This window comes from Symphalangus syndactylus, chromosome 14, assembly GCF_028878055.3.
Source record: "Symphalangus syndactylus isolate Jambi chromosome 14, NHGRI_mSymSyn1-v2.1_pri, whole genome shotgun sequence".
NCBI classification, from domain to species: Eukaryota; Metazoa; Chordata; class Mammalia; order Primates; family Hylobatidae; genus Symphalangus; species Symphalangus syndactylus.
In genome coordinates this window covers 61,965,473-62,036,205 of record NC_072436.2, presented here as the reverse complement: position 1 = coordinate 62,036,205, position 70,733 = coordinate 61,965,473, and the positions used below count along the sequence as shown (strand labels likewise).

At 49.3% G+C, this 70,733-nt stretch overlaps 3 protein-coding genes across 4 annotated transcripts; 2 read left to right on the top strand and 1 right to left on the bottom strand.

The window, feature by feature from the left end:
- The first annotated feature begins 12,776 nt into the window (after positions 1–12,776).
- LOC129462398 (translocon-associated protein subunit beta) lies at positions 12,777–13,694 on the top strand. Its single transcript, XM_055242344.2, is given in 1 exon segment — positions 12,777–13,694. A coding segment is annotated over 1 exon segment (561 nt). The 5' UTR covers positions 12,777–12,793; the 3' UTR covers positions 13,355–13,694.
- A 5,963-nt stretch (positions 13,695–19,657) lies between these two features.
- Positions 19,658–26,821, top strand: LOC129462394 (uncharacterized). Its single transcript, XM_055242336.2, has 3 exons — positions 19,658–19,724; positions 20,653–20,802; positions 21,726–26,821. The coding sequence occupies exon 3, from the start codon at positions 21,981–21,983 to the stop codon at positions 22,968–22,970; it is 990 nt and encodes a 329-aa protein (XP_055098311.1). The 5' UTR covers positions 19,658–19,724; positions 20,653–20,802; positions 21,726–21,980; the 3' UTR covers positions 22,971–26,821.
- On the bottom strand, positions 24,294–69,347 carry USP22 (ubiquitin specific peptidase 22). 2 transcript variants are annotated; one of them, XM_055242332.2, is made up of 14 exons: positions 68,907–69,328; positions 55,212–55,344; positions 46,173–46,270; positions 45,243–45,281; positions 44,172–44,301; positions 43,029–43,198; positions 40,839–40,986; positions 37,923–38,028; positions 36,198–36,356; positions 32,908–33,034; positions 31,939–32,030; positions 29,962–30,024; positions 29,258–29,407; positions 24,294–27,866 (listed from the first exon to the last, which is right to left on the bottom strand). In XM_055242332.2, exons 1-14 carry the CDS (start codon positions 69,075–69,077, stop codon positions 27,824–27,826), a joined length of 1,629 nt encoding a protein of 542 aa, XP_055098307.1. In that variant the 5' UTR covers positions 69,078–69,328; the 3' UTR covers positions 24,294–27,823. The 2 variants fall into 2 exon arrangements, with proteins under 2 accessions (XP_055098307.1, XP_055098308.1); XM_055242333.2 differs by lacking the exon at positions 45,243–45,281 and having other exon boundaries at positions 44,172–44,273; positions 46,157–46,270; positions 68,907–69,347.
- Between the last annotated feature and the right edge of the window lie 1,386 nt (positions 69,348–70,733).

The following is a 70,733-nucleotide window of genomic DNA, read 5'->3' as shown; positions in this document are numbered from 1 at the left end:
GCTCCTCACTTCCCAGACGGGGCGGCCAGGCAGAGGCGCTCCTCACTTCTTCCCAGACGGGGCGGCCAGGCAGAGGCGCTCCTCACTTCCCAGACGATGGGTGGCCGGGCAGAGGCGCTCCTCACTTCCCAGACGATGGGTGGCCGGGCAGAGGCGCTCCTCACCTCCCAGACGATGGGTGGCCGGGCAGAGGCGCTCCTCACTTCCCAGATGGGGAGGCCGGGCAGAGGGGCGGCCGAGCAGAGACGCTCCCCACCTCCCAGACGGGGTGGCGGCCGGGCAGGGGCTGCAATCCCAGCACCCTGGTAGGCCAAGGCAGGCGGCTGGGAGGCGGAGGCTGCCGCGAGCCAAGACCACGCCACCGCACTCCGGCCCGGGCAACACCGGGCACTGAGTGAGCGTCCGTCTGCAGTCCCAGCACCTCAGGAGGCCGAGGCGGGCAGAGCACTCGAGGTCAGGAGCTAGAGAGCAGCGTGGCCAAGATGGCGAAACCGCGCCTGCAGCCAAAGGAGAAAAAGCAGGCAGCGGTGGTGGCGCGCGGCGGCAGTCCCAGGCAGGCGGCAGTCCCAGGCAGTCCGCAGTGCGGGGCAGCAGCGAGCCGTGTAGATTGCAGCGTGGCCACAGAGGGAAAAGAAAGAAAGAGAGAGGGAGGGAGGGAGGGAGCAATTTGTTCATTTTCTTCACCTAAAAGTCATTGTATGAGTATACCTTTATTTATCCATTCTGTCATTAATGGACAGTTGAGTCATGTACAGTTTGGGGCTATTATGAATACAGCTGTTATGTCCTCGTGGATGTCTCTTGAAACACGTATGTGCTCGTTCCTGTTGGTTACATACTTAGGAATGGAATTCCTGGGCCTTAGGGTATGCATACGTTCTAGGATAGTGCCAAACAGATGACTGAAGTATTTGTATAACTCATGTCTTTTCAGCAATTTATGAGAGGTCTGTTTCTCTGCGTTCTCATCAATACTTGGTAGTGTGTTAGTCTTTTTACTGGAGGTCATGTGGGTAATGCGTAGTAGAGTCTCACTGTGGTTTTGATTTGCGTTTTTCTTTTGGCTGGGGAGGCTGAACACCTTTTCTTTTTTTCTTTTTTCTTTTTTTTTTTTTGAGACGGAGTGTCACTCTGTCGCCTGGGCTGGAGTGCAGAGGTGCAATCTCAGCTCACTGTAACTTCTGCCTCCCGGGCTCAAGCGATTCTTCTGCCTCAGCCTCCTGAGTAGCTGGGATTACAGGCGCACGCCACTATGCCCTGCTGATTTATTGTATTTTTAGTAGAGATGGGGGTTTTACCATGTTGGCCAGGCTGGTCTTGAACTCCCTGACCTCGTGATTCGCCTGCCTCGAACTCCCAAAGTGCTGGGATTATAGGTGTGAGCCACCACCCCCCACCGGATGAACACCTTTTCATATGCAAATTGACATGTGGATAGTGCCTTTTGGGATGCACCTGTTCAGGTTTTTTGCCCGTTTTGTTTGTTTGGCGGGTGGGATTTATTGGCCCTGTAAGCAGGATATGAACTTTTGCCCATTTATAAAATCAGATTCTTGTTGTTTTCCTTGTTGCTTTAAAGAGTTCTTTATGTAGTCTCCATATAAGTCCCTTGTCAAATAGATATGTGGCAAATACCTTCTCCCAGTGTGCCTTAAATTATCTTCTTTTGATGAAAAAAGTTCTTACTTTAATTAAGTCTAATTCATCAATCTTTTCTCTAATGATTAGTGCTTTTTGTATTCTGTGTAAGACATTGTTTATTCCAAGATCATGAAGATATTGTCCTATGTTTTCCTGTAAAAGCTTTATTGTTGTGTCTTTCACACTAAATAGATACGCTCTTTAAAATTGCCAACTCCTACTGCATTCTTACATTTTGCTAAAACTTCCGACGATTCCAGCACCACAACACTCCCTTCCCAGGCTGAAGCTTTTTGGGAGGTGGGGATGGAAAATGAAAGAAGCTGGCAAGAAAAACCCAGGCTTGGCTGGGCTCAGTGGCTCACGCCTGTAATCCCAGCACTTTGGGAAGCTGAGGTGGGCAGATCATGAGGTCAAGAGATTGAGACCATCCTGGCTAGCATGGTGAAACCCCGTCTCTACTAAAAATGCCAAAGTTAGCTGGATGTGGTGGTGCATGCCTGTGATCCCAGCCATTCAGGAGGCTGAGGCAGGAGAATCGCTTGAACACGAGAGGTGGAGGTTGCAGTGAGCCAAGACCGTGCCACTGCACTCCACACTGGGTGGCTGGGCGAGACTCCATCTCAGAGAAAAAAAAAAAAAAAAAGGAAAGAGAAGAAAAGGAAAGTAAAGGAAAGAAAAACGAAAAACCCCGCCTCAGCCGGGATCCAGCCCAGAGAGTAAATTAGCAGGACTGGGAGTCTCTGCCATATCAGCAGTCAGATGTCTTAAAAGTAGAATCTACCCAGAGTATATGTATCTTGTATCTTTGCCATAACTTTCTTTTCACTTTATGTTAAAGAAGAAAAAGAATCCCAGCACTTTGGGAGGCTGAGGCGGGAGGATTGCTTGAGCCCAGGAGTTTGAGGCTGCAGTGAGCTGTGATAGCGCCACTGCACTCTGGTCTGGGTGACAGAGGGAGACCCTGTCTCCAAAAAAATTAAAAAAAAAAAAAAAAAAACTGTCATGCTACTGACCAACAGTAGAGGCTTTCAAGGTATAAACTCACCTCAGATCCCTGTTTGTTCTTCCTGCTACCCTGTCCACTCTGCCTCCACCCTGTTTCAAGGCTGGACCATGCCATGAAGGAAGGCTCCTCGGTTACAGCCTCCCCCACCCCATCAACCACGCTGCTGAGGACACAGGAAAGAGTAGGGAGCCAGAGGGAGGCGGCTGCCTGCAGGAGGTTTAGCATAAAGGAAATAGGAATGGTAATGGGAAATTGAAGAAAACATTTAAAAAGAGCTGTCATTCGAGTATGACACCCCTGATGCCGCCTGTGCTGTCCCCCACCTGACAGAAATGGACCGAGGCGGCTGCCAGAGTGGATATGAAAAAGCAATTAACATTTTCAGAAGGACTGCCTTCTGTGATGCAACCTTGATGTACTGAGATTGCAGGGAAGAGACACAAAGTTTCCAGTCGTGATCACAAGAACAGTATTTCCTGCTGGAGTGATTTTTTGGTTTGTTTTTATGACCATCCTGGATTAGTTTGCAAAACATTTTACGTTTGAGGAAACCCAAAACTCATTTTGCCTGAAGAGTTATATTCTTTCATGATTAAATCTGTAAAATTACAAATATAAGTATGTGTCTGCTTTATTTTATGTGTCTAGATCTGATTGTCATAGGCTTGTTCTCTCAGAATTAGAAAGCCAAAAGGAAAAAAAGAAGAAAAAAACTGGTGAAAGTCAGATGGTTCATTGTCTTTTTGAAAACCAGCAGCCATGTGCATTTTACTTAAAATAACTTTATTTCTACCTCACCAAAATACACCATGGTAGGTTATGTCTTTCCCTCTCTGTCTCTCTCCTCCCCGTACACACCACACACACACACACACACACCTTTTAGATTCAAGGGGTACATGTGCAGGTTTATTACAGTGGTATATTTTGTGATGCTGAGGTTTGGGATACAGTTGATCCCATTACCCAGGTAGTGAGCATAGTACCCAATGGTTAGCTTTTCAGGCCCTGCCCTCCACCCTTCCTCACCCCTTTTGGAGTCCTCAGTGTCTATTGTTCCTATCTTTGTGTCTCTGTGTACTCAATATTAAGCTCCCATTTATAAGTGAGAAAGTGTGGTAAGGTTTTCTGTTCCTGCATTGGTCACTTAGAATAATGGCCTCCAGCAGTGTCCATCCTGCTGCAGAGAACATGGTTTCCCTTTTTATGGGTGCATAGCATTCCATGGTGTATATGTACCATATTTTCTTTATCCATTCCACCATCGATGGGCATCTAGGCTGATTCTATGTTTTTGCTATTGTGAATAATGTGATGAATATACAAGTACACGTGTTTTTTTGGTAGAATTTTCCTTTGAGTACATACCCAGTAATAAGATTGCTAGGTTGAATGGTAACTCTGAGGTTCTTTGAGAAATCTCAAAACCGCTTTCCACAGTGGCTGAAAGAATTTACACTCCCAGTAGTGTATAAGTGTTCCCTTTTCTCCACAGCCTCACCAGCAGCTGTTATTTTTTGACTTTTTAATAGTAGCCATTCTGACTGGTGTGAGATGGTATGGTATCTCAGCGAAGTTTTTATTTGCATTTCTCTGATGATTAGTGATGATCAGAATTGTTTGTATGTTTGTTGGCCACTTGTATGTCCTCTTTTGAGAAGTGTCTATACATGTCCTTTGCCAATTTGTTAATGGGGTTGTTTTTTGCTTGTTGATTTTCTTTATCAATTCTGGATATTAGATACATAGTTTGCAAATACTTTCTCCCATTCTGAAAGTTGTCTGTTTACTCCATTGATAGTTTCTTTTGCTGTGCAGAAGCTCTTTAGTTTAATTAGATCCCACTTGTCAATTTTTGGTTTCGTTGCAGTTGCTTTTAGGGACTTAGCCAAAAATTATTCGCCAAGGTCAATGTCAATGGTATTTCCTGGGTTTTCTTCTAGGATTTTTATATTTTGAGGTATTCCATTTAAATCTTCAGTTAATTTTTGTATGTGGTAAAAGGCCTCTAGTTTCATTCTACTGTATATGGCTAGCTAGATATCTCAGCATCATTTACAGAACAGGGAGTTCTTTCCCCATTGTTTGTTTTTGTTGAAGATCAGATAATAGTAAGTATGCAGCTTTATCTTCTCTTCCATTGATCTGTGTGTTTGCTCTTATTTCAGTACCATGCTGTTTTCATTACCGTAGAGTTGTAGCATAATTTGAATGCCAGTAATGTGATGCCTTCAGCTTTGTTCTTCTTGCTTAGGACTGCTTTGGCTATTCAGGGTCTTTGCTAGTTCTATATGAATTTCAGAATAGTTTCTTCTAAATCTTTGAAAATTGCGGTTGGTAGTTTGATGGGAATAACATTGAATCTGTAAATTGCGTTGGGCAGTATGGCCATTTTAATGATACTGATGCTTCCAATCCATGACCATAAAATGTTTTTTCATTTATTTGTGTCATCTCTGGTTTCTTTCAGCCTCCTTCCATATGTTAACTCAGTAATGAGCTTGTTTTCAGGGACCTGTTCAGCTCCAGGTAATATTGTAGGTGCTGGGGATTCCATGGTGAATGAAACAGGCAATAGTCCCTGCTCTCATGGAACTTAATCCTCATGGGGTCTGGCAGTTAACTGAAATAAAAGGTAACATATGTACCATATTTGAAGGTTGTATTGCTGTGGAGAGAAATAAAGCAGGGAAGGAGGATTGGGAATGTTGGGTGAGTGGTACAGTTTATACACAGTGGTCAGAGAGGTGACATTCGAGCACTTGCTCCCCTCCCCTGAAGGGCTTGGGTGTCTGCCTGTAGGTTTATTTCCCACCAAGGACTATGTGTGGAGGGTCAAAATAAGGAGGTCATCACTGCCGTGACGGTGCCGATAGGACCTAAAGTGACACACCGTGGGCACCCCAGGTCAGCAGCACTGGGAAGTGAGCACCACAGCCAGACCCACCTGCCGAGCCCCGGGCCAGCTGCATGACGTCTTGAGTGGCCCAGGATTGAGATCCAGTGAAAGGATGTGAGTCTGCCCTTGCGATGAAGTGAGGCCCTCACTGAGCTCAAAATGGTGTTCCTAGGAGACCCTTCTACACATTCTGCTCGACTCAGCCATTTTCCAAGCCAAGTGGGCAGCCCTGACCCAGGGAACTCATACATCTCCTTTTCTTTCACCTAAAAGTCTACTTTGGGCTCCTAGTTCTGTGTTCTGATGGGGAAGTTTCCATCTCTAATGTAATTTCCAGTAAGAATTCTGAAGGGGCAGAAAGCTGAGATGGGAATATGTCAGGAAGAATTCTAAAGATAACCCCCATGACTCTCCCTGGTAGAATGTCCTCCCCTTTATATGACACAGGGAGATGGTCTGGATGTGCCTCACTTAATCACAGAGCCCTGTAGAAGCCAAGTGATGTCTCTGGCTTGTGGCAGAAGTCGGAGAAATTCAAAGCATGAGAAGGACTCTGATTGTTCTTGGTGGCTTGAAGAGGGAGGGGCACGTGAGAAAGAGCCGAGAAGGGCCCCTGGCTGACAGCCAGCAGGAAACAGGGACTTTCTGTCTCTAAAACATTAGTGCTGAGGTCCTAGCAATGCCCAGAAATTGCCATGTCAGTGCTCTGGAGTTTTGAGGTTGACAACTCCAAGTGTGGTGCCACCGGGTCCTTTGTCTCCTCCTCTGTCCTGATGCCCTCAGACCTCAGCCAGGCCAAGGATGCTCAGTTTGCTTTGCCTTCTGCTTTCCCTCAGCTGGGGGATCTTGGGCTGGAAGTCACTCTGATGAATTTGTGGAATTCACCTCTAAGTCTCTCCTAAGTCCTCTGTCACCTCCCAAGAAGCATGATGAGGCACAGCCACCCTACACCTCCATGGGTGGCACTTTGGCTGCATTCCTTAGTCCCTGCCATACCACTGGACCCTTGGACACTGGTGAATCAGGCAAGGGCATGGATTGAGTCCCTACATCTCACCTGCATCTCCAAAGCTGGAATCCGTAACCCTTAGCAAGTTGTAATGGGATGTTTAAGAGTTTTAAAGGCTGCTGGTTTCCTGAGTGGAATTAGAATATTAGAGCACTACTGTAGCATTAGAGCCAGCTACTCTGTGAGGTGGTGAGAGTTCTGACCCTGGGGGTGTGAAAACGGGAGGTAAGGAGGGACACAATGAGGGCATCCTGTAGTGACTTTAGGCTTGCTCGTTTCCGCAGACAGAAAATTCCTAGCAGTGGGATCTCTTATTATATCGCTCTTAGAAACCCACCTGCCAGATCCCAGCTGTGGTTTTGTTGCTATTCATTGACATGAGTAATGAAATTTAAATGTTACAAATACAGCTAAAGGCTTTTTGATGCAGTCCTTGTTCCCTCTTGCCTCACTTGGTGAGAGCTGGTGACGTCATGCAAGTTCTTGCAGGCTTCTTATGCTTCACACTCGTGTGTGTTCACAGACAACACAGCACTGTACTGTGTGTGTGTGTGTGATCTGTTTGGTTTTGTATTGTTTTACTAAAAGGGATCATACTATAAGGCTCATGCTATAAACTACTTTTATTCACTTAGCATCTGTCCTAAGAGCTTCCAGATCTGTCTCGTTAACTGTGGCATAGACTTCTGACTCTGGCCTGTGCACCCTGCTGATTCAGGCGTCCTCTATTGCATGGATATTTACATTGCTTCCAGTTTCTGGCTGTCATTAGGGGGCTCACTGAGGAGGAGAATTTCTTGGCGGGTGGGTTAGGTCTGTGGTCTACATTTAACTGACCCTGGCCAGTTGCCCTCCAGAACGCTGCTGCCAGCTCCCTCCCTCCAGCGGGGCATGAGTTTATGTTTCTGTAGATCACCCCCCTGCCCCTGATGTTACCAAACGTTAAAACTTTGCAACCTGATGGGTGAAAGTTACTTTTTCATTGTTTAGTTGTGTTTTTCTGATCTGGGGGAGATGGCGTTTCCTGTGTTTGCTGACCATCTGCATCTCCTCTCCTGCTCTGTGCACCATCACCCTGCTCCAGCTGCTTCCTGGAGCCTCCCTCCTTCCTCTCCACCTGCCCACGTCCTCTTCATCCTTCAGTTTCTTCCTAAGGGCCCATGGGCTTTCTTTGGCTTTTACGTTCCTCTCACTCCACCTTTGGCTGTTGCTGGGCTTCCCATCCCCTGGGAGGTTTCAGAGGATGGGGAAGACACAGGAGTGCAGTTGCCATGCAGTGCAATACAGGCCGTAGTGTTCATCCTCCACGGCCTTTATTGAGGACTTACTGTGTGCCAAGAACCTGCTCTAAGAACTTAACTGTGCTCCTTCCCTTCATGCTCATAACCATCTGTGAGACAGGCAATGTTCTCATCCCCTTTTACACAGAGAACATGGAGGCACAAAGGAGTTTCATAAATTGCCACCAAGGCCGTCCACTGGTGTGCAGCAGAGTCAAGATTCAAACCCAGGCTGTCTGGCTCCGAGGTTCCTCTGTTAGGTGTCAGATAGGGCCAAGGAGACACAGAGAAGGAGCACCACCTGACTTGGGCTGGAGCAGTCAGGGATGGCTTCCTGGAGGAGGTGACACCTCAGTGGGGCCTTCAAGGAAGAGCTGACCAGGCATTGAATGTCCAGGAAGAGTGAAATGCCTGAGTGATGCTGGGAGGCTGGAGAGCTGGCCTGGCTTGTGGTGTGTGCCAGGGGGCAGGAGATCAGGACTAAGGGGTGGCCAGGGTCAGATCTAGAAGACTTGGGCCATCCCATAGTCAATACCTCATCGCAAGGCCAGGCAGGCCTTCCACTGCTCTGTGTGTACCCCGTGGGACACCAGGAGCCTGGGCCGCAACCACCCACCTGGGCCCCTGAGACCCAGTGCACAGGCATGGGGGTGGGAATGGGTGTGGCTGATTTACATCCAACAGGTTGAGGGGAAAACCCAGAAACTGCAGCCCAGGCACTAATCAAATCTAAGACTAATAATAAGCATCCTGAGTAGTGAGTGGCCTGGGCTGGAGTGGACAAGCTGGCCAGAGTGGATGGACCAGGAGGAGCTGTGTGAGTAGCCAGGCAGGAGGGCAGGTGGGAGGTGTGAGGAAGGTTGGGCCTGAGTGCCAGTGGAGGTTGGCAGGGTCCAGTAGGTGCAAGGCCCACCGCAGATCCACACACTGGGGCAGTCCCAGCCTCCCCAAGCCCCTGCACATGGAGAGCCCCAGGTCTGGATGCCTCTGGGGTGTGGGGCTTGCCTTTCGGGAGAGAAGCCACTGAGGCTATAGGGTTGGCCACACCATCAGGAATTCCCTTTGTCACCATGGCCCCCACACAGCCCCCATTTTCCCCCTTACATGCCCGCTGGACCATTTTAATGCTAATCTCCAATACCAGATTGTTTGAGTTGCTGAGACTGCAGGATTTATTCCTTAAGAACACAAATTAAAACAAAAAACTAAGCATCATACGATTCCTGCCAAAACAATTCCTGAACATCATCACATAGCCTGCCAGGGTTCAAACTGCTCCCACTATCTCTTCAATGTCTTTCTCAGTTGATTTGTTCAAATCAGGATCCCAGCATAGCCCACATTATACATTTGGCTATGTCTTAATCTATAACAGTTTCCACTCGTTTTTTTCTTGGTTGGTTGTTAAAGAAACTGGACTATTTATACTACAACATTTTTATCAGGGTGGGTTTCTAAGGCTTTATGAAAGGGCTCCAGATCCTTCACTGTGCAGACAGAACCCAAGGCCGGATGGACCCAGGGCACAGCCTGGATTCACAGCCTCTCCCTGCTGCTCTGTCACCACACTCCAGGCAGAGAACAAATCTGTTCTCTCATCCTCTTTTGTGTCCTGTGACCACGTCCCCAGAATCTACCCAGCCAGGGGCTCAAATGCATAATGTTTCTCTTTCTGAAAGAGTTGGACAAGGCAGTGACCAGAGGCTGCTTTGACACAGGATGAAATTGCCCAGAGCCCTGGGGCCGGGAGTCAAGACCCAGCTAGAACTGTGACCTGGCACCAGCAGAGGCCACCTGGTGCTGCAGAATCAGCCCTGGCCAGTTGTTCAGTGACCCACTCTGGGACCTTGGCTGAGCCACTTCCCCTCAGTGTAAAATGAAGAAGACTGTCTTTCCTACCAGATAGCCCTCAAAAAACACAAAAGTGCTTTGAACCTGTCAGATCCCCTATTAAAGAGTCACAAGGAAAGGCTCTGAGAAGACCTGCAGTTAAAAAAATCCTTTGGCTTTCTTTAACCCAGAGATTTTTCTTTTTTTTTTTTATTAATTTTTTTGCACACAAAACAATAAACATTTTCTAAAAATACATACAAACAAAAAGATGCGTATCAAACATGTTAGGAAGGTTGCACATGGGAAGATGGGGAGTGGGAATTAAAGAAAATGAATGAGAGAGGGACTTTGTATGGATCAATGATAATAACTCAATCCTCTATTTGACAAAGAAGAAGGAGAAGGAAGAGGAAGAAAAAGAAAGTGGGATAAAGGATCAGAAAGGGAGGAAAATAGAAAAAATTAGAGTATGACTCCAGGGTAGACCTGTTTTGTTGTCGCTGGGTTGGTTGGTTGGTTTGTCTGTTGTATTTTTCATATGTTTCACCATGTTGGCCAGGCTGGTCTCGAACTCCTAGCCTGAAGTGATCAACCCGCCTCGGCCTCCCAGAGCGCCGGGACTACAGGCGTGAGCCACCACGTCCAGCCCTCACATTGCTTCTGGCCTCCGCGGTAGACCTCCCAGATGGGGCGGTCGGGCAAAGGCGCTCCCCACATCCCAGACGATGGGTGGCCGGACAGAGGCGCTCCTCACTTCCCAGATGATGTAACCCAGAGATTTTTCGAGCTAATTTGACCACAGAGAACTTCCTTGGTGCAGCAACTCTTAACTAGCCAAACGTGTGGAGGCACAAGCAGAGGGCTCAGAGAATCACCCTCCTTGGCTGCTCTCTGGTCTTGGGGTACAGGGGAGAGTCCCTGTCCTGCATCCGAGTCTGCAGCAGCCTGGAGTGTGAGCCCAGCCCGCAGAGCTAGTGTCCAAGAGGAGTTCCCTTTCTTCCCTTTCCGTCAATGGAGCTTCTCTCTCAAGCTTTTATTCCTCCTGGCTGGTGTCAGTCTTGGGGTTTTCCTGCCCTCCTTTGACACTTGATGGTCGTTCTGGGATTTTGATGGTGGTAGAGGAGGGGGAAGGGTCAGGCCCTCTGGTCAGCTTGGCATCTGCTATCTGGTCAGTCAGGCACTGTCTCCCCATAGGTCCAGTGGCGTTGGTGGCTTCTAGGCCATGAATGGGTCTTGGCACCTCTCTAAGGCTGCCCTTGTCACATAGAACCTGCTGCCCACCTTCCACTCAACCACCCCTTCATGGTGATAATGTGGTGGGTGGTGGCTTTCTCCCTCTTTGCTCCCCCCACCGAAAAGGGGGAAGAATCAGGGGTCTTAATTTCGTTCGATCCTTTGATTTTACATTTGCCTTTGAATATATAGTATAGTCAGATGGTTTGAAACACAGAAAGTATTAAAAGATATGTAATGGAAAGTCTCTTTCCCACCTTGTCCTCCAACTGCCCAGTTCCCACCTCCCCTAGAATAAGCAGCTTTATTGAGGTATAATTTACATGCCATGAAATTCACCTGTATAAAGTGTACAAGTCAGTGTTTTAGAGTTGTGCAGCCATCACCATAAGCTAATTTTAGAACATTTTGATAACCCCAAAAAGAAACTTTGTCAGTCTTCATTCCTCCCCAACCCCAGGCTACCACTACTCTGTCTCTGTAGATTTGCCTGTTTTGGACATTTTCCATAAATGGAATCATATATGGTGTATTGTGACTAGCTGCTTCCACTGGGCATAATGTTTTTAAGGGCCATCCATGTTGTAGCAGGTGTCAGTACTTCCTTCAGTTTTGTGGCTAAATAACATTCCATTTTATGGATATATTATGTGTGGTTTATCCAGTCACCAGTGGAAGGACATTTGGGTTGTTTTTACTTTTTGGCCACTTTGATTATTAACAATGCTTCCATGAACTTTTGTGTTCAGGTTTTGGGTGGACATGTTTTCACTTCTTTTGAGTAGATGGATACCTAGAAGTGGAATTGCTGGGTCATATGATAATTCTACATTTAGCATTTTAAGGACCTGCCAAACTGCTTTCCAAAGTGGCTGCGCTATTTTATTTTTTTATTTTTATTTTATTTATTTATTTAGTTAGTTAGTTAGTTACTTACTTACTTACTTATTTATTGAGACAGAATCTCGCTGTGTCGCCCAGGCTGGAATGCAGTGGAGCGATCTTGGCTCACTGCAAGCTCCACCTCCCAGGTTCATGCCATTCTCCTGCCTCAGCCTCCTGAGTAGCTGGGACTATAGGCACCCGCCACCACACCCGGCTAATTTTTTGTATTTTTAGTAGAGATGGGGTTTCACCATGTTAGCCAGGATGGTTTCAATCTCCTGACCTTGTGGTCCGCCCACCTTGGCCTCCCAAAGTGCTGGGATTATAGGCATGAGCCACTGCACCTGGCCTATTTTATTTTTAAAATTTAATTATTTTATTTTATTTATTTTAATTTTTGTTTTTTGTTTTTTGTTTTTTGTTTTAGATGGAGTCTCACTCTTGTTGTCCAGGCTGGAGTGCAGTGGCACAATCTGGCTTGCTGCAACCTCCGCTTCCCTGGTTCATAAGATTCTCCTGCCTCAGCCTCCCAAGTAGCTGGGATTACAGATGCCCGCCACCATGCCTGGCTAATTTTGTATTTTTAGTAGAGATGGGGTTTTGCCATGTTGGCCAGGCTGGTCTCAAACTCCTGACTTGAGGTGATCCACCCACCTCGGCCTCCCAAAGTGCTGGGATTACACGCGTGAGCCACTGTGCCTGGCCGGCTGCACTGTTTTATAACTCATTTCATGCATGAGGGTTCCGATTTCTCCACATCTTCACTGACACTTGTCATTGACTATCTTTCTCATTGTAGCCACCCTAGGGGGTGTGAGGTGGTATGTCAGTGTGGTTTGGATTTGCATTTCCCTAATGACAAATGATGTTGAGCATCTTTTCATGTGCTTTTTGGCCACTTGTATGTCTTTTTTTTGGGAAAATGTCTATTGAAATCTGTAGCCCATATAAAAATTGGATTATTTGGCTCTTCCTGTCTTTGTGGCTCCGGAAAGGCGTTTGGGATGCCCACGATGAGGCTGCTGTCATTTGTGGTGTTGGCTCTATTTGCTGTCACTTAAGCAGAGGAAGGAGCCAGGCTTTTGATTTCCAAATCACTGCTGAACAGATACGCCGTGGAGGGACGAGACCTGACCTCCCAGTACAACATCTACAATGTCGGCTCAAGTGCTGCATTAGACGTGGAACTATCTGATGATTCCTACCCTCCAGAAGACTTTGGCATTGTGTCTGGAATGCTCAATGTCAAATGGGACCGGATTGCCCCTGCTAGCAACGTCTCCCACACCATGGTCCTGCGCCCTCTCAAGGCTGGTTATTTCAACTTCACCTCAGCAGCAATTACTTACCTGGCCCAGGAGGATGGGCCCGTTGTGATTGGCTCTACCAGTGCACCTGGACAGGGAGGAATCCTGGCTCAGTGGGAGTTTGACAGGCGATTCTTCCCTCATTTTCTGGACTGGGCAGCCTTTGGGGTCATGACCCTTCCCTCCGTCAGCACCCGCCTGCTATTGTGGTACTCCAGCAAGAGGAAATATGACACTCCCAAAACGAAGAAGAACTGATTGGGGCTTCCACAGCCCTCCTCTCCCAAGAAATCCAGGTGCTTTCCAGACTCCAAAGGATATCTTAAATGCAATCTCCTCTCTCTAAGCCCTTGGCCTCTTTCTCCTGGATCCTGCCCTGCTCTCAGCCATAGTGAAGGACCAGGCCTAGGAGTCTGTGAGAGCCTCCTTGGTTCCATCATGAAGCCATAAACAGGAATGCCTTTGGCAATAGCCTTGAGCCTAGAGGGCCCTCTGATGCCCCACTGAAGTGCTGTTGGTTTATTGCTGGCAATGTGAATTCTCTCAGGGGTCTAGGAGGGGCATTTTGGAGACTGCCTGACACCACCCCCATCCCCTGCCTCCCCCTCTCAGAAGAGGGTGGAAGATGAAATGAAAGCTATGGGACTCTTGGAGGATACCCAGTGTCTATTCTGGGTTAGAGAAGTGCTTACTAAGGGGTTTTATAATAAAAACAAATGCCACATTGAAAAAAGAAAAAAAATTGGATTGTCTTTTTTCATTATTCTGTTATAAGCATTTTTTATATATTCTGGATACAAACTCCTTATCAGGTACAAGATTTGTAACTATTTCCTCCAAGTTTGTAGATTGTCTTTTTACTTTCTTCATGATGTTCTTTGGAACACGAAAGGTTTTCATTTTGATGAAGTCCAATTTTTATCCATCTTCTCATCTATCATGCACATTTGGTGTCATTGCCTAACCCCAAATCATGAAGATTTACTTCTATGTTTTCTTCTAAGAGTTCTATAGTTTTAGCTCTTACATGTAAGTCTGTGACCTACTATGAGCTCTTGTTTGTGTGTGGTGTGAGAGAGGGGCCCAAGTTCATTCTTTTGTATGTTAATATACAGTTAACCCAGCAGCATTTGTTGAAAAGACTATTGTTTCTCTCATTGACTTGTCTTGGTACCCTTGTTGAAAATCTATTGATCACAACTGTTACTCTCAATTATATTCTGTTGGTCTATGTCTGTCTTCATGCCAGACCACCCTGCCTTAATTAGTAGTGTTGCCTTGCAATAAGTGTTGAAGTAGGGAAACATGAGTCTTCCATGTATTTTTTCTTTCAATTCATGAACATGGGATGTCTTTCCATTTATTTAAATTTTTAATTTACTTCAGCACTGTTGTATAGTTTTCACACCTTGCACTTGTTTTATTAAATTTCTTCTTAAATGTTTTATTTAAAACAATGTTTTTGGTTTTTTATTTTTCAACAGGATTTCTTTATGCATATATGATCATTTACAAAATACAGATTAGAACTTCCCCCTTTTTGCAAAAACAACCCCCGAAATAAAAACAGAGCCTATGAGCCATGCTGTTATATACCTTGTTTTGTTTTTATTTTTATTTTCTTAGTCAATATGTCTTGCTGTTCTTTTCATAGCAACATATAAAGAGCTTCCTCATTACTTTGATAGCTACATAATAATCTAGTGTATAAATGTACTGTAATTTACTCAGTCAATTCCCTGCTGATGGATGTTGGGTTACTTTTAATCTTCTGCTATTACAAATGTTGCTGCAATGAATTTATCATTTCACACTTCAGGATAAATTGCAAAGTTTAATCGCCGGGTCAGTGGGTAAATCCCTCAGTAATTTTGACAAATGTTGCCAAATTACCCCCATGGGGGTTATTTCTATTTACTCTCCTTTCATGAGGAATAAGAATGCCACTCTCCCCATGGCTCTGCCAAAAGAAGGTGTTATTAAACTTTTGGAGTTTTAACAATCTCAGGGTGAAGATGGTATCAGTGTAGTTTCAATTTGCCATCTCTTTTGAATGAGACGAAGCATCCTTGTGTTGTATTTCCCTCTATGAACTGTCTATTCATGCCTTTTGCCCATTTTTTTCATGGGTAGCTGGTCTTTATTTTTCTGTTTATTCTTTAGATCTGAGTTGCAAAGGTTTTGTGCCTGTTTTTCATATGTCTTTGGACTTAGGTGTTGTCATGAAGAAGTTTTTTTGTTTGCTTGTTTTGTGGATTCTGTTATGTATCTTTTCTTTTATGGATTTTGGGTCATAATTAGAAAGGCATTTCATATTCCAGCTATGTAAAGAAATTATCAAATGGTTTCTCTCTATTAACTTTACATATTTTTATTCTTTTCACATTTAAATATTTTATTGGGTTGGGTCTTGATCTGAGGGAAGTTATTTCCTGTGCTCGTTTCTGGCCCAGTCACTTTGTGCCAAGAATCCTTTTTCCGAAGTGTTGAAAGCAACAGCCAGGACTTTCGTGTTTCCCCACAAGGGCACCTCTCTGGATGGAGTCCTCCCTGGATGGAGGATGGAGGAGATGCAGGCAGGGAGTGAGCTGCTGATGAAACTCTATATGATCCCTGCCCAGCTGTCTTTCAACACAGTGCAAGAATGTGGCTTGCTTTTCCTTCCACAAGCCTTTACTGAGGACAGCTATATACAAGGAATCCAGGTACTGATTAGCATTTATCCAGCAACTGCTGTGTGCCTGCCATCATGGAAGGCACTGGATTCAGAGACAAATGAGACAGTAGGAGGAGGCAGAATGGCTATACGCTGAAATGTCACCAACAAGAAATGTCACCCAGCAGTGGGTGCTGGGAGTTCAGGTTCTGGGAGTAGTTCAGGTTCTGGAAGTAGTTCCCTCCCACCAGGAGCACTAATTTGATGCTACTATTATTAATAATTATCATTGGCTAGGCACGGGGGCTCACACCTGTTGTCTTAGCTACTTGGGAGGCTGAGTGGGGACAATCGCTTGAACCCAGGAGTTCAAGGCTGTAGTGAGCTATGATTACACCCCCGCAGTTTGTAGAGACAGAGCAAGACCCTGTCTCTACAAAAAATTATCGTTAATATTATAATTATTTATATTATTATAAGATTATAAATATTAACCCATTATAGTTCATACTATTTATATCACAATAACAACTACCAGTAGTAGCAGCCATGTCTTGGGCCGGTTACATGCTTGTCATGTACACACCCTTGAGAAGATCTAGAAAAGGAAGCCTAGAATTTCCATTTTACAGGTCAAGAAAACTGAGGTTTTGCATGGCCCAGGTTCTTCCCAAGATGACTCAGCTGCCCTTTCCCCACCACGGGCACTTCACTCCGGCACACTCTGGGTTACTCATCCATGGTGAATCCATTTTCAACATCAGCTGGCAGGAGGCAAAAATTATGGTGAGTAGAAGTGGCTGTCCCCATTTCACAAACAGAAAACTGAGAAGGTGACTTGACCAGTTCACCCAGGACCTAATTAAGTAATTCTTCCTTTAGAACTAGCACGGGGATGGTGGGCTCTCAACCCTGAAAATCTCTGAAGGTTCATTCTGGGTGGAGATAGGAGCAGGCAGGGGTGGGTCTTAGAGCCATTTTCAGTATTTCAAAATAGCCCTGTGAGAAATCATATACAACTCACAGAAACCAAAAGCATCTTTTCCTCCTCCTCCATCATCCTCTTCCCCCTCCTCATCTCTCCTCCTCTTTTTTCCTTCTTCCCCCCTTGTGTCTTCTCCTCTTCATCCTTCTCCTTCTCCTCCTTTTCCTCCTTCCTCTCCTTCCTGATTAACAGAAGCCAGGTTGTAAGGTCGTCATCTATTCCCATGCACGTCGCCCAGGTCTCAGGCTGCAGCCTCATCCAGGCACACATGCCATGTCGTCACACTGGAATCCTCTTCTGTTCCCACCTCACTGATGAGCTCAGCTCATGGCCCCCAACCCAAGTTTGCACTCAGTGTTTGCCTGAAGGATTGAGTGAGAAATTCCTATCTGCCAAGCTTTACTGTCCTTTTCCAGTCACATCTGCAGGTTTTCTTGGTGAAATTGTAAAGGGCAAGAACAAGGAGCCGACCTCTCCCCACAACCCTGCTCCAAACTCTTGCACAGACCCCTCCCCACCAAGGAGGAAAAGATGGAGTTCGCTCACACCAACAGGAATTGGCCCCTAAATTTTTGTTTATTCAATCCAGGTGTGGGCCTTGTCCAGCACAGCATTCTGTATCACAGAGAGTGGCAGTATTGATAAGGGCAGCAGCTCAGGAGGTTAAATCTTTACTAACATGCTTAGTACCATGCTAGGCACCTGCCATGCATATGCTGCTCACAATGACCCTGTGCAGTAAGCAACAGCATCCTCATTTTACAGGGGAGGATGCTGGGTCTCCAAGAGGGGAAGTTGTGCCCAGGGTCACACAGAGAGGAGTACCAGCCACGTAATGCACAGTCCAGGGTTCCCAAGCAGGGCTGCCCCATGGCTTTCCCCAGGCTCATCCCCAAAGAGGCTCAGAAACTGGTCCACTCCGCCTGCTGATCCTTGACTTGTCCATTTTAGATGCTCTGGATTGATTTCCTACTTTCTAAGGTAAGAACTTAACTTGGACATCACCATCTGCATGCACGCAGCCTCCCCTCCCCAGGCCCTCAGTGAAGGAGGGGTGTGTGTTCAGCTGGAGTCAAGACAGACCTGCTGGCTGCCAGCTCTGTCCCAGAAAGTCAACTCCTCTGCAGTTTAGTTCTCTTCCCTCCTTCCTCTCTCCTAGAAAGCCTGTTTTTGCCTTTGTTTATTGACAGTGGCCACCACTTTCCAGACCATTCCAGGCAGGGAGAGCTGCTGAGCCAACTCCATGGACCCAGCCGCCCTCCTGTGCCAGACAGGCAGCCCTTGAGCTGTCGCAGGACCCTTTGTGTGGTGGTCAGCGCCCTGCCGCCTGCCCTCGTGGTGGGTGCACTTCACAGGTGCTGCTCTGGGCCAGGCATAGTGGCCTCCCCAGCCTGGCCCAGGGGAGAGGGCATGAACAATCCCTGACTGTGCCCTTTAGGGCCATGTGAGCTTAGATGTTCGCTGCAGGAGCCCCCCAGGCTCCTTGTCAGCTGAGTCACACGTGACCTGCTCAGTCCTCATGCCCAGCCCAAATCCCTGGGGGCCTGTGGCAGGTGTCCCCAAGGATCTCTGCCATCTCTGGTGATGTGAGTCCTCCCAGGTGGCCTCAGCCCTCCCAGGTGACATCCTTCTATGGTGACTCCGGCTCTTGCAGCAGGTGGGCTACCACAGGGACCTGAGCCACATCACCGCCATCCTCCTCCTATATCTGCTGGAGGAAGATGCTTTCTGGGTGCTGGCTCAGCTGCTGGCCGGTGAGAGGCACTCCCTGCAGGGTAGGTGGACAGCTGTCCCCGGGGCCTTACACAAGTCATGCCAGGGGACGGCCACTCTGGCCGGTGATCCCAACTTCCAGTCAAGGTGCTTTCCTTGTATCCCAGCTTGTTTGGAGCCTCCAGGATGTCCCTGCTGAGGTCCCACAGCAGCCTGGGTCTGGACATGGACCCTCAAACCTCAAGTCAGACACCTTTCATCCCTAACATCAGAGAGCATTGATACCTTTTCCTGGCCACCCTCTGTTGCCCGAAGCGAGCCCCGACTTCGTGCAGGCGCCACTCACCTCCCTGAGTGTCCTCCTGCCTCCCAGCTGGCTGCGCTCCCAGCCATCCTCCCTTCCTATGGATGGGCTGACGAAGCCAAGATGGCAATGTCTGCCCATCCCATGTCCCCCAGCCTGATCCCACATCCAGGAGATGGCCACACAGCCCCCAGCTCCCACCCCGGTCTCCCTGCTAGCACCTGCCTGCCTCAGCCCTACCTCATGGTGTCAAAGGCAGGCTGCCCTCCTGGCACCTCAACCCAGGATGCCACCGGGCAGTGCCTCCAGCCAGGGCCGCCCTCCCCAGGGCTGAGGCCGCGTGATGGGGTCACCAGATGGGAGGGAGGGAGGCCTCGGGGTCCGGGGTCCCCCATCTTGCCCAGCTCTTCCAGCTGATGCCTCCACATCTTGGGCGTGGGCTCTGATGGGGTGATGGGTCAGCAGCTTCTCAGTGTTCTACAGCCCAAAGACTGCCCAGCTCCGGAGGCTCCTATTGTACCAGGAGCAGGTGCTGCATAAGTCCTTCCTGAAGATCATGAGACACCTGGTGAGTGAACGACACCCTGGGTCCCATGGGCCAGGGGAGACTCGAGCCCCTCGTGGGGCTGGCAAGAGGCCGAGTCCCAGCCATGGCCTGACCTGGGATGGGGATTCTCCATTGAGTTTGAAGTTGGGTTTCCTTTTCCTGCCCCAGAGGATCCAGAGGCTCTGGCTAAGCAGGGCTAAGGGAAGTGTGTCCACCGGCCGTCGTGCATGGACGTGTGGAAGACCCCTGGCCACCACCCAGGGTTCTGCCCCTTGAGGAAGGGTCTGCAGAGGGGCCTGAAAAGGAGGATTGCAGGGCAGCTCAGGAGGCCCTGAGTACCTCTGCCCCTCCCTGCAGGGCAAGGAAGGACTGTGCATTGAGGGTTTCATGCTGTGGTGGCTCCTCCGGTGTTTCACTGATGGGGTAAGGAGGCACAGGGAGACCCCAGCCCATGGACACAGTGCCCAGCTGCCCCAGCTCAGGGGTCCAGCTCCACCAAGAGGACTCGGCTCACCCCCAGCCCACAGGAGGCACAGGCAGGTCCCTGCATGACACACAAAGCAGGCCCTGCTTGAGAGGGGGTATCCCATGGCAGAGGCCAGGGCTTAGGCCCAGCCTTATGAGCAGACTGGACCAGGACCCAACTTGGGAGGGCCCAAGGAAGCCCAAAGTCCTCAGGAAGCCCCTCCTTCCAGAAGCAACAGCGCTGCTGAGGTGGGTCCCCCATGAGGAGCTGCAGGACCTTGTCTGACCCTGCTTTATAGGGGGCTCTCATCCCATGGAAAGGGGTTCCCAGCACTCCAGGAGACTGAAACCCCAGGTGGCCCTGCTCAGGCCTCTGACCCCAGCCCAGAAAGGCAGGTCCTCCCACACCTCCTGTCCCAACAAAATCCTTCAGGCTCACCCTGCAACTGTGGGATGTGCTCATCTTGGAGGGCGAGGGGGTACTGTCGGCCATGGTGCATGCATCATTCAAAATACACAGGGGTAAGTCCTGTGTGCCCGAGGGTGCCTGGGGGAATTAGCAGGACAGACCCTGGCTGGCCTGAGGGAAGTGTCCTTATACTGTCCCTATGACTGTCTGCTCTGTCTTGAAGGGGGGGTGGTGGGCTGGGCAAGGCACGATGACACTGAGCCCACCCCGTACATGACCCAGATGAAAGTCAGGAGTGTGGTGAGCACTTCCCTGCCTGGCCTTCCCCAGCTGTGGCCTCCTGTGCACAGCTGGACCCCAGGGTGGCCAAGGAGGACCAGGCACCAACCAGTGGGAGGTGGGCCTGGTGGAAATGGGGTGCAGGCACAGATCCCCCCCAAGGGAATCCTCCTGGCCTGATACCCGCCCTGTCCCTAGAGCACCTCATGAAGCTTTCCTGGAGCACCATCTGGGAGTTTCAGGAGCGACTCTTTCAGAGCTGGGCCCCCAAGGACAACGTGGTCCTCAGGATCCTTCAAACCTCCATGAAGGAACTCACAAGGAAACACTGGGACCTGCCACCCCCAGGTGGGCTCCAGCACCAAGTCCCCTCCCGAGTCACCCTCTGGGGCAGTCAATGGTGGGGAGTGCCCTGGCCCCATCAGCCCTCCTACCTGACCTTCCTCCTGCACCTCTTCTTCCTCCTCTAAGGAAGTAAAATGGGTCTGCCAGTCCTCAGGGCAGGCACTGAGCGCATGTGTGATGGACGTGAGGTGCAGACAGGCAGGGGCTGTGGGCAGGACCCCCCAACTTCCCTCCCCCTCTTTCCACATTGTCCCCATCGCCCCGCCAAAGGGCCCTGAAGGGCACTGGGGCAGTCAGATCCAGGTGTGGAAGCCCCCACCCTTGCCTCCAAGCAGCAGGATCCCTCATTCTTGAGTGCCCCTCCAAGACTGTCAAGACAACAAGCCAGGGGGACAAGAGAGAATTGGTGTCCCTGACCCAGAGAGGATTCGGGCAGAGGGCACGGGGGGAAGCCCTGACCCAGAGCCAGAACCAAGAGTTCAGCCGGGCATGGGATTTGTCCAGCCCTGGCATGGGGTGGACGGCCTGGAGGGCAGAGGGAAACCCGTGCCCATTCACTTCTCACCCACTGTGGAGACAAACCCCATGCAAGGTGGCAAGGGGGCTGGGTGACAGTGAAGATCCCTTTCACCTGAGTTCTGAATCAGGGCTGCTGAACAGCCCTGAGGTGAGGGTGTGAGGCAGGAAGCCCTGAGCCAGACTAAAGCCTGGGAGCCATTTCAGGACCGACCTGAGGTTCCCTGAAAGCTGCCCCACCCCAGGCTGCACACAGCCCTCACCCTGGGATCAGCAGCCTGCAGAGGTGTCCTCAGTGTCAGGCCAGGGGAACACACGGGGACCTCAAGGACTCCAGAGGCCCAGGCCTGTGAGACCCAGCCCTGGAGAGGCCCGATGGGCTCGGTGACCATGTCTGCTTTTTCCAGCAGAACTCAAGTGAGGGTCCTTGAGGGCGCCCCCTGGCATTGGGCCCCTATGTGAGGGGGACAGACTGTCCCTCCCCACCCCACCAGCTCAGCTCCAGGGACTCATGCCATCAGTCCCTCTGGGACAAAAGCCTTGTCCTCCCCCAGCCTGGCCTGATGGAGCTGTCCCCAAGGCTGAGGCCGAGGCCCAGCAGCACAAGGAGGCTTCACCAGAACCCAGGGCAGCAAGCCGCTCTGTGAGGGGCCCAGAGGCTCAAGATGAGGCCAGCCTGTCGCCCAGTGAGGTCAGGCCTTGCACATGAAAATGCCTGTGCTGGAACTCTATGCCACAGCTCCCGACAGACCTGGATGTTGGGAGCCCATTCCCTAACTACAATTTTGAACAGGGCTACTGGGCCCGTCACTTCAACATCTTACCTGGGCAGCTCTGGAACCACAGGACCGGCCTGGCCCAGCAAGCCCACTGGGACCCCGACACCAGGCCCTATCTGGGCTTATGACAGAGAGGACACAGGTCGAGAGACACCCCAGCAGCAAGGTGGCACCTCCCTGCAACCCCCCTTGGTAGAAGAACTTGGAACGTTAGGAGCCCACACGGCAAAGGTGGACCACAGGCCTCCAGGTGACCACGCAAGGGACCAGGGCACTGCAAGCCCCGATGCTGTAAGGATTCACATCAGAGAACCTGGACAAGCCAGGTCAGAGACACTGAGCACGTGCAGTGATGACCATGTGGAGGGCTGGCTCAAGGGAGTCAACAGCTGTGAACACTGCTGCCTCTTCCTGGCCTCATCGCTGCAGTGCAGGCAGTCTGCACCCCAGAGCCTGGCCCAGCAACACCGCGAGTGCCCTAGTCCACTATGCCAACATGGCACCCAGAGGCTTCGAGGCCCTGCCTGCCGCACCACCCGCCTTCTGGAGGCCTCGTCCTGCAGCCTAGCCCCTGCCGCAGCCACAGCAGGCACCACTGCCAAGTGCCTTCCAGCCGGGCTTCCCAGAGGACAGAGGCACCCTGCAGTCATTGCCTCAGCAGCTCAGACTGTGAAGATAGTTTCATCCACATTCCCATGTTCCCACCAAAGAGAATCCTTGCAGAGGATGCTCTTGATCCTGAGGTGGGGAAAACAGCACACTAGGTGGAGTCAGCTCCTTTCGCTGGCCACCATGATTGCTGGATGGGCCCACAAACAAAGCAGCCATCAGACAGGCATGGGAGGGAAGAGGCTCAGCATCCTGCTCGTTCCCTGACCAGGCCAACACCACTGCCGAATGCCCCACCTGCTGATGAGAGACTTGGTGTCGATCCCTGGACTGGCACCATTTCCCAGGAGGACCGGCTGGCTACCTGTGGGCAGGCTGCCCACACTGTGGAGAAGGCTGAGATTGGCCTTCACTGCAGGGAGCCCCTACCTGGACATAGACTCGCCAGCCCTGCCTTTTGCCGTCACAGGAGCCCACATGGCATTGCTTGTTACCAGGGTACTCCATTCACAGTGAGGGACATGCAGCAGTGGTCCTTGACTAGGGAACTAACTGTTCTCGCTACATCACCCACCGCCTGGAAGCAACTGGACTTAACGATCGCTGTTATGCTGAAGTGGTGAGGTTGTCTTATGAGATGAATTTTATGCTCTCTACTGGAAGCCAGTGTATGGTGATGACTCTCCCACAACCAGGTGTGGTTCTGAGTGAAGGTGTGAAAGTGGACGATGTTCAGTATTGCACCAAACGTCTCAGTCACAAAGTTTTCCTATGCGTGTCCTGGAGAAATGGGGCTTTGCTGGTTGGAAGGTCTTAGGACCCAGGAAGAGTGGAGCTTCCCCCAGGGGAACACAACAATGGTTCTATTTAATATGAGGAGACAGGACTAAGTCTGAAACCCCGGGGCATTCTCTGGTGTTCTTAAGTGTTTCCATGTAAAGGAAGTCAAGTAACTTGCCACAAAGTTTGCCACAGAAGCATCTGAAAAAGGAGAGGGCAGAACTATTCAGAACTCACAAGCTTCAGAATCAAAGATGAGGCCGAGCAGAAGACTCCTGACCTGCTGAGGGCAGGGGAAGTATGTGGGGGCGGCTGGGAAAGGACGTTATAGAGGTCCACCATGGCCTCGTGAGCTGTCACAGAACCGTGCACTTGAATTCCTGTGCACATCTCCTCTCCACTGAGTATAGTATTTCTTTGCATTTGCTACTCTCCACACAGGGAGCTTGCTACAAAATGCACATAACCACAGCCCAGGTCTTGCAATCCAAGCCTGGCAAGGATTCAGCATGTCAAGGGCTTCCAGTCTGAAGGTCCATGGTTGTCCTGAATCCTGGATGTCACCTTCCTGCCCAAAAAAGGAGGGACAAAGCTCAATCAGCAGCAGGTGACTCACAGAAAGGGACGAAACATTGAGTGCGTGGCCTTCCTGACACCCAGACAAGACTTTGGGCACAAAGCCAGGCTGCAGCTCTGGCCACTGACTCAGACCAGGGACGCCCCCATGCAGGCCGATGTGCCCTGGCTGCTCTTCTCCCTCCTGCCACCCTCTCTTCAGCTGCTTGTGTCAATAAAAGGAAAACCGGCCAGTTTTCGGAGAAAATGTAGCTTTATTATGACATAGGAGACTACAAAGCATGGGGGGGGGGGGGAGGAGTGACACAGCTCCTCAAAGTGGGAGGGGAAAGGAAAGAGTAAACATCTTGGTAAATGAAGTCTCCAACCACAGCACAGTCATTGGAATTTTTTTTTCTTAATTTTTATTTTCAAACACAGTAAACAAAACAATCACTTAAATTGTCAAAAGAAGAGCAATTTTACACAATGAAAAGCATACACACCAAGCTAAAATACAACAGCACTCGGGTCTATATGTTGCAGTGGTGGTGGTGCTGGAGGGAACGCCCAGGGAGGTTGCAGTGCTCACCAGGAAGCCCAGGTCCACGGAGGGAGCCCAGGTCCACAGAGGGCCCCGGGGCCAGAGGGAGGCCGCCCTCACTCCCAGCACATCCCCTGCCTCAAAGCACTCCCTTCAGGCATCTGAAGAGGGAAAGGCCATGTGTCTTCCTGGGAGGCACTGAAAGGCCAGCCAGCATCTCCGAAACGCAGGCCATTTTAACACTGCTGTGAATGTGTTGGGGTCACCAAGGGGGCCCCTTAGTGGTCAGATGCACTTTGTCACAATTTACACCTACATGGGGTGATTACTAGGCAACGGGAGGTTTCCTGAATTTCATAGCCAGATGGGGAGCTGAAAGGAGAGATTCCTGAACCCAACACGTAAATATTTTGTTCTGACAAAGTAAATTCACAAGAGCACATCAAACACAAGACCTAATGCAAGGGGCAGTACCAGGGCCGCCACCGCCTCCTGTGAGCAGCTCTTCAGCAGCAGGCATTGGGTAACTGCTTAGAACGGCAATGCCACAGTGGAATAAGGGGGACTAACTTGGATACAAAAGTTTAGAATGCTGCCCACCAAGAATGCATGTGACTCCATCTCTCTTCCCAGTTCTAATGTTCTCAGAACAGCAGCCACCCCTGAATGCAAGTGGAGACAGGAAGGGGACTAGGGGTTGGCCGGCGGGAGGGGAGGAAGGGTCTGGCCAAACCCGTGCAGCTGCCAGAAAGGCCCAAGGCTCACACACTGCCTTCTGCACTCCGCAAGACACCCCAGGAAACCAGGGCGTCCCAAAGTGGCAAGCCTTCAGGGAGGCACTGCCCAGCTCACAATCCTCTGGGCCAACTTGCAACTCTCCTTTCCACTAGATTTGTTCCTGATTAAAAGACCGCTCATAGGCCAGGCGCAGTGGCTCACGCCTATAATCCCAGCACTTTGGGACGCTGAGGTGGGTGGATCGCCTGAGGTCAGGAGTTTGAGACCATCCTGGCCAACACGCTGAAACCCCATCTCTACTAAAAATATAAAAATTAGCCCGGCATGGTGGCGCATGCCTGTAGTGCCAGCTACTTGGGAGGCTACTTGGGAGAACTGCTTGAACCCAAGAGGTGGAGGCTGCAGTGAGCCAAGACTGTGCCACAGCACTCCAGCCTGGGCAGTGAGAGCAAAACACCATCTCAAAAAAAAAAAAAAAAAAAAAGACTGCTCATCCTCAAAAGAGATCTTCAAAGCACTGTCACCCCACACAGCAGAACTTGGTCACATGGGGCCATTTCTGAAAATCTCGGCCCATCTCTGTTTCTCTGATAATTCATTTTGTAAAACATGCTTCCAAGTGAATTCTTTAAATGCAGAAAGACAACAGAAAATGAACTGAGCACGTGGGCAAGAGACCACATCCCTCAGGCTTCTGCCACACATGATGGTTCTACGGGCTGTGATCGCCAAGTCCTGTGTTCTCATGTTTTCTACACTGAGCAGTGAGTAGCTACTCAGCTGCCACTGTCACTGCCCCCTCCCCAGCCAGCTAAGGAGCTGGGTCTGGTCCCCACCAGCTTCTCCATGGCCTGTGAGCTAAGAATAGGTTTCAGGTTTTTAAATAGTTAAAAAAAAAAAAAATCTTAAGTTTCTTGACACGGAACAATATATGTAATTCAGATTTCTGTGTCTAAAAGTTGTACTGGACACAGCCACACCTCTGTACTATTTATGGCAGAGACCATACAGCCCACAGAGCCAACAGTGTTTACTCCCTGGCTGTCTATAAAAACATCTGCCCACCGCTGAAACGGATGATCCTGTTCCTGCAGGACTGAAGAAGCCTCAGTTCAGATGCAGCTGGGTCTCCTGGGACAAGCACAGCCCGAGACACAGTTGCTTCATAAACTATATTTCAGTACTTTTCCTCCCCCTTGTCCCTAGTTTATAATTTCTCAGTGGACAAATGGACAAACCACCTCTGTTTGAATTTGAATACACAGATACATGCAAGATATCTTACAAGGAACAATGCACATCCTTCTACTTTCTCTTTCAGCTCTGCTGACAAGCTCAATCACGATGTCCTTTTACTGCCACCACGCCCGAAAGTACACCAAACGTAAAGCAGAGGCAGACGAGACAAGATGCAGGCTCCACCAGAGGCCACTCCAGCTTCGCGACCAACACCCTTGGCTGCCAGGCAGCGGTAGCCAGGCAATGGGACAGAAGGCAGACAGAAATACGAGGGAGGGAACCCATCGGACACTGGCAGAGGCTGCATTTACTCCAGACTGAGATGACAGAGACACCGTATGAGCTGCAGCACGACTCTCCTCCGCTGCGCTCACTGCCAGCCACCGGCAGACACCAAGGCACCCAGAGGAGCCAGGCACACAGGGCCACAGGGCGGACAGCAACATAAATGGCACCGATTAAAAAGCAAGACTAAAGGAGAAGTTCCCTAAATTTCAGTATAAACTCAGTAATTCATTCACTTTACTACTTTACATTTATGAAATTCACCTTTGTGGAAAAAGGAGCGGGAGAGGGATAAGAAAATGCCTGTTTCTAGAAAACTGCAAAATGCTTCCACGTGCAGCTTGATGCTAAGTTACCTGCGGAACAGACACGCTTGAAAACGCGACGTAGTGTCCTTACTTCCGAAGCTAGGAGGCTGCTTCACAGCCGCTGAGAAAATGGAGGTGAAGAGTTCCATACTCCCCGTATTTTAACACTTTTTGGAGGTGAAGAGTTCCATACTCCCCGTATTTTAACACTAAAACACCAACAGAAAGGCATCTGCAAGGCCCGCTGTCCCGCACACTACACCTCTGTGTCTTCAGCTTACTGCTTTAATGGACCCATAATCTTACAGCAGGTAGGGGCCTTTCCACACCGAGTGCTGGGGAATGCCAGGCGGCAGTCACTCTGTGCTGTGAGGCCCCCGTTGCACCCCCATATCATGAGGACACAAGAGATGTTCTGGTGACGGGTGTACGCTGCTCCTCCCACCCAGAGCACACCCCTCATCTCATCCACCTTCAAAGCAGCTCCGGAAGCCTCCCCATCCGTGTGGTCCATCCCGACCCAATGGGTCCCAGGTGCAGAGGGGCCACATCTGCATGGGAGGTGGTGTCACCAGGCCGGGGAGGCGGCGGGAGGCAGGGGGGCAGAGAGGATCACTTTGTGAGGCTTGCCAATGCGTTGCCTTTGTTTTTCTGACCAGCTGCAGATAAGGCTACTCATATTCCAGGAACTGTTTGTGATAGAACAGCAAGTACCTATGGAGGCAGAGAGGGAGGAGGCTAACCTCTAACTCCTAAGACAGGAGCCAGAACAACCCACCATACACGAGAGCCCACGTGCTCTGCGCTCTGCACAGGTCAGCCAGGCCTGAGTTCATGGGTTTGGCTTTTTAGTCCGCAAGGAGGAAAGAGTGCTTTGCTGGCTGGTGGCACTGGCCCTGCCCATCTCCGCAGCCTGACCACCATCCCCACCTGCCACGAGGTCACCCACTGCCTCACCCGACCTCCCACAGCCTCTCGCCCACTTGTGACAGCCCCACCCTTGTGCAGAGCCCACTGTTTTCAAGTGGGTCCAGTCCAGATCCACCTCATCGCCCTGAAGGCTGTCCTTTATCCCAGATTCTTCCAAATAAAACCTCTCAAGAGGGCTTCTGTGTTGCTCAGAATGTAAAGTGCAAAGCCCTCAGGGAGTTCATGGCAGCTGGGGTCCCCTTGACCCCTGGATGGTCAACAGGTTTTTTTGAGATGGAGTCTTGCTCTGTCGCCCAGGCTGGAGTGCAGTGGCGCGATCTCGGCTCACTGCAAGCTCCGCCTCCCGGGTTCACACCATTCTCCTGCCTCAGCCTCTCTGAGTAGCTGGGACTACAGGTGCCCGCCACCACACCCAGCTAATTTTTTGTATTTTTAGTAGAGACGGGGTTTCAACATGGTCTCGATCTCCTGACCTCGTGATCCACCCGCCTCGGCCTCCCAAAGTGCTGGGATTACAAGCATGAGCCACCGCGCCCGGCCTGGTCACAGGTTTCTATGCCATGAAGGAATGAAACTGGAAAGAAGAGAGGAGCTAATAAAGAACTGATGTGGGCCAGGCCCGGTGGCTCGCGCCTGTAATCCCAGCACTTTGGGAGGCCGAGGCAAAAGGATTACCTGAAGTCAGCCTGGTCAACATGGTGAAAACTCATCTCTACTAAAATACAAAATTAGGCAGGCATGGTGGCACGTGCCTGTAATCCCAGCTACTTGGGAGGGAGGCTGAGGCAGGAGAATGACTTGAACCCGGGAGGCAGAGGGTGCAGTGAGCTGAGATCATGCCATTGCAGTCCAGCCTGGGCAACAAGAGCGAAATTCCGTCTCAAAAAAAAAAAAAAAGGACTAATGTGTTCAGTTCATGCGGTTAAAAAACAACTGCTCTGATGTTCTCTGTGCTAAGGGAATGCCTCCAGAGAGGGCCTTTGCTCAGGCACCTCTTCTCCCACCTGAGCGCCCATTGAGGCTGGCACCCTATCCAGAACAGGCCTCATTACTTCGGCAAATGAAAGTCAACACCTTCGAGTGGTTCTAGGCTCAGACATGGGCTGGTCTCAGCTATACCGGAGAGGAAGCACTGTGGCCACCACAGGGCCTTCCTCCCGCCCCACAGGACGTACCCTTCGCTGTCCAGGACGTCCTTAATGCTGGCCTTGGTGATGATGGCATCGTCACACTTGAACCACTGGTCTTTGTGCTGCCGGATAAAGCTGGTGTAGTGGCCACTCTCCAAGGTCCCTTGATGGTTAACAACAGCAAACAGGGAATACCTAGTGCAGGAGGAAAGGAGAGGGAAGGCGCGGGTGACTTGATGCCGTCACTTGAGGTCATCACCATCAGAAACCAGGCAGCCCAGGCAGGGAGCGGGAGGCCTGTGGGCCTGTCAACCCCCAGGGCCTCAGGCTGATGCACAGGAGGCTGCAGGAACTAAGGGAGCCTGGTTACCCCCCCCTTGGCTCTAGCCTGGGTCCAGGCACTTCCTGGAACCACATCTAGTGGGTGGTGACTGCAGTCAGCAGTGGGGATCCTGAAACACCCCAGCCTTTCATACTTTCTACAACCCCAAGGCAAGAAGAATGGACACCGAGCTTTCCAGATGGAACCTCCCTCCTGCCAGAGGCCAGGAGTGGGGCTGGGCTCCTCCAACAGGAGGGAGCATTTGTGGCGCCACGTGGAGCGGCCTTTCCTACTGGAGCTGCGGGCAGCCAAGCGGGAAGCAGGTCAGTGGCGGGGGATCTGCTGGGCGCCCTACAAGGTAGAGAGGAGCCCACCCCCAGCTCTTGACCAGAGGCCCCGGACACCCACACCGCTGAGCACCACTTACTTGTTGTCATTGTTGAGACTGTCTGTGGGCTGCTGGTACTGTCCGTTCATCCTGCTCTCTTTGCTGTAACAGTCAACGGCAGGATTCAGCATCATCAAAATCATCAGGCCCAGAGACACAAGGCTCTCATGAAACCGACACTTATCCACGCTTGACCATGCAGACGCTGCACCGAGGTGCGCTTTATGCTTCAGGCAAAAATCTCCCCATGTTTCGTGAGGACACTGATGCTCGAGCTGTGGAGGCCCCTGCCTCAGAGCACACCTGGGTCCCGAGGCCACCTGGCGAGGCCCCTGGTTCTACCAAGGTGGGTCCTGAATAGGGCTGGTGATGGGAGCTGGATCTGGAGGAATGTGAGTTTGGTTTGTGACAAAGCAGATGGTGAAGGTGCTCTTCCTCCCACATGTAAAGGGTTAGTTTGAAAGGGTAGGCTGAATCCATTCTACAACCTAGGCAGATGCCTCCTCAAAAGGGACAAAGATTGCTGCTCATTATTTCATGACCAGCACCTCTCCTGGTGAGACGGGGAAGAGGCGGTGCTGGGAACAGGAAGCCATGCGCATTATTTACTGCATTTTCCCATAGCTGTGTTTGGCAGGAAACACCAAGATCTTTGAGACAGTACTGTCACCTCCCTCAGTACGTGACCATCGTGGTCAGACTGATGATATGGAGCTCTGGCTCTGGTCTTGTTTTATTCAGGAGGTTATCTGTGTGCCAAAGGGGTGGGACAGTCATGAGAAAGGACACCAGGAAAAGGCCGCTAACTACCAAAAGGCAACATGCTTTCCATGGTGCTGGGGCTGGGACTGTGGCCACCAAAAAATAACACCCTGCAAATAACAACATCCACGTCTCAACCCTCAGAACCTGAGACTGGGACCTCATTTGTAAAACCAGTCTTTGCAGAGACTCAAAGTAAAGATGTTGAGATGAGATCCTCCTGGATGATCTGCCTGGGTCCTAAAGCCAATGACTACGGTCATGACAAAGAAGCAGAGGGAATTGGACACAGACTCAGGGGAGCTGGCCATGTGACCTGGAAGCCAGGGGAGTGACACTGACACAGCCACAGAAGGAACACGTGGAACCACCGACAGCTGGAGGCAGTGAGGAATGGAATCCCCCAGACCCTTGTAGGACATGGGGCCCTGCCAACACCTTGATTTCAGATTTCCGACCTCTAGAACTGTGAGGAAATTAATTTTAAGTCGCCAGGTTTTTGGTCATTTGTCACAGAGCCACAGGAAACTCCTAAGTGTCTCATGCATTAGTAAGCAGCTAATTCCAAGTGCCCCAGAATAGGCAGATTTGAAAAGGAAAATGCAATCTACAACTGCAAAACTCTGTACTTCAACATCTGTTCCATGAACTAAAGTGCTGCCTTCTCACTGTGATCCCACCTTGAGGACTTTGCCGGTTTGAAAGTGAACTGAGAATTGTTCAGAGAAACATTCAAAACAAAAACAGGGTATCTGACGAAAAACAACTCATTAATGTGTGCCGTACCTTAAGATCAGGATAAACAGATTTTGGGAAGGTGGGGTTTATATTATTATCAACAGTCTTTTTTTTTTTTTTTTTTTTTTTTTTTTTTTTTTTTAAGACGTAGTCTCATTCTGTCACCAGGCTGCAGTGCAGTGGCGTGATCTTGGCTCACTGCAACCTCCACCTCCCGGGTTCAAGCGATTCTCCTGCCTCAGCCTCCCAAATAGCTGGGACTACAGGTGCCTGCCACCACACCCAGCTAATTTTTGTATTTTTAGTAGAGACGGGGTTTCACCATGTTGGCCATGATGGTCTCAATCTCTTGACCTCACGATCTGCCCGCCTCAACCTCCTGAAGTGCTGGGATTACAGGTGGGAGCCACTGCACCCGGCCAACGGTCATCTTATCATAGGAGCTCCAAGCTGGATTCCTGTCCTGATAGGATCACAGCCCCTCCGGACACAGAACGGGCCTACACCCCCACCTACCTGGAGGCCATGAAAGGGGTCATGTCCAGCTCCAGGGGGAAGGACACATACGTGGTGATCTTCCGCCGCAGCTTGGCTGAGTGTTCAAATCGCTGCAGAAATAGGAAGGGGGCAGAGGGAAGGGGAAAGATCAGAAATGTCACTGGAAGCTTCAGGGCCTTCTTCCGATGACAGGTGTCTGTGTATCTCTTTGTATTTTATTGAACTGTCTTGTAGCTACATCTAGAATTACAGACTCAAAAACAAAATGGTAATCCACCCAAGTCCTCATTTACAGGGTTCAAGTCTTCAAATGATGGGATTTTTCAGTGGTAAAACCAAGGGTACAAAAAGTAATCTTACAGTAAACCCAGCAAAGCACAGAAAACAAAACAAAGATCTATGGCCCATGGCAGCAAAAATGAACAAATTGTTCCTTTCACCAGACAGAAGACAGTCCTTTGCCTAGATCAGGAGTCACCCAATCCAGCCAGCAAGCTAGGAATGGGCGCGCTTTCCATGTTTAAAGGGTGGTGAAATGAAACAAAGAACATGTAACAGAGAATCGTATGATCGCACGCAGCCTGTGGAGCTCGACATCTTCACTATCTGGGCCTTTAGAGAAAGAGCTTGCCAACTCTTGGACCAGATCTGCATGCTGAGGGCCTTTGTCTTAAAATAAAACAGAAAACCTGAGGAGGGGGTAGCTGGAGGAATGGTAGAAGTAATAAAAACTTCACAACCACTCTGTTCCCAAGAAAACTCACATCCTACTTTCACTGTGAAGCCACTGATTTTGTTTACTGCAGCACAGACAAAAGGAAAATTCACAGACGGGAAGACAATTCCCTCACACCCTCGCTTCCTCGGTGTTCTTCCTGCTTGCTGCAATTATAAGAAATGTAACTGCACAGCAAACCAAAAGGCTGAGGGCCGTACTGTGGACTAAAAACAAGTCTGCCATTAGAGGTGGCTTTCTGGAAAACTTACTTTGAGATGAAAACAGGCTACGATGGGCAGTTTCTTCATAGTGAGCTGCTTTGTGGACTCCTGGTAGCTATGGCAACCGCTGCACTTGATCTTGGCGCTGCTGCCCAAGTGCTCTGGTCTGGTGAATCTACAGGCGTTCAAAAGACAGGAGTGGTAAGGGAGATGCAAGAGACAGAAAAACGAGAGGAAAGAGGTATTTTATCTCTTTCGATAGGTTGATTTCCCTACCAAAAACATACACATACAACTAAAAATGAAACAATGAAAAAAAGAGAAAATGTTGTCCACCTTTGCTGCCTGTCTCTTTACAGAATATTTTTCTTAAATATTTTGTTTCCACGAAAGGCCTGGGGAAATGGTAATAATTTTCTAAGTACCATATGACCCAGCAGTTGAATTTGAGCCAGAAAAATGAAAAGTAATGTTCACACAAAAACTGTCCACAAATGTGTACCAGAATGTTACTCATAAGAGTCACAAAACTGGAAACACCCCGTTTCTTCCCATGGCTGAATAATTAAAGAAATTGTGGAACACTGTACCATGGAGTCTGAGACAGCAGCAAAAAAGGAAAGAACTACTGATCCCAAGCTGTACCCTGGATGCGTCCCCCAGAGAATTAGGATGCGCAAGAAAAGCCAATCTCAAAGGGTTCCCTGTTACATGGTTCAGTTGACATGACATTCTGGAATTGTCAGACGTATGGAAATGGAGGAGTCCGGGGTGACTGGGGTTATGGAGTGGGTGGTGAGGGAGGAGGCAATGCAGATGCTGGGTACTTTCTGCATGAATGTCTGAATCCTGGCCAGGGCGTCACACTACAGTGGTGAGGAGGTCACCATCGGGGGACCGGGGTAAAGGGTACCTAATAGCTTCTTACAACTGCATGTGAATCTACAATGATCTCAACATAAGCAGTTTAATGTAGAGAGGCGAGAGGTTGGCCAGGTGCGGCAGCTCACACCTGTAATCCCAGCACTTTGGGAGGCTGAGGCAGGTAGATCACCTGAGGTTGGGAGTTCAAGACCAGCCTGACCAACATAGAGAAATTCCATCTCTACTAAAAATACAAAATTAGCCGGGCGAGGTGGTGCATGCCTATAATCCCAGCTACTCAGGAGGCTGAGGCAGGAGAACCACTTGAACCTGGAAGGCGGAGGTTGCAGTGAGTCGAGATTGTGCCACTGCACTCCAGCCTGGGCAACAAGAGCAAGACTCCACCTCAAAAAAAAAAAAAAAAAAAGGGGGGCGAGAGCTCTGGGAAAGGTGATTTCCTGACGGTGCAGAGGCAGGAGGTAGGAGGGCTGCATCAGAAGTGTGTCTGGCACAGGTGTCAGCTGCCACTGACAAAACCTGCAGACCAGATGATTCAACAAAGCACACGCCAAATTTTGAAGCTGAAACACCAGCAAAAAATTCTCTCTTTTCACAAGCAGGTATGGAAAGCCCTTGTTTATGCTCTGGAAATTCTGCCATCTTACCTAGGGCAAGACGAGGGGGCCTCTGGGCAAAGCTGCACCTGTTTCGTTGCTAGCTTTGTGATCTGCTCTCCAAAGGACTCGAAAAGGAGCCTTTGCTTGCAATACAAAGTGGGGAAGGGCGCACTCTACCTCTCCTCCACCTTCCCAGGGGTCAGCGCCACATCATGTCTCTCCTAACAACACAGGCTTCCTACACATTGTAGTTTGTGAAGTGTGGTTTCTCCCTCATGGCCTGCTGTTTTGGCAAAGTTTTCATTTTACTGGAATTTATAATTGAATTTAATTTAGCTGCAAAGACTTTCTTTAAAAAGGTTTTGGTTGGCCGGGCGCGCTGGCTCACACCTGTAATCTGAGCACTTTGGGAGGCCAAGGCAGGCAGATCACCTAAGGTCAGGAGTTTGGGATTACCCTGGCCAATGTGGTGAAACCCCGTCTCTACTAAAAATACAAAAGTTAGCTGGATATGGTAGCGGGCACCTATAATCCCAGCTACTCGGGAGGTTGAGGCTGGAGAATCACGTGAACCCGGGAGGTGGAGGTTGCAGTGAGCTGAGATCGCACCACTGCACTCCAGCCTGCCCTCTAGAAAGAGCGAGATTCCGTCTCAAAAAAAAAAAAAAAATTAAAAAAAAAAATCACAAAATCAGCTGGGCATGGTGGCACACACCTACAGTCCCCACTACTCAGGAGGCCGAGACAGGAGACCAAGGCTGAGCCCTGGACACTGAGGCTGAACCCAGGAGATCAAGGTTGCAGTGAGCTATGATGGCACCACTGCACTCCAGCCTGCATGACAGAGCAAGACCCTGTCTCAAAAAATAAAATAAACATGCAACTTTGGTCCTGCTGACTATGCAGCCAGACAGAAACCAAAGGCTCGTACCTCTTCTAAGGGATACTTCCACTCAACAAGGACTCTTCTGCATTACCTTTAATTGATGCAAATAAAACAAAGACTATAAAACCACAGACAAATTTTAGGAGGATTTTCTGCCTGTCTTTACAATTGTATGCTACAGCTACTTAAATACATTTGTTTTAAAAAATCACTCACAGGTGTGGTGGCTCATGCCTGTGAGCACTTTGGGAGGCCGAGGTGGGTGAATCACCTGAGATCACAAGTTTGACACTAGCCTGGCCAACATGGTAAAACCCCCGCTCTACTAAAAATACAAAAATTAGCCAGGTGTGGTGGTGCATGCCTGTAGTCTCAGCTACTCAGGAGAATCACTTGAACCTGAAAGGCAGAGGCTGCAGTGAGCAGAAATCGCACCACTGCATTCCAGCCTGGTCAATAGAGCACACCTCTGCCTCAAAAAAAAAAAAAAAAAAAAAAAAATCACTTTGTAAATATTATTACTTATCCCAAATGAAGCAGAACATGCACAATTTCAAAAACGGCCCTAAGAGTACAGAACATCACAACTAAGTTTTAATCATGTGCAGAGAAGGCCATGGACCATGGGGAGAGGGCCAGGCGCATCTCAGCTCACACTCTGGGGTAGGTGATTAGTACCAGGGCTAAGGGAGCATCCAGTTTGGCTCTGGGTTCATTAACGTGCGGAGGTTGGAGTAGCAGCTGCTGACACCAACACCTGGCACTGTGCGAAGCTAGGGGACAGAAATATTGAGTCATCTGGCCAAAACAAAGGACAAACCAGCACCAGAGACTGCAGCCAATCCAGGCTCATGCTGCATCTTTGCCCAGGCTCTGTCCTGGGCATGTGAAAGAGCCCTGCTTTGGTCCTGATGGAGCACAGCCTTCTGGCCAGGAGACACGCCCCCGCCGTGTGGGTGCAGGCCTCTCACCGTCGCAGGCAGTCTGTGAGAGTGGTGGTTCCTGACACGTGGCTTTCCCCGTTTACCACGTTGCCCTCGCTCCCTGGGCTCAGGGGCCAGAATGGGGTGGAAGAGCCGGGGAGATCCAAGCTGATGTCCCAGAAAGGGTCGATGGTGGTGGAGACTCCACTGGAAGCAGAGGAAAAACAATGGCTGTGAGGACTGACACGCACCCAGCTCCAGAGGCAGCCCAGGGTGGAGGCCGTTCCCACACCCCTTCCCCGCTGTGCCCTTTGTCACAGTGACACTCAGGTGGGACGGGGCAGGAGCGAGAGCAGCAGTGCTCACACCCAACGTGTCCTGGCTCCCAAGGTGGCCCTGGGGAGGTGCGTGTGTGAACTCGGAAGGTGAGGGGCGCTCCTCAAGCAAGGACTTCCCAGTCTGGAGACCATCACAGTCACTGAGGGACTTGGGAGGAGGATAAACTCATGGGCCCTGTCAGAGGTTCTGAATCCACATGTCTATCTCAGCTACATCTAGAACTTGGGGCCTGTGACCCTAGGCGACACTGGAGACCCCTGCACACTTCACAGAGGGTGCCCAGGCCAGGCCCGACAGCCCGCACTGAACATTCAATGCTGCATTTCACAAGGCCAGTTCTTTGTTAGAAATTTATTTAACAATATAAAAAACGAAAACTTGCAGACTGGGAAATTTACTCTGCAAATTTCTGGGAAATTTATACAATTTTATATTGTATAAATATAAAAATATTTATACAGGATTTAAATCTTGAGACAATCTCCTACTAATGGAATTCAGTAGTTAAGGGACAGTGAGGAGGTCCAAATTGCTCAGAGCAAACTCGGTTTCTAATGCTCAGAGACAAGGCCCCTAACGGTCTACGCTCCTTACAGAAAACGGCCCCCGTGACACAGGCAGCACTGGCCTTTCCCGATATTTGCTGGTCTTATGCAGTTTAGAACTGACAATCCATTTCGGGTTCTGAAATAATTTCGGTGGATCATGTCCAGGGTTTTTAAACTTCAACTAGAGTAAAGAACAGAGCCAGGCACAGTGGCCCACGCCTGTAGTCCCAGCTACTTGGGAGGCTAAGGAGGAAGGATCGCTTGAGCCCATGGGTTCAAGGCCAGCCTGGGCAACATACACAAGACCTCATGTCTTAAAAAAAATAAAAAACCAGTAGCATGCGCTGAGGTTGGGTGAGAGCGTCCCTCTGACCTAACAAAAGCAGTGGATTCTCCCTGCACTCAACACTTGAAGCGCTAAGCAGAGACCACACCTGAGAAGAATTAGGGCCACTACATCAGAAAATGGAACCAGAAACCATAAAATAATGAAACACTTCGAAGCACGTATAAAAACAATCCACCATGCATGATCCACGCCTTCTTGAAGAGGGCTCTTTCACTTGGTCCCTGGTCAAGGACTGTAAGATGAGAAATGGTGGGGGAAGCTTCTAAGAACACACTGCTGGCTGTGGACAACAGCCAAGACCTCAACACGAAGGGCTCGCATCCTGAGGGGACACCTGCCCTACGACCTTCCCAAGAGGAAGCACCCCCACCCCACAACCTTTGCTCTCAAGGCGTCTATTAATCATTTCTCTCATAGCCTCCTTAAAGACCTCTCAGAGCACACACAGCTCTGGAGACCGGGAGCTCTAGAGACTGGGAGGATGTCAGTACGGCCCCAGAGGGTTTGACATTGCCGAGCACGCAGCCTCTCACTTACTGGCAGACTTGGCAGGTGACGTCTGACTGCAGCCCGCCTGTGAAGATCTGGTCTATGATGCAGTTGCAGTGGTTGGGGTTGTTGGCCTTCTTCCCATTGTCATCACCTGGAGACAGACCACGGCTCTGGGATTAGTGTCTCCCAAATATGGGTAGTCTCTAAGGGAAGAGCAGTTCACCCTGCAGAGGCCTGGGGGAGCCAGGGCCAACGCTTTAAAAGGCCATGTGAGGACACTCCTCATTTTAGCAGAGGGTCTCCACGTTATTTTAATATGACGAGAAATCACAGCACTTGGATTTTCAATGCTCCTTTTTCTCAATCCCTAACAAAGGCCCCACAGCTTCAGTCTTGCCAAGAAAACCCACCTAATGTCCAGTGACTGAGCAGGATAATCGATTCCCATTATCATATAAAGAATGACTGAATCAATATTGTTCCAGTGAAAGACAGCTGAACATATGGTGAGCCAGGTACACCCGGGGAAGCCCCAGCAACCTCCCTCCCTGAGTAGGTATCATGGTGCCCCGAATTCAGGAAGTGACACCGCAGGACAAAGGCTGTCCTCATCAGCTGGAGCCCCCAGGGGACAGCGTGTCTTCCAGTCAGCTGCATCTGGAAGCGCCACTCCCACCCTCTCTATTCAATACACGCTTCATTCATATCCACGTGTGCAGATCTGTGAAGAAGAAACTTAAGTAGCAGAACTTAATTCGTATGTGGAATACATATTCTACATAACTTCACTGGACAGTGGGGACAGGACACGAGGCCACCTGTATATACATCACAGTTCAAAGATGGTGAATCATGACAGAGGAATAGAGAAGGGCCACTGAGTCTTCTGAGAGCAGAAGGTTTAAGATTAGAGAGAAAAATGCTTCCCAGAGGGATCTCAAATTCATGGGACAAAATTCAGAGGACAAGAATATCCATACAGGAAGACGTGAAGAATGATGAACAGAATGCCCAGGCGCGGTGGCTCACACCTGTAATCCCTGCACTTTGGGAGCCAAGGCGGGTGGATCATGAGGTTAGGAGATCGAGATCATCCTGGCTAACACAGTGAAACCCAGTCTCTACTAAAAATACAAAAAATTAGCCAGGCATGGTGGCAGGTTCCTGCAGTCCCAGCTACTCAGGAGGCTGAGGCAGAAGAATCACTTGAACCCAGGAGGCAGAGGCTGCAGTGAGCTGAGATCGCACCACTGCACTCCAGCCTGGCGACAGAACGAGACTCTGACTCAAAAAGAAAACAAAACAAAACAAAGATGAACAGAAAGATGCTGTGAAGGCCACAAGGACAAACAACTGCACGTAACCAAGGGCACATGGCCAGGCCACCTCGCTGAACAGTTCTGGCAACCAGGTTTCTAAACAGAAGAACCTTTCATTTCTTTTCAGACATTTCCAAGGGAATTCTGTCAGAAGCACGTCAGAGGTTTTGTCACATTTTTGTCATGTGAACATTTTAACAGCAATGCATTTTTGAACAAGTGATTTTCAGAACATCTTTCTGCTGCTTACAGAAGGCTCTTCGTTATTCTCACTAGGTGCTTGGGATAACAGCGTAGCCGACTTCCACAGTGGCTCTTTCCTCTCTTTTAAGTCATACTAGGACATGAAATTCTACCTAAGCTAAGTAACTTTCATTTGATTTCTAGGTAAGAATTAAAAGGATCACGCAGTTTTTCAGAGGAAAAAAAGTAAGTACACCAAAAGAAAACAGAACCTAAAGTCACATTTCACCAAAACCAGCCATTTTAGCTCAACTGTGGGTTGTTTCTGGGCTGTGATCTCAGAACCCATAGGTTGTGCGTAAGCGCCTAGGGCCCGGGTGCACAGCCTTGAGACAGATGAGAAGCGATGGGAAGGCCAGTCCACCAGGCTGTTCAACTCGGTGAACCGTCAGAACAGGACTCTGTTCTCTAAAAGACTCCAGGTTAAAATTAACTGGTAGGATATCGGCTACAACTAGCTGTGCCAGCCCAGAGGCCACAGGAAACTCACAAGCAGCCAGGTGCCCTGTGACCTGTGCACATGGGTTCTCAGAGCGTGGCATCTGAACCAGCGGCATCAGCATCGGCTGGGAACTGATTAAGAGTGAAGAAGCCCCTGGCCCCCACAGACCTGCTGAATCAGAAACGCCAGCACGGCCTTTAGGAAGACCTGCAAGTGACCAGCCCACACTCATCTGAGAATCACCCTTCAGTGTCTCTGCCTGTATGGATAGACTTCAGCTGCAGGTCCCTCACACTGGGATCTCCACCATGAGGGGTGGGGAGGAGCCGATCTTGGTTCAAGTCATTCATTCCCAGCCTCCCGCCTCCAGTGCTAAGAGTTGCCCCCGCCAACTACCAACACCACACATCTCTGAGAAATCCTGAGGGTACCACCCTGGGGCCAGGCTGTGGGACTGTGTTGGGGGAGATGGCCCAGGTCCAGTAAGACCCCAAGAGAAGCTTTGCTCATCCTGTGTCCCAGCTATTTCAGAGCAACCATCAGTCGTTTTGGAGAGTCCCCAACGGAAAGGAGACAGTTGGGTGATTAAGTTGTGTTTGGAGGATGTCCAGGAGCCTCAGGCCTGATAACCCACAGGGTCCCAGAAATGCCAGGGCACGCAGGGGCCTCAAAGCACAGGCCCAAGAGAGCTCCAAGAGCTTGCTGTTCACTGTGATCGGTCACTGAGGACCTGCCATACTGCTGGAACTACTTCCTCGCCTCTTAAAAATAAACTAGGAGGAGCCTCTCTGAGGTCATCAGTTATGGTGACCTCAGAAACAAATGACGACAAGGGCTACAAAACAATGGAATGTGTCGCCTGTGCCCCTTTTTGCATGAGTGCACACACTCGCTTTGCTTCCTTCCCCTTCAAGGAAACATCCTGCCGTGGTGGAGGGTGCAGAGCCCAGGGCCCACCTTTGCAGTGTCGGTGGAGCACGTCCAGAGCCGCGATGAGGAACTCGTGGGCGTCCTGCTGCTCATAGCCTGCCAGGTGCCTCGCGTGGGTCCACACCAGGTGCAGCAACTTATACGGGATGTGAGGGGACCGGTGTCCAGAGTAAAACTGCCAGAGGGTGGGGAAGGAAACCTCGTCAGGAATAAATGTAGACTCTGAACACAGAGTACAATCAAAATCTTTATCAGATGCCTACCATTGGCTGTGGCTCATTTGACACAAATGGTTAAATTTTACTTTTGTACTTTTTGCAAAGTCTTATTTTTATCTGGGCTCACTGGACTTTTCGAGTCCTCATATGAATTTTTACCTTTCCACCGTCTAGTTTTCCACATATAAGCCTAAAAAATGAATGATGACTTGCTACTATGAGATCACATGCAAATAAAAGTGACTCGATTTGCCCAATACTAGTTTCCTCAAAGCAGTAGCCAAACCACTCAGGCCCATGGACACCAGCACCTCTGCAAAGGGAAGCACATCACTGTGATTATGCAGAATTCACCAGCATCAGCCCCAGGACTCTCTGCCTCTGAGGCTAATGGCTATTAGCTGAGGGCTTGCCAGCCAGTCCTCTCCAACAGCTCAACTCTGGACCCAGACCCAGCAGCACACCTTCCATCCCACGGCTTCCTCACCAGGTCAGAACCCACAGAGAGGTCTTGCCTGTACAAACACAGAATTCATGGCAGTTTTATTTCTCATCAAAAAAACCCAAAACCACAGACCACCCAAATGTGTCTGAACTGGGAAACAGACAACTAAACCATAGCCCATCTATATAATGGAACCCAACTCAGACATCGAAAGCACACATCATGGATGCACGCAAGACACAGGTGAATCCACCCAGTATTATGTTAAGTAGGGACAGCCAAATTCAGATAGGCTACTTCCTGCATGCATCCATCCGTATGATGCGCTGGTAAAGGACACTCAAGGGACCGAAGACAGATCGGCAGCTACCAGGGTCTGGGGACTGGGGATTGACTTCGGAGGGGACAGGAGGGAGTTTGGAGAGGTGACGGTTCTTCATCTTGAGTAGCAGCAGTTACCCAACTATGCATTCATCAAAACTCATCTATCTATAGGCTAGAAGGTGGATGAGACTGTAATTTACACCTTAACAAACCTCAGTCTAAAAACAATCTAACACAAGTGAGCTTATCACTAAAGTCAGTGATACGACCACCCACCAACTTCCCAGCTGCACCCTCCTTTCTCCTATTTGGGCCGTGCCCCCAGCAGTTACGGCATATTTCAGGTACTTTGAGGAAATGGGTTAGGCTCGACCAGAGGCTGGCAATCTGCTTTTGAAAGGCCCAGACAGTAAATAATTTCAGCTTTGCAGGTTGGATAGCCTCTGTCCAACTGCTCAACTCTGCGGCTGTCCCACAAAAGCGACCAATGACCAGACATACATGACTGAGCTGGCGTGGCTGCGTCTCTCGCAGAGGTTACGAACAGGAACAGGCCAGGGCTGTTGGCTGGCTCCTGTGCAAGGCACCTGAAGAACAGGCACCAGCCTGGTTATTAGTTGAGGTAACTGACATGCTTCAGCTCTGAGAAGCATGTCTAGGTCAAGGACCCAGTGGGAGTGAGGCGGCAGCCGTGATACGCCTTGCCCTGAACACTGCCATGCTCTGATGCCGGGGACAGACGTGGACAGGAACGCCACACGTGCAGCCCACAGAAACAGCCAACGTGCAGCGCATAGCTCACGAGGACAGAGGCTCTGACGGGGCATGCTTAGAGAGGCCTGGCAGTGGAGGAGACTCGCATACCAGGAGGACACAGGAGGGTGGCACATGCATGCCTTCCTGAGCCAGGAAGGTAGACCATGGAGGAAGAGGAAGGGGGAGAATCACCCGTCTTTAGAGACAAATGTCACCCACCAGGGAACTCTCTGCCACAAGCCTCTCAAAGGGCTCCTCCTTGTTCTGAGTCAGCAGTGTGTCCCCAAAAATCACGCCAGGTCTTCCCTTTTTGGAAAACTGTGTTTTCCACAATAGACATGTATATTAAACATTTACTACAAAAGGTTCTAAATGTATCTTCCTTTATCATAGTCCACCTTATTTAAATTTTTTTTTTTGAAGGTGAAAATAAAGTAACAGAAATGCTCCCCTGCAGAAGTCAATGGTGCTCACCTCCTGAAACAGTGAGGACATCTCACAGACCAGACAGGAGCTGGGGCTCTGCATCTCACAGCGGTGCCTGTCAGACAGGAAGAAGTCCCGCAGAAGTGGCGTGTGGGTCAGGGCCTGCACGATGCAGTTCATGAAGCACGTGTTCCCAAGGTTGATCAGCCCGCGCAGACCTGGACACAAATCACCAGAGAGCAAGAGTTACCTGTGTGCTGAACCACAAGTGTCGCTGGATCCCAGCGGCTTCTCTACCTCTGCATACTCAGTTTTCTTTTATTCATTCATTCAAGAAGCCAGAAAGCGATGAGATATTGCATTTTGCTAGTTTTTATGCCACTTTTACATGAACGGTATTGAAGAATGTCCATCACCATTGACCCCTCCCACTTCAGCCATTGTATGCTTTGACAGAATTACACAAATATAGTTTCTACGACAACAGGCCAGGTCAGAGTGGAGCCTAATGAACAAACAAAACAGGTTTTTAAAAATGTTCTGGGGCCAGGTGCAGGGGCTCATGCTTGTAATCCCAGCACTCTGTGAAGCCAAGGCATGAGGATCACTGGAGCCCAGGAGTTCGAGACCAGCCTGGGCAACATGGTGAAATGTCTCTACGCAAAACACAAAAATTAACCAAGCATGGTGGTGTGCACCTGCAAGCCCAGCTACTTGGGAGGCTGAGGTGGAAGGATCGCTTGGGCCCAGGAGACAGAGGTTGCAGTGAACTGCGCTCCAGCCTGGGCAACAGAGCAAGACTGTCTCAAAAAAGAAAAAAAAAGTTCTAAAGGGTATTCCCTCAATTTGTAGAAAATTCAGCAAACACTTACACTTACACACATCATTTCTCTCCCTGAAGATTACTGTGCCCAGCCTCACCCTGGCCAAAATCAACTTGAGTCCCTTTACCCACAGAGATGCTGAAGGCTGCGAGGGCAGGGCTGTCGCTACCCATCACTCTGTGCCCCAAGCCCACTGCAGGTCCCTGCAGAGAACAGGTGCTCAAGAGCTGGTCACTGAGCACATTGATGAGTGACAGTTATGCAGGGCTTCAACAGAATCATGTGGACTTAAGAAACCCGCAATTCTGTATTTACTTTTAAACCCCGGAAAGAAACCTAGCTGAGAGCGACGATGCGCTCCACCCACCTATGGTGCAGTTCGAGGTGATCTTTCTCCTTTTCGGGTTGTGCTTCAGCAGTTCAAGCTCCCGTTTGGTTGGTTCCCAAGTTGAAAACTTCTCTCCAACACCTAAGCAGATGAAGGACAGTTCCAAGTGCTATTAGCTAGATTTTCACATCAAGTGTGTTTACACATAAAAGCTGTGGCGCTATGCTGTCTGTCAAGGTGCATTTCAGTGAGCAACATCCACAGCATCAGGGCTTCCTCAAACTCTACTGTGCTGAGAGGGGCTACACGCAACACTTAAAGGAGCTTCTCACAGAGGGTATGAGCATGTGAGCTACGTTTCCTCCAAGAAGAAAGGCAGCACCTCCAGTCAAAACTACCCCAATGCCAATGCCAAAACAGTTGTTTTTCAAATGTCTTCAGAGATGGGAGCATCGGCACCAATGGGAACTTACATGAAGGATTCTCCCACAAACAAGTGAAATTGAAGGAGAGAGCATGCACTTTTCAGCAAACTGAAATAGCATAAACACAGCGTCGAGTTACCAAACTAAAATAGATTCAACAGTTAAAAACGTGTGGTGGTAAATGCTAATTGGCATCATATTCCATTCAACGCACACCCTATGCACTCAGAAGTACTTGTTCCATGCCAACCAACATTTCTGAATACTTCAAAATACTTTAAAAGACACAGCATGTTGGATAGACAGAATTATAAAATGATTCTAGAAGAATTCCATTTTAATCCTGGACATACATTTCTTAGGCCCATGCTTTAAATGCTCTGCACAAAACAATACACCCACACTTAGTCACAATGTTATTAAATTTCTGAGAGGGAAAAGAACAGGGAACACAAGTCAGAGACTGCTCTCCAGAGAAGACTTGTTAAACACAAATAATTCTGCTCACTGAAAGAGCCCCTGTTGCTATTCTTCCCTTCTCAAAACACTGGGGTGTTTTCAATGGAGAGTAATCAAGGCAAGAACGTAAAACAGGTGTCAGGTTCCTATGTTTCCTTTGCAAACAGTGATGGCTTTGCTACTAGAGAGATCAGATGCTCACCTGTGAGCTGGGGCAAACCACAACTGTCACTATGTCACTATCACTGTCAACCACTATAAGCATCTATCAGAATCAAAAACCAAAAAAAAAAAAAAAAAAAAAAAAAAAAAAAAAAAAAAAAAAAACACCTCAGGGAAGCCAAGAAGAAATACATAATAAAGAAAATGACTAAATGACTGCATGTTTGCTCCTCTCACTCTGTGTAGCCAATAACCAGAGTGTGTGGCCATAGGGTGGCAACGGCAAGTGTGAAACCCACACTGGTGCGAGAGCCATGAGGGCTGCTCACAAGACGGCAAGGATCTGACTGTGCAGTGGGGCTGCTGGGAGACTCTCCTAGTTTCCATCTGGTGGGTCTAGTTTCCATCTGGTGGGTGCACGCTGTTGACACGGATTTAACATCACCCAAACAGTCCAGAGTTTTAAAAGAGATTCTACCACAACTTGATCAGAAAATAGTCTGCTCTCCTGGGAGGAGGCAGGTATGTTTACATATAACATTACTGCAAAGAGATCGCCTGCTAGAATTCGGCAGAGCTGAGGGCAAACCACTCAGAGATGTCCAGATATGGAGTCACCTGTCCCCGAGAGGTGTGACCTCGCCACACTCGTTCAGCCCCACATCTGCAGGTGCGCCCTGGGAGAGCTTAAGTACTGCTGGGGTTGTTCCCTTGACCCAGCTGCAGGCCCGTGGGGGACCTGCAAGGGAACACCCTGGAAGTGGTCCCAAACACACGGGCAGCTATGCATGCCTCGACACTAGCTACCTCCCCTGCCATGCAGAGCTTCAGCTGACTCCACTGTGAGCCTTAGGGGAAGGTGGTGGGGGGCCTCTTCCCACTTCCCACCTAGGTACTTCTCTTTCTCCTACTGGGTCTGTCCTTGACGGACATGAGGGAACTGCAGGATCAAGCAGGTAAACTGAGGCGGAACCAAACCTTGCATTTTCCAAGCCTTTCGCTGCTCCTCCTTGGCAATCATTTCCATGTCTTTGTCATAGATGTAGTCCTGGCACAGAAAACAGTAGATGCCTCCGTACATCAGATCAATGGCTGAGGAGAGAAAGGAGGGAGGAGAAACCAAGTTGAATTAAAAACCACAAGGGAAGGCTGCAGGGCAGAGTTAAACACAGTGAGGTTCTGTAGATACTGACTATTCACAGCATCTTCCTATGCACAAGCAGGGAAGCCAGTCCAGCGGGGTCTCCTATCCTGAGCAGGTGAGGGGCATGCACTGTGTTTGGCAGCTCATGCCTAGGGCTGAGGTGTCTAAAAAACAGAGGCGACCCATACGTCTTTTCAAAGCAGCCAATACTCCAGGATCAGGACCTCTGCCACCTTCTCTGAATGCGTGGTATTTAAAAGTGGTACAACTGCATTGCATATTTTCAGTCCTGGCCACCTGACATGGAGTGACTATGCTTCCCTCCATCTAGAATTCCTGACACCATCACCATAAAGAATGTGACAGCAACTTGCTGTGACTTTTGTGGTTGGTGGCATCTGCTACTCTTACCTTAAGGACTCATACCTCTTCTCATCGGATGACCTTGATTGACATCTTGACCCAGAGCTACCTGAAGGTGGGTCTTCTACCACAATTTCTCAACTGCATCTTCTATAAAATGGGACTAATAGGCCGGGAGCTGTGACTCACGCCTGTTACCCCAGCACTTTGGGAAGCCGACGTGGGCAGATCATTTGAGGCCAGGAGTTCAAGACCAGCCTGGTCAACATGGTGAAACCCCATCTCTACTAAAGTACAAAAAATTAGCCAGGCATGGTGGCACACACGCCTGTAACCCCAGCTATTCAGGGGGCTGAGGCATGAGAATAGCTGAAACCTGGGAAGGGGAGGTTGCAGTGTGCCAAGATCTTGCCACTGCACTCCAGCCTGGGCAACAGAGACTCTGTCTCAAAAAATAAAAATAAAAATAAAAAAATTATAGGAATACTAGTATATTCTTTTTACAAATAAGAAGAGATACATATGTATGTATAAATTTCAGTTTTCTAAAAACAGTCACATGAAACTGTTCACAGTCGTTTCCTTTGGGGAGAAGTATACATTTTCGTATCGTTTGAACTTTCTAATTGTGTGCATGTCCAGTTTTTAATTGTCAACATAAACCTTTATTTTATGGAAATAAGATCCACTTTTGCTTTCTTTGTTAAAAATAATAATTTGTAAAAAAGTCAAAAACAAATAAAATAAAATAGGACTAATAGCTTGGGCTCTTAATTATTTTATCATAAAAGTAAGTAAGATAAAGTCCTCTGAGTGCCTGAAAAAAGGTACTCTCTCCATTCAACAATTTATAAACAACCGGGGTTGACCAGGTGTGGTGGCTCACGCCTGTAATCCCAGCACTTTGGGAGGCTGAGGCGGGCAGATCACGAGGTCAGGAGATTGAGACCATCCTGGTTAACACGGTGAAACCCCGTTTCTACTAAAAGTACAAAAAAATTAGCCGGGCGTGGTGGCAGGCACCTGTAGTCCCAGCTACTCAGGAGGTTGAAGCAGGAGAATGGCGTGAACCTGGCAGGTGGGGCTTGCAATGAGCTGAGATCTCATCACTGCACTCCAGCCTGGGCAACACAGCAAGACTCCGTCTCAAAAAAAAAAAAAAAAAAAAAAAAAAAAACCAGGATTACCTACCCAAAAGAAGGTAAATGGCTCTACCATAAAGACACATGCATGCGTGTTGGTTCATCGCAGCACTATTCACAATAGCAAAGACATGAGATCAACCTAAATGCTCCCCAATGGTGGACTGGATTAAGAAAATGTACATATATACCATGGGATACCATGTACACATAAAATGAAATGAGATCATGTCGTTTGCAGGAACATGGATGGAGCTGGAGGCCATTATCCTTAGAAAACTAACATAGGAACAGAAAAACCAAATACCACATGTTCTCACTTATAAGTGGGAGCTAAATGATTAGAACACATGGACACATGAGGAGAACAACAGACACTGGGGCCTACTTGAGGGTGGAGAGTGGGAGAAGGGAGAGGATCAGGAAAAACAAACAAAAAAAATTGTCAGGTACTACAGTACATACCCAGGTGAGGGAATAAACTGTATATCAAACCCCTGAATCATAGGTTTATATAACAAACCTGCACATGTACCATTGAAACTAAAATAAAAGTTAAAATATTTTTTAAAAAACTGGAAGAGAAACCCGGCATGGTGGCTCACACCTGTAATCCCAGCACTTTGGGAAGCTGAGGTGAGCGGATCACTTGAGCTCAGGAGTTCTAGGACCAGCCTAGGCAACATGGTGAACCCCCACCCCCATCTCTACGAAAATTAGCCGGGTGTGGTGGTGCGTGTCTACGGTCCCAGCTACTCAAGAGGCTTAGGTGGAAGGATGGCTTGAGCCCGGAAGGCAGAGGCTGCAGTGAGCCAAGACTGCACCACTGCACTCCAGCCTGTGCGAGACTGCCAGACTGTCTCAAAAAAAAAAAAAAATTGGGAGAGTGGGGCTTAAATCCACGCGATGTCAGACACCTGGGAGGCAACGAAGCACAGAGGAAAGAGCATGGATTGAGAGTAACTGGCACCAGCCCTCACTCTGCTACCTGCCAACTGTGCACCTTTCATCAATTACTCCATGCCTCTGAGCCTCAGTTTCCCCTGCGGTAAGATGCTGATAGCAACAGTACTAGTGCTTCCCAGAGCTGTGTGATGATTAGGTTAGTATATAACTTAAGTGTATCCCCGGATAAACAGGGAAGTCTTGGAACATCAGTTTTATTCTATTTCATGTCTTAAGCTACTATGACTTAGATTGTGGTAGATCTTTGAAGACTTCCAAGGCAGATCTGTTGAAACTCAAAATAGCAGTTTAAGATTCCCAGGGCTACCTTCTGCCCTACTCAAAAAATTCACAAAATGCCAACAACGATGTTAAAATCCTGGTGGGAGCTGTTGCAGAGCTCAGCCATCAACCCTTTGCCACTTCCTGTTCATCAGCAGTACAGCCCCAGCAGATGGATGTCACAGAGAAATCCTGACAGAGACAAGTTTCCAATAAGGGTGATGAGAATTTACAGTAAGATGGCTGGGTGCAGTGGCTCACGCCTGTAATCCCAGCACTTTGGGAGGCCGAGGCGGGCGGATCATGAGGTCAGGAGATCGAGACCACGGTGAAACCTCGTCTCTACTAAAAATACAAAAAAATTAGCCGGGCGTGGTGGCGGGCGCCTGTAGTCCCAGCTACTCGGGAGGCTGAGGCAGGAGAATGGCGTGAACCCAGGAGGCGGAGCTTGCAGTGAGCTGAGATTGCACCACTGCACTCCAGCCTGGGCGACAGAGCGAAACTCTGTCTCAAAAAAAAAGAGAATTTACAGTAAGGCTGAGACATCCCATGAAAAACAGCCCACACGTGTAGCTGACAACAAAAACTCTAGCCTGGGAAGATGGATCACCATTCCAGTGCCTATGTAAATCCTTCTAGATTTAGGCCTTCTTTAAGACACCTTCACACTGCAACGCTCCCACTGCATAAAACCAACTGACATCCACAAGGCATCAGGACCATTTGAAGGGATAGAGCATCTCTTTAACAAATGCTGCTGGGACAACTGAATATTCACCTACAAATCCTTACCTCATACTGTATACAAAAATTAACTCGAATGGATCACAGACCTAAATATGAGAACCAAAAGTATAAAACTTGTAGAAGAAAACATAAGGACAAGTCTTCATGACCTCGAATTTGGTAAGGGATTCTTAGATCTGACACCAAAACCATCAGCAACAAAAGAAAAAATAAAACTAGGCTGGGCGGCAGCGGCTCACACCTGGAACCCCAGCACTGTGGGAGGCAGAGATGGGAGGATCACTTGAGCCCAGAGTTCAAGATAGGCCTTGGAAACATGGTGAAATCCCATCTCTACACAAAATACAAAAAATCAGCCAAGTGTGGTGGCATGTACCTATGGTCCCAGTCACTGAGGAGGCTGAGGTTGGGAGGATCACTTCAGCTTCTGAGGTTGAGGCTGTAGTGAGCTGTGATTGTGCCACTGCACTCCAGCATGGGTGACAGAGGGAGATAGTGTCTCGAAAAGAAAAAAGAAACTAGACTTCATCAGAATTAAAAACATCTGATCCTGTGCTTCAAAGGACACTATCAAGAAACTAAAAAGAATCTACAAAATGGGAGAAAACATTTGCAAATCATACATCTGCTCAGAGTCCAGTATCCACAATACACACACCCCCCCAACACACGCACTGTATACTGTGCATGTGTACATATAAAGAACAACAAAAACCAAACAACCCAATTTTTAAAAAGCAATGGACGTGAACTGATATTTCTCCAAACATATACAAATGGCCCAACAAGCACATGAACAAATGTTCAACATCACTGGTCATTAAGAAAATGAAAATCAAACCCACAATGAGATACCATTTCACACTCACTATGATGGGTATTAAAAAATAAAAGAAGTGTTGGCAAGGATGTGAACAAACTGGAAAGCTTGTCCATCACTGGTGAGAATTAAAATGGTGCAGCCCCCGTCTGGGAAATGAGGAGCGCCTCTGCCCAGCAACCCATCGTCTGGGAAGTGAGGAGCGCCTCTGCCCGGCCACCCATCGTCTGGGAAGTGAGGAGCGCCTCTGCCCGGCCGCCCCGTCTGGGAGGAAGTGAGGAGCGCCTCTGCCCGGCCACCGCATCTGGGAAGAAGTGAAGAGCGCCTCTGCCCCGCCGCTCTGTCTGGGAAGAAGTGAGGAGTGCCTCTGCCCGGCCGCCCCGTCTGGGAGGTGAGGAGCGCCTCTGCCCAGCCGCCCCGTCTGGGAGGAAGTGAGGAGTGCCTCTGCCCGGCCACCCCGTCCGGGAAGAAGTGAGGAGCGCCTCTGCCCGGCCGCCCCGTCCGGGAAGAAGTGAGGAGCGCCTCTGCCCGGCCACCCATTGTCTGGGAAGTGAGGAGCGCCTCTGCCCGGCCGCCTCGTCTGGGAAGAAGTGAGGAGCGCCTCTGCCCGGCCGCCCCGTCTGGGAAGAAGTGAGGAGCGCCTCTGCCCGGCCGCCCCATCTGGGAAATGAGGAGCGCCTCTGCCCGGCCGCCCCGTCCGGGAAGAAGTGAGGAGCGCCTCTGCCCAGCCGCCCCGTCTGGGAAGAAGTGAGGAGCGCCTCTGCCCGGCCGCCCCGTCTAGGAAGTGAGGAGCGCCTCTGCCCGGCCGCCCCATCCGGGAAGAAGTGAGGAGCGCCTCTGCCCAGCCGCCCCGTCTGGGAAGTGAGGAGCGCCTCTGCCCGGCCGCCCCGTCCGGGAAGAAGTGAGGAGCGCCTCTGCCCGGGCGCCCCGTCCGGGAAGAAGTGAGGAGCGACTCTGCCCGGCCGCCCCGTCCGGGAAGAAGTGAGGAGCGCCTCTGCCCGGCCGCCCCGTCCGGGAAGAAGTGAGGAGCGCCTCTGCCCGGGCGCCCCGTCCGGGAAGAAGTGAGGAGCGCCTCTGCCCGGGCGCCCCGTCCGGGAAGAAGTGAGGAGCGCCTCTGCCCGGCCGCCCCGTCCGGGAAGAAGTGAGGAGCGCCTCTGCCCGGCCGCCCCGTCCGGGAAGAAGTGAGCAGCGCCTCTGCCCGGCCGCCCCGTCCGGGAAGAAGTGAGGAGCGCCTCTGCCCGGCCGCCCCGTCCGGGAAGAAGTGAGCAGCGCCTCTGCCCGGCCGCCCCGTCCGGGAAGAAGTGAGGAGCGCCTCTGCCCGGCCGCCCCGTCCGGGAAGAAGTGAGGAGCGACTGTGCCCGGCCGCCCCGTCCGGGAAGAAGTGAGGAGCGCCTCTGCCCGGCCGCCCCGTCTGGGAGGTGAGGAGCGCCTCTGCCCGGCCACCCATCGTCTGGGAGGTGAGGAGCGCCTCTGCCCGGCCACCCATCGTCTGGGAGGTGAGGAGCGCCTCTGTCCGACCACTCATCGTCTGGGAAGTGAGGAGCGCCTCTGCCCGGCTGCCCCGTCTGGGAAGTGAGGAGCGCCTCTGCCCGGCCACCCATCGTCTGGGAAGTGAGGAGCGCCTCTGCCCGGCCGCCCCGTCTGGGAAGTGAGGAGCGCCTCTGCCAGGCCACCCATCGTCTGGGAAGTGAGGAGCGCCTCTGCCCGGCCGCCCCGTCTGGGAAGTGAGGAGCGCCTCTGCCCAGCCACCCATCGTCTGGGAAGTGAGGAGCGCCTCTGCCCGGCCGCCCCGTCTGGGAAATGAGGAGCGCCTCTGCCCGGCCACCCATCGTCTGGGAAGTGAGGAGCGCCTCTGCCCGGCCACTCATCGTCTGGGAAGTGAGGAGCGCCTCCGCCCGGCCACCTATCGTCTGGGAGGTGAGGAGCACCTCTGCCCGGCCGCCCCGTCTGGGAGGTGAGGAGCGCCTCTGCCCGGCCGCCCCGTCTTGGAGGAAGTGAGGAGCGCCTCTGCCCGGCCACCCCGTCCGGGAAGAAGTGAGGAGCACCTCTGCCCGGCCGTCCCGTCCGGGAAGAAGTGAGGAGCGCCTCTGCCCGGCCGCCCCGTCCGGGAAGAAGTGAGGAGCGCCTCTGCCCGGCCGCCCCATCTGGGAAGTGAGGAGCGCCTCTGCCCGGCCACCCATCGTCTGGGAAGTGAGGAGCGCCTCTGCCTGGCCACCCATCGTCTGGGAAGTGAGGAGCGCCTCTGCCCGGCCACCCATCGTCTGGGAAGTGAGGAGCGCCTCTGCCTGGCCACCCATCGTCTGGGAAGTGAGGAGCGCCTCTGCCCGGCCACCTATCGTCTGGGAAGAAGTGAGGAGCGTCTCTGCCTGGCCGCCCCGTCTGGGAGGTCTACCACGGAGGCCAGAAGCAATGTGGGGGCTGGTCGTGGTGGCTCACGCCTGTGGTCCCGGCACTCTGGGGGGCGAGGCGGGTTGATCACTTCGGGCTAGTTCGAGACCAGTCTGGCCAACTTGGGGAAACATGAAAAATACAACAGACAAACCAACCAACCAACTCAGTGACAACAAAACAGGTCTACCCTGGAGTCATACTCTAATTTTTTCTATTTTCGTCCCTTTCTGATCCTTTATCCCACTTTCTTTTTCTTCCTCTTCCTTCTCCCTCTTCTTTGTCAACTAGTGGATTGAGTTATTATCACTGATCCACATAAAGTCCCTCTCTCATTTATTTTAATTCCCACCCCCCATTTTTATTCCCCGACTTCCCATGTGCAACCTTCCTAATATGTTTGATACGCATCTTTTTGTTTGTATGTATTTTTAGAAAATGTTTGTTTTTGTGTGCAAAAAAAAAAAAAAATTAATAATAAAATGGTGCAGCCACAAAAAAAAGATGGTGTTTCACATAAGTTAAGCAGAGTGACCTGATGACCCTGCCAGCTCACTTCTAGGTATACATCCAAGAGAAATGAAAACATGTCCCCCTAGAATTACACATGATGTCCACAGTGGCACTATTCTTAAGCGCCAAGATGGTGGGAACAACCCAAACGTCCATCAGCAGATGAAAGGATGAAGAATGTGGTCTACATACACAATGGAACATGACTGAGCCATACAAAGGAATGAAATACTAATCCATGATGCAACTCAGATGAATCACAAATGCCTGCTTGCAGAAAGAAGCCAGACACGAAGGGCCACATGTTGTATGATTCCACACATATGAAATATCCAGGAAAGGAGAACCCACAGAGACAGAAAGTAGATTCGAGTCACCAAGGGACAGGACAGAGAGCAACAGGCAGTGATCAGTTAACAGCGCATTGCTCTGCGGTGCAAAAAAGTTTTGAACTAGAGAGGTGGAGGACACACAACATTGTAAATGTGCTAAATGTCACCAAGTTGTAGACTTCAAAATGGTTAACCGGGCCGGGTGCGGTGGCTCATGCCTGTAATCCCAGCACTTTGGGAGGCCAAGGCAGGAGGATGTGAGGTCATGAGTTTTGAGACCAATCTGGCCAACACAGTGAAACCCCATCTCTACGAAAAATACAAAAATTAGCCGGGCGCGGTGGCTCACGCTTGTAATCCCAGCACTTTGGGAGGCCAAGGCGGGCGGATCACGAGGTCAGGAGATCGAGACCACGGTGAAACCCCGTTTCTACTAAAAATACAAAAACATTAGCCAGGCGTAGTGGCAGGCGCCTGTAGTCCCAGCTACTCGGAGAGGCTGAGGCAGGAGAATGGCGTGAACCCGGGAGGCGGAGCTTGCTGTAAGCCAAGATCGCGCCACTGCACCCCAGCCTGGGTGACAGAGCGAGACTCCGTCTCAAAAAAAAAAAAAAAAAAATACAAAAATTAGCCGGGCGTGGTAGCAGGCACCTGTAATCTGTTACACAGAAGGCTGAGGCAAGAGAATTGCTTGAACCCAGGAGGCAGAGGTTGCAGTGAGCCGAGATCACACCACCACACTCCACCCTGGGTGACAGCGCGAGACTCCATCTCAAAAAAAAAGAAAAAGCCAAAAGCAAAACTGAGTTTTATGTAACTTCGAGAATGTAGAATGAGTCTGATTTTGTAAGGCTGTGAAAGGTAAATTAATCTTGAGGCCACACACAGTGCTAAGGGAGCCTTTTCAAGAACTGTGTGACTGGAAAAAATGAAACCCATTGCTGAAGGCCATAAAATCACCTATGCACACCCAACCCCACGCCAACCTCAGTGACCTCATATTGCATGGAGCTCTTTCTTTATAAATGTTTGCCTAAGGCAATTCCTAACTATGTGTTTCAAAGGGTCTGATGTTTCATTAGCAGGGACGGTGTAACTTTTCATAGGAAGTCAGCTGGACATAAGACAGCAGGCCATTCACTCAGAACCGTCCGATGCTAAGGCAAACTGAGGGCGCGATTCAGCTGAGCTCGGCTTGTCCCTTTCACTTCCCTTGCCAAGTGTCACCAGTGAGGGGCACACATTACTTGAGACAAACGACAGTGGACTTTTGGAAGAGTGGAACTGCAAATCAAAAAATCAAAGAGTAGCAATTTGGGGGCCACAACTATCCCCCCATCCCAGAAGCTCGCCTCACCCAGGTTGTGCCGCTTTGACTTCGCATGCTCGTGAATATGCTTCTTTGTGAAACAGCCGAAGAAGACACAGTAGAGGCAGGAATGCAGCCTGTTGAGGTGGACACCACAGACATGGCAGATACAGGACTTGGCCTGAAATTCAGAGAAGAGGAGGAGTGAGCGCTGTGTGATAGGACAGGGGTGCTCAGAGGAAACAGTCAAGTAAAGCATCCCCCCAAGACAGCTACTGGAGGAAAGGACAGGGAATTCCATCTCCAAGGCTTACCACTCTAGAGAATCAGTTTAATCCTTTCAATTCCCCGAAACAGGACTTCATTCAGTTGAAAACTAGCTCCCCATAGGAAAACTCAGCCCACAACTTCAACTGCCAAAACCCTGTAAGCTACGGGGATGTTCCCCCACCTCCTCCTCCTGATCCTGATGGGCACCCCAAGCCCAGCTCCCATCCCCACTGCAGGCCAGCAACTCACACCTAGTCACCCTGAACCTGGACGTCATTTCAGGTTTGTGAATCCAGGTTCCAGGACCACAGCAAATTTAGAAGCAATAAGAAAAAGGGAGGGAGGCCGGGCGCGGTGGCTCACGCTTGTAATCCCAGCACTTTGGGAGGCCGAGGCGGGTGGATCACGAGGTCAGGAGATCGAGACCACGGTGAAACCCCGTCTCTACTAAAAATACAAAAAAATTAGCCGGGCGTGGTGGCAGGCGCCTGTAGTCCCAGCTACTTGGAGAGGCTGAGGCAGGAGAATGGCGTGAACCCAGGAGGCGGAGCTTGCAGTGAGCCGAGATCACGCCACTGCACTCCAGCCTGTGTGACAGAGCAAGACTCCGTCTCAAAAAAAAAAAAAAAAAAAGAAAGAAAAAGGGAGGGAGACATGAATCAAAGCAATGTACAGAAGAAAGAAAAAGGAGCAGGGCATTACGAAGAAACAGACCTCACAAACCTGAAATGTTAATCACGGCAATGATGAGCACAGTGCGAAACAACCCTTACACCCCCAACCACCCAGGAGCGCCATTGACTCACAATACTAATGAGACGTGTGAACAGGGACAGCTGCCACTGGCAATATTTGCACAATTCGAGCACAGAAATGAATAAGAGGAATTATTTATACTGAGTTTTAAAAGAATCCCTAAGTCCAGACTGATAAACATATACACCTACTATGTACCCATCTGATTTTTAAAAAAAGAAATTAATAGTATACAAACACAAAGTCTTCTTCGCAGGAGAATTCCATCTAATAAATATCGTAAAAAGACAAAAATACAAGATCTTCATTTTATGCTTATCATAGTAATAACTGATTCAGGCAACAATCATCAGTAGATGCCAGAACCATTGGGTAAAAAAATATTGTGTCATTCACAACTGTCAAAATAGTAGAAAATCTCCATATATTCATCAACAGATGAGTGGACGAACAAACTGTAGCATATACACAATGGAATATTAATTACTCCACCACAGAAAGGAGTAAAGTACTGACACATGCTACAATGCAGACTAGCCTTGAAAATATCATGCTAAGTGAAGGAAGCCAGAAACAAAGGATCACGTATCCTATGAGTCTATTTATATGAAATACTCAGGATAGGTACATCCACCAACACAACTCAGATGGGACGTTGCCAGGGGCTGGGGACAGGGAGAACAAGGAACAGATGAAAACATTTTCAAATTTGATAGAGGTAAGGCAGTGACTGCACAGCAGTGTAAACCACGAAAGGTTGCTGAATGATTCCTCTAAAACGGTTGTTATTATGTGAATTTCACCTGGATTAAAAAAATATACTAAATTACATATACAATTGTCCCTCGGTATCTAGGAATTGATTCCAGGATCCCCTCAGGTAACAAACTCCATGGATACTCAAGTCCCTGATACAAAATGTACTTGCAAATAACCTATGAACATCCTCCCATAAACTTTCAATCATCTCTAGATTACTTACAATACCTAATACAAAGTAGATGCTATGCAAACAGTGGTTATAGTATATCGTTTCAGGAATAGCGACATGAGAAAAAGTCTGTACATGTTCAGTACTGATGCACCTATCCCTTTTTCCCCCCAATTATCTTTGATTTGTGGTTGGTTGAACCCACACAGGTGGAACTCAGGTCGCTTGTGTATGTATGTATGCATGCACACATGTGTACTTGTGTATTGAAGCAATAGATATCTACAGTTTCAGAGTATCACTCTAGAGACTACTTCAGTCAATTAAACGGGAAAAGATTACCTCTACAACAAGAACTCCGGCCAACGCCACCCTAACCAAACTTATCCCTACCACGGAGCAGGCAAGTGCAGAGGACAACATGGCAGCGCCTGTGGTGTGCGCAGACCAACACAACCCATCTGGAACCTGCTCCTGAGAAGTAGGGAGGTATGTCCAAATTGAAGGACTTCTGCAAAATGACTGACCTGAGCTCTTCAAAAACATTAATGTGATGAAAGAAAAATAGGCTAGGAATTTCTAGATGAACCAAATCTAAAGACACATGAAATAAAATGCAATCCATGATCTTGGATTGAATCCTATATGCCAATTTTTAAAGGCATAAAGGATATTATTGGAACAATTCAGGTATTTAAAGTTGGACAATATATGTTAGATAGTACTATTTGAAAATTTAAACTCTGAGTGTGATAACTGTATTGTGCTTATGTAGGAGACTGTCTCAGTTCTTAGCAGGTAAACTATCATGTCTACAATCAGCCCTCAGATGATTCAGAAAAAGGTACAGACATAAAACCAGTTAGCAAGAAGCTAACAATTGATTAATCCATATAAATGTATACAATATTCATTTTAGCATTCTTGCTATTTGTTGTAGGTTTCTTATTTTCCAAATAAATGGATAGAAGACAACTATTAAATTGAACATATGCACCCTACAGCCTAACCATTCAATTCACAGGTTTATATGCAACCAAAACATGTACAAGGACTTTTGTAGCATTATTACTTGCAACACCCTAGCGCTGAAAATAAAAATGTTCATGACTAGTAAAAAGAATAAATTATACTACAGTTAATTCAGTAAAGTACATAGCAATGAAAAGGAACTTATGATATACTCAGCAGCATGGATGAATCTCAGAAACATAATACTGAACAAAACAACTAAACACAACAAGCTCCTGCTGTGCTACACACTCCATTATAGTCTCTCTCTACTACACAACCTAGGATGCTCCCCTGCACGGGTTTACCAATCACCAGGGAAGACACATTTTACAGGCCTTATGGAGCCAACACAGCTAAGAGACAGCTTCTCCAACATTATTCAAGCAGCCAACCAACAAGACAACTGGCGCTAAATACAGAAAACAGCTGTCTCTGACATATTGATAAAACCTCAATCTTATGTCTGGTATAGTCACGCACCACACAGCAATGTTTCAGTGAATGACAGGCTGCATGTACAATGGCGGTCCCGGAAGATTATAGTATCGTATTTTTACTGTAACCTTCTCTATGTTTAGCTATAGATACACAAAAGCTTACAATCGTGTTTCAACTGCCTACAGTGTTCAGTACAGTACATGCTGTACAGGTTTCCTGCCTAGGAGCAAGAGGCTCCATCACACAGCTTGGGTGTGCAGTAGGCTGTACCATCTAGCTTTGTATTCACTCTATGATGCTTGCACAAAGACAAAATCGCCTAACAATGCATTTCTCAGAATGCATCCTGTTGTTAAACAATGCCTGGGCCGGGCACGGTGGCTCACGCTTGTAATCCCAGCACTTTGGGAGGCCGAGGCGGGCGGATCACGAGGTCAGGAGATCAAGACCACGGTGAAACCCCGTCTCTACTAAAAATACAAAAAAATTAGCCGGGCGTAGTGGCGGGCGCCTGTAGTCCCAGCTACTCGGAGAGGCTGAGGCAGGAGAATGGCGTGAACCCGGGAGGCGGAGCTTGCAGCGAGCCGAGATCGCGCCACTGCACTCCAACCTGGGCAACAGAGCGAGACTCCATCTCAAAAAAAAAAAAAAAAAAAAAAAAAAAAATGCCAACACTGTATTATTTTTCCTCAATCTACACTGTGGAACAGCATGTCCACTGATAACACTGTATCAGATTTAAATGTAACAGTGGCAGACACAGGAGTAAGGTAGCACATGTCTTCCAGTGTCTGGAGGAGGCCAGGAATAACCTCTGGAGTGGCTACCCTGCAAACACTTTATTTCGGACGTCCAGTCTCAGAATTTGAGATGAAATTTCTATTGTTCTAAGTTACCTGGTTTGTGGTGGTTTGTTACAGCAGGCCCAGGTCACCCACATGGGGTTCACATTCATTTTTATTCTATCTCCTTTCACAGCACTGTAAAGTAGAAAACGCAGCCAGGCATGTTGGCTTACGCCAGGAATGCAGCACTTTGGGAGGCCGAGGTGGGAGGACAGCTTGAGGCCAGGAGTTCAAGACCAGCCTGGGCCAAATGGTGAAACCTCATCTCTACAAAAAATGCAAAAATTAGCTGGGCATGGTGGCGCACACCTGTAGTCTCAGTTACTCAGGATGGTTTGAGCCCAGGAGGTGAAGGCTGCAGTGAGCCAAGATCACTGCCCTCTAGCCTGAGCAACAGAACCAGACCCTGTCTCAAAAAAAAAAAAAAAAAAAAAAAAAAAAAAAAAAAAAAAAATGTTGTAAATGCATTCCCCAGGAACCCTTGCAGCTCATGTTCCAAACATATCTTGGGACACATCTGCAGACGATGGGGTTGGTGAGTAAGCTGAGAGGCCCAGTGGGGGCATCCACAGGCTGACATGGACCCTGGAGGGGTGGCACTGTTTAAGCAGCCCAGCACACCACTTCCTGGTGTGGTGGCTCCTGCAGAGGCAGGATTCCCCAGGCTGGCGGGTTTTCCTAGAAATTCAACCTAGAATCTACTACTCCATAGCCTTTGCAATGATTTCTGAATTAAATCCCTTTCTCCTATAAATTAATTCAAGTAGATTCAGTAGACTGCAAGTAAATCCTGAAACATAACTAGGATTTATATGTGACAGGAATTAGAAGAGGGATCAATTATTTAATCGTTGTTGATCTTATGCAGTGCAGAAACACCCTGCCAAATTCATTAAATTCGGTCCCAATATTAAGAATATTCCTCTAAATATCCTGTTCTCTTATCTCCTTACTCACACTACCTCCCACCCCAAGAAGGATGCGGAGGAGCAAGAGGGGCAGAGCCCTTGCAGTCAACCAGACTTACCCTATGGGATGACGCAACAGTACACTGAATTTTGAGTCCAGCTTTTAAAAGTGTGCAAACATGACACACCACCTTAAGAGCTAGTGCACTTTTCACACATTACCCATGACTTCCTACTGGTCTAAAACCTGAGCATCTTAAGAATGTAAGTTTAACTCTTATGCATTCTTTTCGGTGACTTTTTCAAAGACTCAAACACTGACATAAGTGAAGGGACAGGTATAATTTTTTTTTTTTTTTTGAAATGGAGTCTTGCTCTGTCACCAGGCTGGAGTGCAGTGGCGTAATCTCGGCTAACTGCAACCTCTGCCTCCCGGGTTCAAGTGATTCCCCTGCCCCGGGTTCAAGTGATTCCCCTGCCTCAGACTCCCGAGTATCAGGGACTACAGGCGCGTGCCACCATGCTCGGCTAATTTTTTCTATTTTAGTAGAGACGAGGTTTCACCATGTTGGCCAGGATGGTCTTCAACTACTGACCTCAAGTGATCCGCCCACCTCGGCCTCCCAAAGTACTGGAATTACAGGCATGAGCCACCGTGCCCGGTCTAAATATTCTATCCTTTATATGAAAAAAAAATATGGCACTAAAAAGCTAAAGGTTTGCCAAAATTAGATAATCTTCTCAAATTAAGTTCTCCGACCTCAAAAACCTCAGCATCTAGACTCAGGCCCCTCAATCTCGGAGCCAAAATCAATCTAAGGGTACAGCGACTCCAGACCTTTCAATTTACAGAAGGGGTAATTTCATTCAGCAAAGGCAAGACCTCAGACTGACCTCATTTCAAGGCTGGGACCCAGCAGTTGCCGGTGATGTCCTTGGACAGGTCAGGAGACTTACTTGCCAGGCCTGCCTAAAAAGTGTATCCCAAGTACCAAAACCAGGAGGAAATTATGTATGAAATATAAAATTATCACAGCAGTCCTCCCTTACCTACAGTTCCACTTGCTGTGGTTACAGTTACCCACAGTCAACCTTAGTCTGAAAATAGTAACATGGAAATTTTAATCCTTGAAAACTGAGTTTACTTCCTATCTAAGCTTCCAGCCGCTTGATACTGAGGTGATCAAGTCTGTGTGCTAAATACAGGAAAAGCCTCGATAGGAGACCCTGCTACCAATTTGTAAGAAATAGGACCAAAAAAAAAAAAAAACACTTTGAACTTGCACTGTTGAGTATGCAAACAGCAAAATCCAGGCTATAGGAAGGTCAACAAGTCAAAAGGCCCAAGTTTTTCAACAGATAAAGTAGAAGCAAAAAACTGTAAGAAAGGAATGAAGAGAGAACCTACAGATTAAGAAACTTCAACGACTTACCAGTATAGCCACATGATAAATACCATTAAAAGATAAAAAGGAATGAACTTTCGGCTGGGCGTGGTGGCTCACGCCTGTAATCCCAGCACTTTGGGAGGCTGAGGCAGGCAGATCACAAGGTCAGGAGATTGAGCCCATCCTGGCTAACACAGTGAAACCCACTCTCTACTAAAAATACAAAAAAATTAGCCAGGCGTGGTGGCGGGCTCCTGTAGTCCCAGCTACTCGGGAGGCTGAGGCAAGAGAATGGCATGAACCCGGGAGGCGGAGCTTGCAGTGAGCCGAGATCGCACCACTGCACTCCAGCCTGGGCTACAGAGCAAGACTCCGTCTCAAAAAAAAAAAACAAAAAAAGGAATGAACTTTCAATCCACTCAATGGATACAATGGATATTGCTAGACAAAAGAAGCCAGTATGAAAAGGCTACAGGCTGTATGAACCCAATGATATGACATTCTGGAAAGGGAAAAACCTCCGAGATGGAGAAGAGATCAGTGGTTGTGGAGTTAGCAGATGAAGAACAGGGATTTCTTGGGGCAGTGCAACTGTTCTGTACAGTACTGTAGTTGTGGATGCCTCTGTCAAAATCCACTGAGCTTTAAAAAGCACAAAGAGCAAACCTTAATGTACGCGATTTTAAAAATAATTGATGAGGCCCTATGGAATGCAGGCTGAGGCAGAAGAAACCGATTGTATTACACATATAGGACACAACTCCGCCAAGAGGGGTGGGGAGGGAAGTACCTAAGTAATCTGGAAATGAGGGGAGAGTGTAAGACTAAAAGCAAAAGGAACTGTAACTGAGCACTGTACTCTAAGGGGGGGGGGTCAAGTCATTTCCCAAGGGAGTACAGGACAACAATTCTGAAACCTCTATTCATGTATACCAAAGCAGAACAGGTAAGTAAATAGATTGTCGATAGTGGGAGCCAGCATTTTCTCTGCTGGACAGAGAAGTTACAGATAAACTGGAGAGGAAGGCTAGAATAATCCCTATAGAAATGGATTAGAGTTGGAGATACAAACATGAACTCATGTAGAGCTTAATATGGATGCTGATGGATATCTATCAAAATAATTACAGAAGTGTATATGCACACATTTGTATATACACACCTGTTTCCCAGCTCTATCCCTTGAGGGGGCCAAGAAGCCAGGATATCCCAGTAATAATGAGCACACCAGTGCCCAAATCTTGGTTTCTAATTCCATTCTCCCAAAAAAGGAACTAGGGATCCTTGGAAAATGCTGGAGTCTAAGGCTGGGGCAGAAAACACATAAGATGATCCCAGAACATCGTATAGTTCCATAAAGTAAGGAAGTGCTCAAAAACAACAAACAAAAAATAATGTGGCTATGTGAAAGGGACACCAGAGCCAGCTGAAAGAGCTTCCAGTGGATACAGCCAGATGATGGGAGCAACACAACAAACCACACAGCACTGGATGATAACCCAAAGCATACATTCAGTATCCACAAATTCATGTTGATATACACAAGTGAATAAATACACGAGTGAGGATCAGCAAATCTTCCATACATAAACGTTCCAAATAATTTAAGTAGCTACTCCGTCCTCAAGGAAGAGGAACAGAACTCCCCACCCCGGTAGAGTACCTATGCAGAGTGACTCCCTTCCAAAATAAACGGTACATAAAGGAGGGAAAGAGTCACTCAGCAGTGGAGAAACATGACAAACATGACCTCAGCCATTCAGTCAAGCCCAGAAACCCAAGACATCTTGACAGCATCATCCTTAATATACGGGAATGAGAAGGGCACTTCATCTCCGTGGTCTTCCTTCCCAAAACTCATGACCACAGCTGAATCATGAGAAGAACATCAGAAAACCAAAACTGAGGGACATTCTACAAACCACATGACCGGGACTCCTCAAAACTCTCAAGGTCACCAAACAGGACAGCCTGAGAAACTGTCACTGTCTAGAAGAGCGCAAGAGGACGTGAAGACTCAAAGTAATGTGGGATTCTGAGACAGAAGAAGGACATTAGATAAAAACCAATGAGTTCTGAATAAAGTATGCAGTGTAGTTCATGAACTAAATACACAAACACAAATGAGTAGAAGTAAAAGCGGGGAAATCTGAATGAGATGGTGGATTATATTAAAGACAGACTGTATCAATGTCAATATCCTGGTGGTAATTGCACTCCATTTCTGCAAGAAGTTACCCTTAGGGGACTGAGGAAAGATACACAGGATTACTCTATTTTCTTACACCAGTATGTCAATCTACAATGATCTCAAAATTAAAACCTTAAACAGAAAAATGTTTACATTTTAGACCTTTTACTTAGACCCCACTTAGTATAAATGGTGTAACATTTTGTTGTGATGATTTGAAAGATCCAGTTCACTATAAAGTAAAAAGTAAATTCCTCAAAGAAACAAAGTTTTAAAGTATACTTTTAAAATAGCACATTATCATCCCAGCACTGTGGGAGGCCAAGATGAATCTCCTAAGGCCAGGAGTTCAAGACCAGCGTGGGCAACATAGGGAGACCCAATCTTTTATTTTTTTTTAATAAATAAATAAATACAATACCACATATCAGGAAAATGAGCTAGACTATTAAAATAAAAACAAGTAATGAGAGCTCTCTACAATGTGCTCACCACCATCCCAGCACCTGGCTGAGCCAGTAAAGACGAACTGAGGCATTGTTGGATGGCTGGGAGAGATGGCTCATGCCTGTAATGCCAGCACTTTGGGAGGCCAAGGAGAGAGGATCACTTAGCTCAGAAGTTCAAGACCAGCCTGGGCAACACGGCAAAACTCATCGCTACCAAAAATACAAAAATTAGCCAGGTGTGGTGGCGCATGCCTGTAGTCCCAGCTACTTGGGAGGCTGAGGCAGGAGGATCACTGGAGCCCAGGAACTCGAGGCTGCAGTGAGCCATGATCATACCACTGCACTCCAGCCTGAGTGACAGACCTTGTCTCCAAAAAAATAAAAATAAAAAATAAAAAAATTTAAAAAAGTGTTTTGAGGACACAGTGCCATAAAATTTTAGATTCAAAGAGAGAAATGGTTTTAAAAACATTACCTGTTCTCCTAAGTGTCTATATTCAAAATATAATGTAGAATGTTAAATCATAATCACTTCCTGCCAGTTCCTATCTTTACAGACAAACCCTGAAATGGTAAGAAATTTGTTATATTTAACACACACCAAAAACACAAAGGAGACGCCACTGTGGTCGTGCCGGGCCTAAATCATGGAAATGGTTTTTTTCTTTTTTTTTTTTGAGACAGTCTCGCTCTGTCGCCCAGGCTGGAGTGCAGTGGTGCGATCTCGGCTCACTGCAACCTCCGCCTCCCTGGTTCAAGCGATTCTCCTGCCCCGGCCTCACGAAAGCAGCTTGAATTGCAGTAAAACTGTTTTTTGAGATGGAGTTTTTGCTCTTTTTGCCCAGACTGGAGGGCAATGGTGCGATCTCGGCTCACCGCAGCCTCCCCCTCCAGGGTTTAAGTGATTCTCCCAAGTAGCTGGGATTACAGGTGTGAGCCACCATGCCCAGCTAATTTTGTGTATTTTTAGTAAAGACGGGGTTTCACCGTGTTAGCCAGGATGGTCTCGATCTCCTGACCTTGTGATCCGCCCGCCTCAGCCTCCCAAAGTGCTGGGATTACAGGCTGAGCCACCACGCCCGGCAGAAATATTTTTATAGTCAGCAATACAAGAGTTTTACTGCAATTCAGGCCAAGCGTGGTGGCTCATGCCTGTAATCCCAGCACTTTGGGAGGCCAAGGTGGGCGGATCACCTGAGGTCGGGAGTTCGAGACCAATCTGACCAACATAGAGAAACCCCATCTCTACGAAAAATACAAAATTAGCCGGGCATGGTGGCGCATGCCTGTAATCCCAGCTACTTGGGAGAATCACTTAAACCCTGGAGGGGGAGGCTGCGGTGAGCCGAGATCGCGCCATTGCCCTCCAGCCTGGGCAAAAAGAGTGAAAACTCCATCTCAAAAAACAGAGTTTTACTGCAATTCAAGCTTCTTTTAGACAGAAATTTATCAAGCCTGGTCATGTTTTTGTCATTTTCTGCCTATTAAAAGAAGAATCAAAGTTTGAGTACAAAATCCATAACCCATCTGTCCTTAGATAACAAAACTTGTAATTCCTATTCATTCAGGGATTCATTTCTGTAGTTAAACTGTACCTGAGATGTCAATCTCAAAAAGTACCTTTGTTTGTTTACAAGGATTGTAATTCAAGTTGAAGTTTGTTTTGAGATAGGTTTTGTTGCCCAGGCTGGAGTACAGTGGCACAATCATCAGCTTAAAGCACTTTTACAGTCAAGTTCATACCATTAAAACCAAAAATATGGCTGGGCTCAGTGGCTCTGGCCTGTAATCCCAGCACTCTGGGAGACAGGAGGATGGCTTGAGTCCAGGAGTTCAAGACCAGCCTGTGCAATATAGTGAGACACTGTCTCTACAAATATTAGCCGGTCATGGTGACACACGCCCGTAGTCCCAGCTACTCAGGAGAGGCTGGAGTCCAGGAGTCCCAGGCTGCAGTCATCACTGATCAGACCATTGCACTCCAGCCTGGGTAACAGAGCAAGACTCTGTCTCTACAAAAAATAATTTTTAATAAAATAAAATTTAAAAAACAAAATGTCCTAAGCTTACAGATCTGATGGGAATCCTATGCAGATTGTCCAACTGTTAATCATCAGGTTTGTTAAACTATTTCTCAAACCAACTCTTCCTTAACTGGGCCACTAGAGAGTGCTAGAAATGCAGGACACCGCACATGAAGTGATACAGGTAAATTAAGTCCCCCCAGTCAGAGGAAAAAGCATGGAGGGCTTAAGGGCTCCTTGCTGGCACACTGCCAAATGGCACTGCAGCAGCCCCCACCTGAATTTTGAAAGAAACATTTTTCACTACCCGACTACAGTTCAACTTCTAACTGGTGAATAACATACATGTGGCTCAACAGTTTTGAAACTAAGCAACTGACATCTGAAATTAAAAGATTAATCAGAGCCATAAGAAGCGCAAAAAAAAAAAGTAATTCTTTCCTTTAGGAAATTAGGCAAAGTTAGTTAATGATGGTTTAAACTTGACTCCTTCAGCTTGGTTAAAAAATACCAGAGGGGGGAAGAAAGGGAGACGGAGGGATGGAAGGGAAAAAGAAGAGGGAGAGGAAGAGTGGTGCAATCCCCACTTCATCCAAAGTACAAACGAATCTTGGGCGCGTCACGTCCCAATCTGGACACTACTGACCCAGAGTGTCAACAGCACATTCACCTGTAGAAGACCGGCTTCAACCAGGCCATCTTTTTTTTTTTTCCAGACGGGGTCTTGCTCTGTCACCCAGGCTGGAGTACAGTGGCTCGATCACTGCTCATTGCAACCTCCGCCTCCCGGGTTGAAGTGATTCTCCTGCCTCAGCCTCTCGAGTAGCTGGGATTACAGGCGCCCGCCATCACACCTGGCTATTTTTCGTCTTTTTAGTAGAGATTAGGTTTCACCGTGTTGGCCAGGCTGGTCTCGAACTCCTGACCTCGTGATCTGCCCGCCTCGGCCTTCCCACGTGCTGGGATTACAGGCATCAGCCACCGCGCCAAGCCAGGCCATCTTTTCTTAAAGACATACAATTCTACTAGCAAGACTCTAACTCCGATCCTGAAACGTTTTATCTCTGATTTTAGTTCATCTAGACATAACGCTGCCCGATACCATTACAGATAAAAAAAATTCTGAGGCCGGGCGCGGTGGCTCATGCCTGTAATCCCAACACTTTGGGAGGCAGAGGCGGGTGGATCACCTGAGATCAGGAGTTCCAGACCATTCTGGCCAACATGGTGAAACCCCGTCCCTACTAAAAATACAAAAATTAGCCGAGCGTGGTAGCAGGAGCCTGTAATCTCAGCTACTCGGGAGGCTGAGGCAGGAGAATCGCCTGAACCCGGGAGGCGGAGGTTGTAGTGAGCCGAAAACGCGCCACTGCACTCCAGCCTGGGGTACAAGAGCGAGACTTCGTCTCGAAAAAAAAAAAATTTTTTTTTTTGAGTTGCTGCTTAACATACCCTACAATCTCAGCGAGCCTGTTGGTATTCCCATAAATTAAAAAATGCCACTCAAGGTGGAAACTGCCCTCACAACTCCCAATCTCGGATTGTAATCTACAAAAGCGCGTGAAACTGTAAAAATAAAGTTTATTCAAATAGAAGAATCATGTTACGTTTTGATTTCCAAATCCTTAGCAAGCCTAACTGCGGGACGCAAGACTGGGCTACCGGAGGTCCGGGACTCACTCCTGGTTAAGGCCTCCCACAGCCCACAGCGCGATTCCAAGTCTACTCCTCGGCCGCAACGCAAACCTGGGCTGCGGCTCCGCACCCACAAGCTCGCTCTGGCCCCAGCCCCTGCCGCCCTCGACCTCCAGTTCCTCGCGGGCCCCGAGGCAGCCGCGAAGCTCCCAACCCGCCCCCTGCCCCAGCTCCCGTCCAAGGTCGCTCCTGGCGGCGGGTGATCGCTGCAGACCAACGCCCAGAACCCGACAGCCCCCCCATCCTTTACTCATTTTTTTGAAATATTTCTTTCTCTACACCCCCATCCAGCCCCGAACCCTCCAGAACCAGGAGAGTTCAGGGACCTCGCGCAGGAACGCCCGGGACCGCCCACCGAAGTCCCAGGCTCCCCTGGCAGCAGGGCCGGAGAACACCGCCCCCCGCCAGGAAGCACTCGCCCCTCCCGGGCCAAGAAGGATAAGGGAGGGGGAGGGCGGAGAGAGAGGAGGGGGAAGGGAGAGAGAGAAGGGGGAGGGGAGAGAGAGAAGGGGGAGGGGAGAGAGAGGAGGGGGAGGGGAGAGAGAGGAGGGGGAGGGAAGAGGGGGGAGGGAAAAGAAGAATGGGGGAAGCGAGGAGATGGGAAGGATAGGAAGATGAGGATATGGGGGAAGGGAGGGAGTTGAAAGGCGGAAGATGAGGGGGGAAGGAAAGGAGGGGGGAGGGGTAAAGAGAAGAGAGGGCAGAAGGAGAGAGAAAGAGGAAGGACAGGGAAAGGCAAGGGGGGAAGGGGGCAGGAAAAGGGCCCCTCCGCCGGCCGGCCTCAGAAGCGGCGGGAGGCCCCGAGCCCGCCCCGGGGTGGGCTGCAGGGCGCACCTTGCGTTTGCGGGCCTCAGCCGTACCGCTCCACACGAAGCACTGGTAGATGGCCCGCAGGTTCTGCTTCCAGTTGTCCACCTTGAAGCTGCCCAGGTGCGAGCAGCCCGGCGGCGCTACCGCCAGCTCGGCGTCCATGGCCTCGCCCTCGGGCTCTGGCCGGGACACCATGGCGGGCAAGGCCCGGCCGCGCGCGGGGGGCGGAGGCGAGGGAGGCGAGGACGACGCCAGCGCGGCGTGGGGGCTGCTAGGCGGCGGGCCTGGCCGGCCAAGACACTGGCGCCGAGAACAAAGCGCGGAGGTCCGACAAAGATGGGGCTGCGCGATCGCCGAGGGGAGGCTGTGGGGCAGGCACCGCCCCCAAGCTGCAGCTGCTGCGGACCTCCTGCGCTGCGATCTCCCGGTTCGTGGAGGGCGTCGCGGGGCGGGGCGCCGCAGTCGCGGACGGCGATTACGTCACCCCCCCCACCCCCCCCCCCCCCCCCCCCCGGCCAGCACCGCACTGCGCAGTCTCCAGCCCGCGCCAGGCCCTTCCCCCACTCTCGCGCGCCCGTAGGCTCTGGGTAGACCCGCGCCCGAGGAAGCGTGGTCTGGGGTGAAGCTAACGAGGGCCCGCCCCTTCCCTTCCTTTATTGGTCGCCGGGCACCCCCCAGCACCTTCGGCCATTGTCATAGGCTCTCAGTACAGTCCGTCTGGTACAGAGCCGCCTCCCAGGACCCTGGCGGCTAGACGTTCCCTGTCTCTTCCAGAGGACTGGGGAGGCGGGGGCGTGCTGCGGTTGGGCGGCGCGAGACGTCCGTCCTAGGACTGAACCGGTTTGCGCCGGCCTGAGCTCTGCCGCAAAGAGGCGGGGCAATGAGCTGGAGCGCCGCAGGTCGGGCCTCCATCCAGGGCCTGCGCTTTCCCACCCAACAGCACCCCCAATCGGGAGCTGTCTGCAGGGCCCCCGCTTGCCGTAACCTGGGTCGGGCCCTGCAGTGCCGTGGCCCGGGGCTAGAACTGCCAACTGCCTGCTAGGCGCTGCTCCCGGCCGCAAGCTGGGGCGCCTCCTGTCGGGAGCCCGCGGAGAGTGAGGGCCAACCCAGCACCATCCAGTTGAAAGAGGCATCTGCGCGCCACACGCCTGACACTTCACATTTGCTAGTGGCTACATTTTTTTAATGAAAAAAGAAAGTTATAGTAATATATCTCAACCCAATAGAGTCAAATTATTTCAGCATGTGGGCAGTATTGCAAAATCGTTACTGGAATGTTTTACAGTTTTTGCAGCAAGTCTTCGAAATCTGGTATTTACACTTAAAGCACATTCAATTCCTACTAGCTGCTACCGCAGTGGGCGGCACAGGTCTAATCCGTATACAAATAACTGACCCAAGGCAAACTGAGAAGACCTTTAAAGACAAATGCAAACAAAGTTCTGGGGAAGCCAGGGCGCCAAGGGTCTTGGATAAGGGCTGGGGGATCTTGGATAAGGTGTCAGGTGTGGTGCTGCTCCCCGGTACTCATCCCACTGCTAACTGCTTTGCTCATTCATCCACAGGTTGCAGAAAACAGCAATTACCATCCAGAGCCATCACAAGTTAAAAAATAAAGATTGTGATCTCACAACACTTAAAGCTACAGGGTTTAATGGACTGACGACTGGAATAAAGCTTTTCTGGCCAAGACAAATTGCCCAGCACAGGTTTTTGCCTCATGGCCTTTGTGCTTGCAGTACTCTCTCCCTAAAATGCTTTCCCCACCCCCTCACCCTCTGCATCCTTATATTCCATGGCTGATGCTCGCTCACCTCCTTCCAGCTTTATCACACACCTCCTTTTCCGTGA

Bases quoted from the DNA above. Each gene is read 5' to 3' on its own strand.
- LOC129462394 (XM_055242336.2), top strand. From the start codon at position 21,981: ATGAGGCCAGCCTGTCGCCCAGTGAGGTCAGGCCTTGCACATGAAAAT.
- USP22 (XM_055242332.2), bottom strand. From the start codon at position 69,077: ATGGTGTCCCGGCCAGAGCCCGAGGGCGAGGCCATGGACGCCGAGCTG. The intron at 45,282-46,172 runs GCTTGGAAAATG...TGATTCTGATAG, and splicing joins CCAAGGAGGAGCAGCGAAAG to ATGCTTATAGTGGTTGACAG. The intron at 32,031-32,907 runs GTAAGTTTTCCA...CTATTTCTGCAG, and splicing joins TAGCCTGTTTTCATCTCAAA to CGATTTGAACACTCAGCCAA.